The sequence below is a fragment of the Leiobunum rupestre genome, chromosome 7, assembly GCF_980474605.1.
Source record: "Leiobunum rupestre chromosome 7, qqLeiRupe1.1.hap1, whole genome shotgun sequence".
NCBI classification, from domain to species: Eukaryota; Metazoa; Arthropoda; class Arachnida; order Opiliones; family Sclerosomatidae; genus Leiobunum; species Leiobunum rupestre.
Window position 1 is genome coordinate 13,357,481 of NC_143390.1, and position 72,089 is coordinate 13,429,569.

The following is a 72,089-nucleotide window of genomic DNA, read 5'->3' on the forward strand; positions in this document are numbered from 1 at the left end:
AAAACCAAAATCAAAACAAAAATTAGCCTTAAAGGACAAATCAAGACGAAAATTCGCCTCAATAACAAAAATCAACACGAAAATTAGCCTAAAAAACAAAAATCAAGATGAAAATTAGCCTCAAAAAACAAAAAACCAGACGAATATTAACCTCAAAAAACAAAAAACAAGACGAAAATTAGCCTCAATAACAAAAATCAACACGAAAATTAGTCTCAAAAAAACAAAAATCAAGACTAAAATTAGCCTTAAAGGGACAAGATGAAACTTCGCCATTAAAAACAAAAACAACACGAAATTAGCCTAAAAAAAACAAAAATAAAGATGAAAATTTGCCCCAAAAAACAAAAATCAAGACGAAAATTAGCCTCAATAACAAAAATCAACACGAAAATTAGCCCCAAAAACAAAAATCAAGATAAATTAGCCTCAAAAAACAAAAATAAATTCGAAAACTAACCTCAAAAACCAAAATCAAAACAAAAATTAGCCTTAAAGGACAAATCAAGACGAAAATACGCCTCAATAACAAAAATCAAGACGAAAATTAGCCTCAATAACAAAAATCAATACGAAAATTTGCCCCAAAAACAAAAATCAAGATAAATTAGCCTAAAAAAACAAAAATAAATTCGAAAACTAACCTCAAAAACCAAAATAAAAATAAAAATTCGCCTCAATAACAAAAATCAAGACGAATATTAGCCTCATAAAACAAAAATCAACACGAAAATCATGCTCTGAAATCTTAAAATCAGTTTCTGATTTCTGAAAAAACTGAGAATCAAAATCCCTTTGCACCAAATTTTGCGAGTGTCCAAGTTCCAACCCGTCACACGCGGAAGATGGGAAACTGACGAAAAATAATTTATTATTAACTTATGCTAAATGTCGTAGAGGATTGAATTCCAGTACACGAATGGTATTATAATGAGTATTTCTTTGTCTAATTAAGGTGGTTTTTGTATAAAACGCAACTAATATGTCGACGTGTAGTTTTGGCAACGCACTTTATCCTATGTTGGCAGTGAAGGCAGCTTTCAAAACGGATTTTTAATAATCGTTTTTGGCACGTACGTCAACTCGCCCTTGAAATTTCAATTTTATCTTCTCGTGAAACTTCAAATATCAAATTTTGTTAATTTTTTTTATATTATGCTACCATAAGTATGACACGTATCAATTTTGGTTAATGATAGCAAAAATTATGGTTTAAAAAAATTAAATTATAAGAAAATTTAATGTAACGATTCAATAACTCATCATTATTTTGTCCAAGTATGCGTAAAATTTACTTTTGAAGTTATTTCAATTTTCAATAAGCTTGGATGATCTTTCGTAGAGGTTTGTGGAATTAATTTCTCGGTCCTTAAGTAGAGACGTTACTATTTAAATTTTCCTTGCCAAAAATTGCTATAGTTAAATTTTAAGTACCATGCTTACGATTACTATGTTATTTATGATACTACGAATACCAATATTTTTAAGCATAGTTCATTTCGATTTATTTTCGTGTATTAAATCTAAAGTGGTATCCCTTTATCACAAAGACTCGAAACAGAGCGATTCGACTAGTGCGAACATTTTCCTCAAAAATAAAAAAATGAATAAAATGTTGGAACGTATTCAGTAGCTACAATCATATCCTTTGAAAAACATGAAATATCTTCCCCAGAAGGTTTTCGGCGTGTCTCGAGGCTAAGAATCCTATCTTTCCCTCATTTAAAGTGTTGCCCTAATTTTTTTCGTCCGTTGATCTCACACCGGCTATTTTGAAGATTGAATAACTCTCGAAAAAGGTTCTCGACGAATCCACATTTTTATAATCCGTTCGAAAGAAGTCGGGCTAAGAGTCGCTCTGTCTTCGGCGTAAAAAGATGATTTTATCAATCACGCCAAATTACGTTTACGTCACTACGGTATTCGGTATTATTATGGGTATTAATTTAATCGCGTTTACGCCGTTGGTTACGTCGCAAACTCACGCTTTGCAAGTTCATATCGCTTTGGCAGGTATGGAATATATTATTTTATTATTTATTTAGATTGTTCAATTCGTTTCGAAGAAAGGTTTTCAGTTAATGAAATGAGATAAAATTAATAGAATATAGTAACTACCAAATTGCAACATTTTATTTAATAACTTAATTTTATTTTGTAATATCTTGTTGGTTTTTATTTAAATATTTTTTAATTCTTAGATTATTAGAACTTTATTTTAAAAAGCGTAGAAACTAATATACCATAATAACTACCAAATTTACCACATTTTATAGAATTATTAAAAAAAAATATTTTGTTATGTTTTAAATCTAAGTTTCTTAAATCTTATTTTTAGAAGCAAAGAAATTAATGTACCATAATAACCAAAAAATTTACAACATTTTAATTATTTAAAAAAAACTATTTTGTAATATCTTGTTGGTTTTTATTCAAATATTTTATTATCCTTAGACTCTTAAATCTTATTTTTAAAAGCCAAATTAATATACTATAATAACTACCAAATTGACCACATTTTATGGAATTATTTAAAAAAATTGTAATGTCTTGTTGGTTTTTATTAAAGTTATTTAAATCTTAGTTTCTTAAATCTTATTTTTTGAAGCGAAGAAATTAATATACCATAATAACTAACAAATTTACAACATTTTATTTAATTATTTAAAACAATTAATTTGTAATATCTTGTTGGTTTTTATTCCAATATTTTTAGTCCTAAATTCTTAAATCTTATTTTTAAAAGCGAAATTAATATACTATAATAACTACCAAATTTACCACAGTTTATGGAATTATTTAAAAAAAATATTTTTTAATGTTTGGTTGGTTTTTATTAATTTTTTTTAAATCTTATTTTCATAAATCTTTTTTAAAAGCGAAGAAATTAATATACCATAATAACTAAAAAAATTGTCAAAATTTTATTTAATTGTTTAAAAAATTTATTTTGTAATATCTTGTTAGTTTTTATTCAAATATTTTTATTCTTAGATTCTTAAATCTTATTTTTAAAAGTGAAATTAATATACAATAATATCTACCAAATTGAAAAGATTTTATTGAACTATTTTCATTCAAATATCTTTTTTTAGTCTTAAATTCTTAGACATTATTTTTAAATTATTTGTAATTTGCTTTAATTTGGTAATTAGTGCATTTGTCAACGAAGTTTTCTTTCATTGCAAAGTAATTAATTACTCGCTGTAAAAATCGAGATTACAGTAAATTGATACGCATAGGTTGAAAACCATTTTAGGTTCAATGTAATACCCCTTTGAAAACCAAGGCCATTAGCCTTCGAAAAATCGGAGGTTTAATGATCTTTATCATCGAACTATTTTTTCTTAATTTAAAACCAAATATTTTAGGAAGAATGAGAGAAAATAAAATTTAAATATTTTTTTCTTATTTGAATAGATGAACCAAATTCGATGGCAGTATCGTGGGTGACAATTGAAAATACTCCGGAAACAATCGTGGAGTACGGATTAGTGCCTCCAGATGTCGCCGTCGTCTCTGCCGCCGCCAGAGAAGAAAGATCTTCCTCGGTGAGGCAGAAAAAGGCGCTTGGTTCGAACTCGACTCCGGAAACTCGGATAAAGAGCAAACCGGAAGTGGTTCGGCTAGAAGGGGACCAGTTGGAGCTGGAGGCCGCCGAGACTATCCGAGTGGGCTCTCAAGCCAAAGCCGGACAAGGAATAATGAAATTAAGCCAACAAACGGACCACCAAGGAGCCTGCGTCCCCTGCGCCACTGACCACAAGGCCAAGGTCAAAGAGGACAAAGTGGTGCAGCAAGTGCAGGAGGATGACGACGCCGATATAAAGGACCGGATAGCGAACGAGACCATCCCGAGCGCGAGTACGGCCGGGCCAACAACGACCACGCCGGAAGTTCCGGCTTTGCCCGTTTACAGGAGTGTCGGTCAGAGCTTCCGCATACATCCGGGCGTCACGATTCTGGACCAAAGGTACATCCACCGGGTCAAACTGACCGACTTGGAGCCCAATCAGAAATATTGTGAGTAATCTTCTTGGCGCTTCCTGGAGAGAGTCGTTATGTCTCGTTAGGCGCTTTCAGACTTCGAAATGACCCTCAGCCTCTGTAAATCTTCCTTAGGAGATTCTTCTCTTTTTCACCTCCTTCTCTAAAAGCTTTACGGCGCGATCCCCGGGATGAGTAGCCCCGGGGCTTAGCTAATGGGAAAAACTATCGCTTTATTTGAAAAGTTGTTTCTTTTGGAACCGCGCTAATATTACTTTATTGGAGACACACAAAACTTGATTGCTTTTGCGGTTCGATCGTGATCTTAGATCAACAGACTCCGAAATAAAATTACTGGCAACTCAAAAATGAAATTTGAAAACGAAATTATACAGGGTGTTTCAAAAGGTTGTGCAAAAATTTGAAGGAGTTGTTGCCCTGGGGTGAGTTGAGAAGTATGCCTGGTTTTTTCCCATTTGCCTACGATGAATTAAAAGAGTGCCAGAGCTTCAAAGTGTGGCCTACTAGCGTCTGGAAGTAGGCTGCAACAAGCGCACAACCAAGCAGCAGGGACTTGAAATACTGTCGGGCCCGTAGCCAGAAAAATTTCGTTAAGGGGCAGTAGCTTTTTGTGAGGGGGCCCATCTTTTTCGTTACTTAATTTCGAAAATTAAAAATAGTGGCTCCGTGAAATGTTTTTGGTGTTCAACAAAAAAAAACCCTTTTTTATTAAGAAATAGTTACCTATAAATAACGATCTAAACCTTTGACAAAGACAAGTGGTCCAAAAGGAAAATTTCTACGAATAGAAGTTTAAAAAACTAATAAATATGAAGGGACAGAGAAAATTCTTTGAAGGGGAATGGATTAAATGTGGGAGCAAATACAAATTTCATTTGAGAGGGCATCGCCCCCGAATGCCCCACCCCGTGGCTACGGGACTTAAAATACTGTTTAGGTTGACTTTTTTACGCTGGTTACCTCAATTTGGTTACAAAGTCCTTTTTCACCCATAAGAACCCAACCTTAATGTTCGCGTTTCCCTGCTGCTTGGTTTTGCGCTGGTTGCAGCCTACTTCCATTGGCTAGTAGCAAAAGTAAATAGGGGGAGAAAGTCTATCACTGCCTTCAGATTTTACCTTCCACCATGCTTGACACCCTTTTTGAAGAGCTAGTGATCACGTGATATTTCTAACCAATAAGGATAGCACATTACGCGCGAAGTAGTGCATTTGTGGTATTCCGGTCCGCGCTCAAGATGAAAATTTAGAATTTTATTCCCTGGCAACCATGTCACCGCCTCGCGATTTCAAATAGTCTCTCTGTCAAATGCTGACCATTATTTCCTTCGATAACGGTTGATTTTAATTAATAATTACTATATCAATTGTCAAATAAACAAAAAAAAGCTCGTAGCTATAGCTATTATTTCAGTTAAACTTGCAAATTGTTAGGCCTTAACATCGTAGATTTACCAATTAGTCCCGATCTCTGCTCTTAGATGGCGCCACACTCTCCACGATTTAAGTGAGCGTTATCCTAGTTACGGTTTATTTCTTTTCAAAAGTCGTGTTATTATTTCTAAAATGTCGCATTTTAGTTTCTATCATATATCTACTTTATTTAGGAATTAAATTAACCAAAATATGGAAAGCAAAAGTTTAATATTCACGTATTTTATAGAGAACTATTTTTCATCGTGGCGGAGTACAACCGATACCTTTGTGTCCCTGTAAAGAGGCGAGGGGGAAGTCATTTCCGAATCCCAAAAATTTTACCCCTCAAATAAAACGTCGTGCGGTTGGACCCAAGTGCCAGACTTTCTCCCCCTATTTACTTTTGCTAGTAGGCCACACTTTGAAGCTTTCTTGCGCTCTTTTCACTCATCGTAGGAAAATGTGAAAAAACAGGCATCCTTCTCAACTCACCCCCTACAACTCCTTCAAATTTTTGCATCACCTTTTGCAACACCCAGTATAGAATCAATGTAACGATTGTCGATTCTAAAATAAATAGACGAAGGTTCCCCTTTCTAAAAATGGCATTATTTTTAACCGTTTCTCTTCAAATAATTAGAATAAACATTCCCTAATTAACTTTTACGTACGCGGTATATCCCGAAATAATATTGGATTTCTGCCCGAAGAAACAAGACGGTAATATTTGAAACAGCCGCAGCCCTTGAGATAATTTCGTCTCGAAATTACTGTAGGGAAAAAAACGCAATAAAAGGTTACTAAATTTAGAAAGAAAGGGAAAATTACCCGAGTTGGAAAAGTCGCCGCGAACCCAAAAAAATGAGATGACGGAAAAACGGTGTCCTTGTCATCTTCCCTTTTAGGCTTTTAGTCAATGGAGTAGTTGGTCCTTCGGGCCACATTGGAGATTGTAATTAAGACCTTGGCTCATCGACTTGGGCTGGCCAGAAAGAACAGCGTGGAGGGGGAGGGAGTAAGTTCAATTAAGCGTCGGACGGTCGTTGTCCGAATTACAAAATAAAAGAAAATGTCGCAGCGGCGAGAGAAAAGCGATGATGAGGCAAAGGCTTACTGCGGCCATTAGGAATTCATACGTCGCTACTTTCTTCTCAGCGGGCTGATATTCGATCTTTGGTCCCCACCAATTTTCCCGCAATTGACGGCGGTAGGTCTAATCAGTCAGCGGCCTTATTAATTGCGTGGATAATAAATTCAGTACCTACTTCTGATATTACGTAATAATATTAATAATATAGTTTTCGGGTAAATGCCGACCATTTACTTATAAGTTTCTCTCAAGCAATTTTCTTTTTGAAAATTTTGCTGAATTTTCTCTTTGACAAATTCCCGTGGGTGACCTTTAACAATTTTCCATAGATGCCCATTTGTTTATTTCGTGCCATTTTCCATAGATGCCCATTTGTTCAATTCGTGAAATTTTCCATAGATGACCATTTGTTTATTTCGTGCAATTTTACATAGATGACCTTATTTTGTTTATTTCGTGCAATTTTAAATAGTTGACCTTATTTTGTTTATTTCCTGCAATTTTACTTAGATGACCTTATTTTGTTTATTTCGTGCAATTTTCCATAGATGACCGTTTGTTCAATTCGTGAAATTTTACATAGATGACCATTTGTTTATTTCGTGCAATTTTCCATAGATGACCATTTGTTTATGCCATTGTTACACAAATATTGCTTATAAATTATAAATGATTCTAAAACTATCACATGATTAGGATTTATACAAAAACATAAATATGTTCATAAAGTTAGTTAGATGATAAATTATTTCGTTAACCTCAAAAGAATTCAGATTTAACTTTCCAATGAAATAGGGATCATCAACTTTTAATTTTCCAACTTAAACACCACTAAAGTTTAAATTTTCACGACCATAAAACCTCTAAATTAGCCGAATTTATGCGAAAAAGTATAGTCAGCCTAAAGTCGTTTACTGTAAAAGGAATATAAAATCAAGTATTTCTGTCGGCCCAAAACGATTCTAATACTGTCTGATCCCTCCTGTGGCCTTTGACCTTTTTGGCGCTCGTTAGAGGTAATCCCTAAGTTTATTGGGGTCTTCCATAAAGGGAGGTTAAATAAAGGACATTTTTACACTCGTAAGCCATCTCATGCGCTACATAATTGATTGAACTTCTTATTACTTTACTGATTGAAAGTAACTTAATATTAATAGATTAATATGAATACGATCCGTTTTGTACCGTTCAACGCAGGGTATCGCTGTGGTGGGCCCGATTTTGGCTGGAGTAAGAACTACACTTTCAAAACGATGCCGTCAGGAACGGACTGGTCCCCTCGATTGGCCATTTTCGGCGATTTAGGACTGAAGGACGGCAAAATCTTCGACCACCTCAACGAACAAACCAAACAAGAAAACATTGACCTTATTCTTCATACGGGTAAGTATTACCAAAACTAAATGAACCGAAGTTATCAGACTGCTATACTCCCCATGTTGGAGGCGTTTTCCTTATGAAGTTACATTTTGACCTCGAATTTTAAATTTTGCGCGATCCTTGGCCGAAGAAAAAACTTTTTTTTTGTGTTTAAGGAACCATTTTTTATACATAGAAATAGCTATACCCATAATTCCAAAAAGAAATTTATTGTGTCAAAAGATGGGGAAGGAAATTAGCTTTTATTTTACTCGATTTTCTCATCATTTTCGTAAGGAAAACGACCTCCGATTCTGAGCGCTATTTCGATAACTTCGGTTCATTTACTTCTGATATTACGATAGAAGTATTCAATTTTTATTAGCTTGAAACGTGCACCTTCGCGTGTTCCCACTAATTTTTTAAAATACGTTTTGTGATAACTAAAGCGAAACTTCAAACCCAGTTTAGGTCGGTTTGAATGACAGGTTTGACCGCCGACGATAGTTCTTGGTTCACACGTGTGAAATCGCTTCAGCCCGGTTCGCTTATAGCCAAGGCTTAACGTCATTTCAAATATGACCAGAATTTTGAAAATACTAAAATGTATCCCAAAACAATTAGTTAATTATGTTAACTATACATACAATAATAATATTTGACATAATTTAGAATTTTATTCCCATTATTTTGGAAAATACGAGCAATTTGACTTCCCCGCCTTGTCGTTTCGAAAGCGATTCTAAGCGAACCGACTTGGACGATTTGCTTCCCGAACCAACACGAAGCGATTTCTCACGCTGGTTTTGAAAACTAGTTCTCTAAAACCAAGCGATTTTAGGGGTAAGTGTTAGCCTGGTTTAAATTATGCGGTTCCCAAATTCTTCCCAGGCACGAGTGAGGGGGAAGTCAGTTTTAGGGAAACAATACCTGGGGGATTTGAAGCAACCCTAAAAATAGTCATTCTCCCTAAGTATCAATATAAATCTATAATATTGTTCCATAATTTTGTCACTTTGGATAATTTTTACTGAGAGCTAGTAACGGAATGACGTCATCACAAGAAGAAAATCTCCCCCTAGCGAGGCGCTGTCAAAGGCTACGTGTGACGCTTTATCAAGCGGACGCAAAATGGCGACGAAGCCCATAATACAGTCTGTCTTGTGACTAGCTCTCAGTAAAACTTTTGCATGTGAAGAATAGGAAGTGTCACACTTATGTAACAATATTATATACTTATGGTATTAATAAATAAATTTAGAGCAGTGATTCGGTGTAACTTTTCGTTGAAAATTATATCGTAAGAGACGTTATTTACTTCTGCTATTACGCGATACAGTGGCGTAGCTAGCGTGGGTGACACCCTGGGCGGATATCATGGTGTGCTACTAACTAGTCTCTAGTATTATTGATTTTACGGTCGGGGTGGCTAAAGTGGTTAGCACTTTCGCCTCGCAGCAAGTGGAGCCGGGATTCGAACCCAGCTTGCGGCACTGGGTGAAAACTCGGAACAACTCCTTCCACGTTGAGTTTGCAAGCTCTCTCCCCACTGGTTTAAGGGGTTTTCCCCTAATCTCTTCGGTTTCCCCTTCCATAAAAACTTGTCGAGGTTAACGGTAATAGTGAGTGTAGGGAGCTGTTGGCTCGCGTGGCATGAAGGGCTTGCCGCCACCCTCCTACGCACTGTAACCCGGTCACCTGAATTAATGGCTTTATAAGTCGGTAGATGACTTAGGCCTAAGGTGGTGCCTTCGGTATTAGCCTAGCTGATTTGATTATTTGATTATTGATTATTAATCACGTCCAAACGGGTGGCCACCACCACCCCCCTAGCTAGGCGACTGACGCGATATGCTTCAGCCAATCAAACGTCTGTATCATTCTGATGGCGTTAAATTGTACAATTTCAGGTGATATTGGATACGACATGCACCTCGTAAGAGTTAAATCAAATTGATTAAAATTAAATTCAAACCCAAAGCCTAATTTGCGCTCCCTCCCACAGCCGGATGTGAGAAGTGCCTCGACGGTCCTTTCCGGGCTTTACGTCGGCGACAGCTTCGTCCAAGAAATGGAACCAGTGGCGTCCAAGATCCCGTACATGGTGACTCCGGGGAATCACGAATCCTTCGGGTAAAAACACGCGTACCATTTGACAACGTACCATCGAATCTAAACGTTGGTATCATATTTACAGCAACTTTAGCAACTACAAAAGCCGTTTTTGGATGCCGGGTGACCACGAGAATATGATGTACACGTAAGTGAACGGTCATCGACCAAAGAGAAATCATCGAAAGGAATTGAACCGTAATTATCTTTTTTCTTCTCCCATTCGGCGCCATTAGATACACAGCGGGACCAATGAGGATCATTTCGCTCTCAACCGAGGCCTATTACATCTTGGAATACGGCGGAGTGCAATCTCTTTTGTGGCAGTACGCTTGGCTGGAAGATGTTTTGAAGGTCGTAAAAGCTCCCCACCCGCTAAGATTAGGGCTAGTTTTCACTAATCCAAAAACGCCACGACGGTTAGCTTCGACGCAAAAAATTCCCGTTGGGCCTAATACAATATTTTTGCGTCCGCCGTCGCTGTCGTCCCGTTTCTCTCCTAGTGAAAATCAGCCTTTATAGTCGTTACGCTGGACTTTAGTTTCTTATTCTTTTCTTAGAAAGCTAATCTGGCGGAGAACAGGCGGCGACATCCTTGGATCTTGGTGGCGGGTCACCGGCCCATGTACTGCTCCAACGCCAACTTTCGAGGCTGCGCCAGAGGCATCTCCAGGGTATTTATCTAATAATAATAATAATAATTAGCTAGGCTAATACCATAAGACCTTGGACGAATAATTACTTGACCCGAAACCAAATGGCGCGCTTGGTGCTTTTACGGCAGCGCTGCTTGTAGCGCCGTTGTGTCAAATATTGGAAAGATTTCTATCCAAATACTAAACACGTGACCAATATTAATTAGCGGACGACGTTAGGCCTAGCGTTCTTAGCTCGTCACTGTCGTCAAAGCTTACACCTTTATTTCAATTTTGACTAGGCATTTTTAAATTTATAATCACACAAATTATATATTCAAAAATATTAAAGCGAACTTCTTATTTAAATTAAATACATCATTACCCTTTCATTTTTATTCCAATACAATTATTACTGAATAATCTAAATCCTATTAAAACTCCAAAAGCCTCACTTCTATTAAAAACAGCGGAGCAGACGACGGAATGCGGGTCATCTGACATTTTTACGCACGTGTTTTGTATTTGGACAGAAATATTTCGCGATTATCTCGGTAGCAGCGCTGACGGGCAATGCAAATTGTGGAACCGGGGATTTTGCTTAGGTTTCGAGTCCAGTAATTATTCGTTCAAGATAAGACTATCAAGACCCCCTAAGTTTATAGAATTTTGACTGTTTCTACCGGGGTTGGGAGAGCTATGCCTACGTTCGTTACCGACTGAAATATTTGGTTGAAGAAATGCCAAGTTTCTAAGTTTATAATAATACTTTATTCACAATACCCTTTATAATGTGGGTCCTAAGATTGTTCGTTTTGTTGTGAGCCCGATTCCGGTCCGTTCGATCTGAACGTTTTTTGGTATTTGATGCCGGATTTTGGATAAAAATTAACCACTTATTTTATTTTTATCCATAACGTACAATTATCCGAAAATATAAATTATTTTTTATCCATAAATATCGAAGTTCATACTCCCTTTAAGATTAATACACGAGAATTAAGTCGTAACATTACCGGAAGTTAATAGACCTAGTTTCTATTCCTCGTGTATATTTTCTATGGCTAAGCTCGTTGTATTTGAATAATACATTCGCCCCAAAAGTCGGTAGACTGGAGATCAGTTCGGATGGTATAGATCGATAGTTTCGATACACATATGAGAGAGGGTAAGATCCTTTCGCGGCTGTACGGTCATTAAAGATTTAATTTTGAAACACGCGAAATCTTACTAGATGGCGCCACAAGTCTGAAAAGTATAATTTTTAAATTATTTAAAAAAGAACAATTATTTATATTTATATGTAAGACCTCACTTAAAATAGTTTTAGAAATTGGCTTTTCTTCTACGAAATGTGTAATATTTTATGCATTTTTCCACAATGCGTTTAAATTAAGTTGATTAAATTCAATTAAATCACGATTAAGTTGATTAAATCACGATTAAGTTGATTAAATCACGATTAAGTTGATTAAATCTGTTTAAATTGATTAAATCTGTTTAAAATGATTAAATTAGGGTTGTTAATTTTCCGGAAAAATAAAATGCGGAAAAATTTCCAGAAAATTTCCGGAAAATTTTCCGGAAAATTTTCCGCAAATCGGAAAAATAAAAAATTTAAACATATATTACTTTTCAAGGGTTTTTAATGTTTTAAACTTTTTATCGATTTAAAATGACTAATATCAGTAAACATACTACAAAACATTAATAGTGTTACATTTCAACCAGTTTAAACTAGTCTATAGGTTTAGTTTTACTTTTAGATTAGAAAAAATGAGGTGAAAATGCCGCTTTATTTAAATTTGCAAACAATATATTAGACAAATCATGGAATGAAAACGTTTTTAATATTTTTCGGAAAAATACGGAAAAGGCCTCGGTAATTTTACGTAGTATGTTACTTATGATAATACTACATAATAGCAGACGACAAGATAATCTACCTGTGGTCAGGTCATAACAGAAGCGAAATAGCGAGTTAGATATTTCCACCCTAATCGGGTTCATTTTAATCTTCTCTGACGTGGAAGGTAACGCGAGGTAGGTGGGTTGGAAAAGGCCAGTCCTTTGGCGTGTCAGTATATCGAATTTATTTTCTACTCTCAGGAGGGTCTAATTCAATTTTCATCAGCCTGTTCAGCGAAACCAAATTAGCCGGCATTTCAAGGTTATAGCTCCTAAGAAAATCTTATTACCGGAGATATTTTAGGATTGAGTTTGGATATTACGCCTTCAATGTCTATTTTAGGACCAGATTAAACCCAGTCCAACGGATATAATTCTCCAAAAGTGTCCAAGGAAACGCTATACATATATAAAGCCATAAGTAACGTAATAGTCAAATGTAATTATCAACTGCGCGTAACCCTTATGGTATTTTGTACAAGGGGGTTGTGGTTATCTTAAAATAATAATCAGCTAGGCTAATAACCAAGGCACAACCTTAGGCCCAAGTCATCAAGCGACTTATAATGCCTTTAAACAGGTGGCCGGGTTACAACGCGTAGGAGGATGGTGGCAAGCCCTTCAAGCCACGCGAGCCAACAGCTCCCTGCACTCCCTTAGCTATTACCGTTAACCTCATCAAGTTTTAATGGAAAGTGGACATAGAAGAACTAGGGAGAAAACCCCTTTAACCAGTGGGAAGACAACTTGCAAACTCAACGCCGAAGGAGTGGTTCTAAGTTTTCACCCAGTGCTACTAGCTTGGATCGAATCCGGCTCCTCTAGCTGCGAGGCGAAAGCGCTAACCACTCCGCCACCCCAAATTAACTCCGCCAACCCACAGTATAATATAATACCAGAAAATTATATATGTAGTATCATAAGTCTATAATATTGTTCCATAAAATTGTCACTTTGGGGAATATTTTACTGAGAGCTAGTAACGGCCGGAGTGACGTCATCGCAAAAAGAAAATCTCCCCCTAGCGAGGCGCTGTCAAAGGCTACGTGTGACGCGTTAACAAGCGGACGCAAAACGGCGACGAAGCCCGTAATGCAGTCTGTCTTGTGAATATCTCTCAGTAAAACTTTTGCATGTGAAGAATATGAAGTGTCACACTTATGTAACAATATTATACACTTATGGTAGTATACACTTGGATAGTCTAATGAAGACTATGGTGGCCTTCGTATATCGGCTCCCAGTCGTCACTAAGCCTTGTCTAGAATAAAAGTTCACTTACTTTCTCTTTTATTAACCATCTAAATACGGGATTTTACGCGGAACTAGATCAGTTTCGTTAAGAACATGACAAATTCTCCAAGATCTTCAGTGTGGGAAAATGAAAATTTGTTACTTTACAGCGTACATCAGTGAAAAGTCGAAGATGCAAACCATAAAAACTTTCTTCGGACTAGGCCTTAAAACCGTTTTTCATACATATTTAAAACGTGACCTTTGACTCACTAGACGGAGTATAAAGCCCCGGTGTTTCTATGCCTCATCTGAAAAGTGTATAACGGAATGATTGAAAGAGCGTCCGCCTAACGTTATTTTTCTTTGGTCATTTGTCTCAGGTTCGTGATGGCGGGAGTCTCTTGAGGGGCAAAGGCTTGGAGAAGATGCTTTACGACTACGGAGTGGACGTCGCTTTCTGGGGACATCAACACTCGTACGAACGACTTTGGCCCGTCTACAATAAAACGGTATCTGCTATATTCCCCATGTTGGAGGCGTTTTCCTTATGAAGTTAAATTTTGACCTCGAATTTGAAATTTTGCGCGCTCCTAGTCCGAAAAGAAAACGTTTTTCTTTTTATGCAACCATTTTTTATACCAACAATTCCCAAGTGCAATTTATCGCTTCATAAGACGGGGATGGAAATTAGCTTTTATTTGACTCGATTTTCATTTTCTTAAGGAAAACGCCCTCCGATTCTGAGCGCTATTTCAATAACTTCCGTTCATTTACTTCTGGTTATAGTTTATCCCCTGAAAACGATATAACAAGAATTCATTCAGGTACCTAAGAATATGAGAGTATAGCTTTAGTCTTTGCTACCATCCTGAGCTATTTCGTAGTGCCGTATTCCACATAAGAATTAGGCTTAGAAGGGTCAGGGATATCTTAATCGAAAGGAAATATCATGCCCTCAGTAGCCCGTTATAAATGTTTGGAATCGGTGCCTAAAGAGTTAATCATTGTGGTTTTTCGCAATTTTCAACTTTGAATCTGCATACGGTTTTTAAATTTAGACCGACTTGGTTGAAAATTATATTTTTAGCTAGTACTGATCATTTCTGAACTACGTTTTCGGTTTCATTAATTAATTTTAATTTTAAGTGAGATTTCTGGCCGATTCGCTGGATTTCATAACTCACGTACGCACAAAAAAGATGGCAGACCTTATTTCCAAAACCAAGTAACTCGAAAAATTCGGTTTGTCTAAAAATGAATGTAAATTAACGGGTTCGCGTTTCGCTACCTTATTTCCAAAACCAAGTAACTCGAAAAATTCGGTTTGTCTAAAAATTAATTTAATTTAACGGGTTCGCGTTTCGCTACCTTATTTCCAAAACCAAGTAACTCGAAAAATTCGGTTTGTCTAAAAATTAATTTAAATTAACGGGTTCGCGTTTCGCTACCTTATTTCCAAAACCAAGTAACTCGAAAAATTCGGTTTGTCTAAAAATGAATGTAAATTAACGTGTTCGCGTTTCGCTACCTTATTTCCAAAACCAAGTAACTCGAAAAATTCGGTTTGTCTAAAAATGAATGTAAATTAACGTGTTCGCGTTTCGCTACCTTATTTCCAAAACCAAGTAACTCGAAAAATTCGGTTTGTCTAAAAATGAATGTAAATTAACGTGTTCGCGTTTCGCTACCTTATTTCCAAAACCAAGTAACTCGGAAAATTCGGTTTTTCTAAAAATTAATTTAAATTAACGGGTTCGCGTTTCGCTACCTTATTTCCAAAACCAAGTAACTCGAAAAATTCGGTTTTTCTAAAAATTAATTTAAATTAACGGGTTCGCGTTTCGCTACCTTATTTCCAAAACCAAGTAACTCGAAAAATTCGGTTTTTCTAAAAATTAATTTAAATTAACGGGTTCGCGTTTCGCTATTTTATTTCCAAAACTAGAAAAATTCATTTTCGGTTAAATTCCGCTTGAGTTTATTAAGTTAATGTATTGACAATATAGTTTATGCATCGATAGTCTGTACTTATTTATACTTAGGAGCAATTACTATGTTCATATGTAACATAAGTATGCCATAAAAGCATTTTCGTTAATGAAACCTTGTTCACGGGATATGACGTAAATTACGTCACTTACAACTCCGTGACGAAATACGCGTCATCACCTTTACTTATGGGAAACGGAAGTTAGTATGTTCCGCGTGAAACAAGGTCTCATTGAACTTTTTTCAATGGAAATGTTATACAGAGGCATACTTATGAGTAATTATGTTACATATGCTATGTTGAGAAGAACCTTGAAGGGGATTAGTATACTTATCAAACCTAAATATATATAAATACATTTTAGGATAGGGGGAAAATTCTGAACGACAGCTCGGGAAGGGGAATTTTATTTTGGTCAGACCTCATCTAGTGCTGCCAACTAGCAATGCTATTTTTATCTTATTTAACCTTGACCACTAGATGTGGAACCTTTCACTCCCCCGTTCTGCGCTTCCCCCTCCAGAATCACCTTCTCTTCTCCAAGCTCTACTTTCCCATATTATTGGGAGCTGAATTTATTTTTGGTGTAAAGGAATCAAAATATTTGCTCAACCTGTTGGCTCGAAGGAAGGATAAGGATAACCAACTCCGTCTTTATCGAGCCATGATAACCCGTTTTGCATCAGATGTTCTTTTTAATAAACGCCATACTGATGACGGCGATTGGTGGAAATGTGATAAATTAGGAAAGCAGACATAGTGCCGTCACATTATCTTGCAGATGAAATTATTTTAGCGGTGCTACCATACTTTTACTGGTCAAGTTGTAAATGACGCCTAGTTTTATAACCGCGAGGCTTAGCTCAAAATGTTTTAATAATGAAGGTTTTTATAACCGAAGCTTAGCTCAAAATATGTTTTCATAACCGAAGCTTAGCTCAATTTATGTTTTCATAACCGAGGCTTGGCTCAAAATATGTTTTCATAACCGAGGCTTAACTCAAAATATGTTTTCATAACCGAGGCTTGGCTCAAAATATGTTTTCATAACCGAAGCTTAGCTCAATTTATGTTTTCATAACCGAGGCTTAACTCAAAATATGTTTTCATAACCGAGGCTTAACTCAAAATATGTTTTCATAACCGAGGCTTGGGTCAAAATATGTTTTCATAACCGAAGCTTAGCTAAATTTATGTTTTCATAACCGAGGCTTAACTCAAAATATGTTTTCATAACCGAGGCTTAACTCAAAATATGTTTTCATAACCGAAGCTTAGCTCAATTTATGTTTTCATAACCGAGGCTTAACTCAAAATATGTTTTCATAACCGAGGCTTAACTCAAAATATGTTTTCATAACCGAGGCTTGGGTCAAAATATGTTTTCATAACCGAAGCTTAGCTAAATTTATGTTTTCACAACCGAAGCTTAGCTCAAAATGTGTTTTCACAACCGAAGCTTAGCTCAAAATGTGTTTTCACAACCGAAGCTTAGCTCAAAATGTGTTTTCACAACCGAAGCTTAGCTCCAAATGTGTTTTCACAACCGAAGCTTAGCTCAAAATGGGTTTTCATAACCGAAGCTTAGCTCCAAATGTGTTTTCACAACCGAAGCTTAGCTCAAAATGTGTTTTCATAACCGAAACTTAGCTCAAAATGTGTTTTCATAACCGAAGCTTAGCTCAAAATGTGTTTTCATAACCGAAGCTTAGCTCAAAATTTGTTTTCACAACCGAAGCTTAGCTCAAAATGTGTTTTCACAACCGAAGCTTAGCTCAAAATATGATTTCATAACCAAAGTTTAGCTCAAAATATGTTTTCTTAACCGAAACTTAGCTCAAAATGTGTTTTCACAACCGAAGCTTAGCTCAAAATGTGTTTTCACAACCGAAGCTTAGCTCAAAATGTGTTTTCACAACCGAAGCTTAGCTCAAAATGTGTTTTCACAACTGAAGCTTAGCTCCAAATGTGTTTTCACAACCGAAGCTTAGCTCAAAATGTGTTTTCACAACCGAAGCTTAGCTCAAAATGTGTTTTCATAACCGAAGCTTAGCTCAAAATGTGTTTTCATAACCGAAGCTTAGCTCAAAATGTGTTTTCATAACCGAAGCTTAGCTCAAAATTTGTTTTCACAACCGAAGCTTAGCTCAAAATGTGTTTTCACAACCGAAGCTTAGCTCAATTTATGTTTTCATAACCCAGGCTTAACTCAAAATATGTTTTCATAACCGAGGCTTAACTCAAAATATGTTTTCATAACCGAAGCTTAGCTCAATTTATGTTTTCATAACCGAGGCTTAACTCAAAATATGTTTTCATAACCGAAGCTTAGCTCAATTTATGTTTTCATAACCGAGGCTTGGCTCAAAATATGTTTTCATAACCGAGGCTTAACTCAAAATATGTTTTCATAACCGAGGCTTGGCTCAAAATATGTTTTCATAACCGAAGCTTAGCTAAATTTATGTTTTCATAACCGAGGCTTAACTCAAAATATGTTTTCATAACCGAGGCTTAGCTCAAAATATGATTTCATAACCAAAGTTTAGCTCAAAATATGTTTTCTTAACCGAAACTTAGCTCAAAATGTGTTTTCACAACCGAAGCTTAGCTCAAAATGTGTTTTCACAACCGAAGCTTAGCTCAAAATGTGTTTTCACAACCGAAGCTTAGCTCAAAATGTGTTTTCACAACCGAAGCTTAGCTCCAAATGTGTTTTCACAACCGAAGCTTAGCTCAAAATGTGTTTTCATAACCGAAGCTTAGCTCCAAATGTGTTTTCACAACCGAAGCTTAGCTCAAAATGTGTTTTCATAACCGAAGCTTAGCTCAAAATGTGTTTTCATAACCGAAGCTTAGCTCAAAATGTGTTTTCATAACCGAAGCTTAGCTCAAAATGTGTTTTCATAACCGAAGCTTAGCTCAAAATTTGTTTTCACAACCGAAGCTTAGCTCAAAATGTGTTTTCACAACCGAAGCTTAGCTCAAAATGTGTTTTCATAACCGAAGCTTAGCTCAATTTATGTTTTCATAACCGAGGCTTGGCTCAAAATATGTTTTCATAACCGAAGCTTGGCTCAAAATATGTTTTCATAACCGAAGCTTAGCTCAATTTATGTTTTCATAACCGAGGCTTGGCTCAAAATATGTTTTCATAACCGAAGCTTAGCTCAATTTATGTTTTCATTGCCGAGGCTTAACTCAAAATATGTTTTCATAACCGAAGCTTAGCTCAATTTATGTTTTCATAACCGAGGCTTGGCTCAAAATATGTTTTAATAACCGAAGCTTAGCTCAATTTATGTTTTCATAACCGAGGCTTAATTCAAAATATGTTTTCATAACCGAGGCTTAGCTCAAAATATGTTTTCATAACCAAGGCTTAGCTCAAAATATGATTTCATAACCAAAGTTTAGCTCAAAATATGTTTTCTTAACCGAAACATAGCTCAAAATGTGTTTTCACAACCGAAGCTTAGCTCAAAATGTGTTTTCACAACCGATTTTAGCTCAAAATGTGTTTTCACAACCGAAGCTTAGCTCAAAATGTGTTTTCACAACCGATTTTAGCTCAAAATGTGTTTTCACAACCGAAGCTTAGCTCAAAATGTGTTTTCACAACCGAAGTTTAGCTCAAAATGTGTTTTCATAACCGAAGCTTAGCTCAAAATGTGTTTTCATAACCGAGGCTTAGCTCAAAATGTGTTTTCACAACCGAAGCTTAGCTCAAAATGTGTTTTCACAACCGAAGCTTAGCTCAAAATGTGTTTTCACAACCGAAGCTTAGCTCCAAATGTGTTTTCACAACCGAAGCTTAGCTCAAAATGTGTTTTCATAACCGAAGCTTAGCTCCAAATGTGTTTTCACAACCGAAGCTTAGCTCAAAATGTGTTTTCACAACCGAAGCTTAGCTCAAAATGTGTTTTCATAACCGAAGCTTAGCTCAAAATGTGTTTTCATAACCGAAGCTTAGCTCAAAATGTGTTTTCATAACCGAAGCTTAGCTCAAAATGTGTTTTCACAACCGAAGCTTAGCTCAAAATGTGTTTTCACAACCGAAGCTTAGCTCAAAATGTGTTTTCATAACCGAAGCTTAGCTCAATTTATGTTTTCATAACCGAGGCTTGGCTCAAAATATGTTTTCATAACCGAAGCTTGGCTCAAAATATGTTTTCATAACCGAAGCTTAGCTCAATTTATGTTTTCATAACCGAGGCTTAACTCAAAATATGTTTTCATAACCGAAGCTTAGCTCAATTTATGTTTTCATAACCGAAGCTTAGCTCAATTTATGTTTTCATAACCGAGGCTTAACTCAAAATATGTTTTCATAACCGAAGCTTAGCTCAATTTATGTTTTCATAACCGAGGCTTAGCTCAATTTATGTTTTCATAACCGAGGCTTGGCTCAAAATATGTTTTAATAACCGAAGCTTAGCTCAATTTATGTTTTCATAACCGAGGCTTGGCTCAAAATATGTTTTCATAACCGAAGCTTAGCTCAATTTATGTTTTCATTACCGAGGCTTAACTCAAAATATGTTTTCATAACCGAAGCTTAGCTCAATTTATGTTTTCATAACCGAGGCTTGGCTCAAAATATGTTTTAATAACCGAAGCTTAGCTCAATTTATGTTTTCATAACCGAGGCTTAATTCAAAATATGTTTTCATAACCGAGGCTTAGCTCAAAATATGTTTTCATAACCAAGGCTTAGCTCAAAATATGATTTCATAACCAAAGTTTAGCTCAAAATATGTTTTCTTAACCGAAACATAGCTCAAAATGTGTTTTCACAACCGAAGCTTAGCTCAAAATGTGTTTTCACAACCGATTTTAGCTCAAAATGTGTTTTCACAACCGAAGCTTAGCTCAAAATGTGTTTTCACAACCGATTTTAGCTCAAAATGTGTTTTCACAACCGAAGCTTAGCTCAAAATGTGTTTTCACAACCGAAGTTTAGCTCAAAATGTGTTTTCATAACCGAAGCTTAGCTCAAAATGTGTTTTCATAACCGAGGCTTAGCTCAAAATGTGTTTTCACAACCGAAGCTTAGCTCAAAATGTGTTTTCAGAACCGAAGCTTAGCTCCAAATGTGTTTTCACAACCGAAGCTTAGCTCAAAATGTGTTTTCATAACCGAAGCTTAGCTCCAAATGTGTTTTCACAACCGAAGCTTAGCTCAAAATGTGTTTTCACAACCGAAGCTTAGCTCAAAATGTGTTTTCATAACCGAAGCTTAGCTCAAAATGTGTTTTCATAACCGAAGCTTAGCTCAAAATGTGTTTTCATAACCGAAGCTTAGCTCAAAATGTGTTTTCACAACCGAAGCTTAGCTCAAAATGTGTTTTCACAACCGAAGCTTAGCTCAAAATGTGTTTTCATAACCGAAGCTTAGCTCAATTTATGTTTTCATAACCGAGGCTTGGCTCAAAATATGTTTTCATAACCGAAGCTTGGCTCAAAATATGTTTTCATAACCGAAGCTTAGCTCAATTTATGTTTTCATAACCGAGGCTTAACTCAAAATATGTTTTCATAACCGAAGCTTAGCTCAATTTATGTTTTCATAACGGAAGCTTAGCTCAATTTATGTTTTCATAACCGAGGCTTAACTCAAAATATGTTTTCATAACCGAAGCTTAGCTCAATTTATGTTTTCATAACCGAGGCTTAGCTCAATTTATGTTTTCATAACCGAGGCTTGGCTCAAAATATGTTTTAATAACCGAAGCTTAGCTCAATTTATGTTTTCATAACCGAGGCTTAATTCAAAATATGTTTTCATAACCGAGGCTTAGCTCAAAATATGTTTTCATAACCAAGGCTTAGCTCAAAATGTGTTTTCACAACCGAAGTTTAGCTCAAAATGTGTTTTCACAACCGAAGCTTAGCTCAAAATGTGTTTTCACAACCGAAGTTTAGCTCAAAATGTGTTTTCATAACCGAAGCTTAGCTCAAAATGTGTTTTCATAACCGAAGCTTAGCTCCAAATGTGTTTTAACAACCGCAGCTTAGCTCCAAATGTGTTTTCATAACCGAAGCTTAGCTCCAAATGTGTTTTCACAACCGAAGCTTAGCTCAAAATGTGTTTTCATAACCGAAGCTTAGCTCAAAATTTGTTTTCACAACCGAAGCTTAGCTCAAAATGTGTTTTCACAACCGAAGCTTAGCTCAAAATGTGTTTTCACAACCGAAGTTTAGCTACAAATATGTTTTCACAACCGAAGCTTAGCTCAAAATGTGTTTTCATAACCGAGGCTTAGCTCAAAATGTGTTTTCATAACCGAAGCTTAGCTCAAAATGTGTTTTCATAACCGAGGCTTAGCTCAAAATGTGTTTTCATAACTGAGGCTTAGCTCAAAATGTGTTTTCATAACCGAGGCTTAGCTCAAAATGTGTTTTCATAACCGAGGCTTAGCTCAAAATATGTTTTCTTAACCGAAGCTTAGCTCAAAATGTGTTTTCACAACCGAAGCTTAGCTCAAAATGTGTTTTCACAACCGATTTTAGCTCAAAATGTGTTTTCACAACCGAAGCTTAGCTCAATTTATGTTTTCATAACCGAGGCTGAGCTCAATTTATGTTTTCATAACCGAGGCTTAACTCAAAATATGTTTTCATAACCGAGGCTTAGCTCAATTTATGTTTTCATAACCGAGGCTTGGCTCAAAATATGTTTTCATAACCGAAGCTTAGCTCAATTTATGTTTTCATAACCGAGGCTTAACTCAAAATATGTTTTCATAACCGAAGCTTGGCTCAATTTATGTTTTCATAACCGAAGCTTAGCTCCAAATGTGTTTTCACAACCGAAGCTTAGCTCAAAATGTGTTTTCATAACCGAAGCTTAGCTCCAAATGTGTTTTCACAACCGAAGCTTAGCTCAAAATGTGTTTTCATAACCGAAGCTTAGCTCAAAATTTGTTTTCACAACCGAAGTTTAGCTCAAAATGTGTTTTCACAACCGAAGCTTAGCTCAAAATGTGTTTTCACAACCGAAGCTTAGCTCAAAATGTGTTTTCACAACCGAAGTTTAGCTACAAATGTGTTTTCACAACCGAAGCTTAGCTCAAAATGTGTTTTCATAACCGAGGCTTAGCTCAAAATGTGTTTTCATAACCGAAGCTTAGCTCAAAATGTGTTTTCATAACCGAGGCTTAGCTCAAAATGTGTTTTCATAACCGAGGCTTAGCTCAAAATGTGTTTTCATAACCGAGGCTTAGCTCAAAATGTGTTTTCATAACCAAGGCTTAGCTCAAAATGTGTTTTCATAACCAAGGCTTAGCTCAAAATATGATTTCATAACCAAAGTTTAGCTCAAAATATGTTTTCTTAACCGAAGCTTAGCTCAAAATGTGTTTTCACAACCGAAGCTTAGCTCAAAATGTGTTTTCACAACCGATTTTAGCTCAAAATGTGTTTTCACAACCGAAGCTTAGCTCAAAATGTGTTTTCATAACTGAGGCTTAGCTCAAAATATGTTTTTATAACCGAGGCTTAGCTCAATTTATGTTTTCATAACCGAGGTTTAGCTCAAAATATGTTTTCACAACCGAAGCTTAACTCAAAATGTGTTTTCATAACCGATTTTAGCTCAAAATGTGTTTTCACAACCGAAGCTTAGCTCAAAATGTGTTTTCATAACTGAGGCTTAGCTCAAAATATGTTTTTATAACCGAGGCTTAGCTCAATTTATGTTTTCATAACCGAGGTTTAGCTCAAAATATGTTTTCACAACCGAAGCTTAACTCAAAATGTGTTTTCATAACCGAGGCTTAGCTCAAAATGTGTTTTCATAACCGAGGCTTAGCTCAAAATATGTTTTAATAACCGAAGCTTAGCTCAAAATGTTTTTATAACCGAGGTTTAGCTCAAAATGTTTTTATAATCGAGGCTTATCTCAAAATATGTTTTTATAACCGAAGCTTAGCTCAATTTATGTTTTCATAACTGAGGCTCAGCTCAAAATATGTTTTTATAACCGAGGCTTAGCTCAATTTGTTTTCATAACCGAGGCTTAGCTCAAAATATGTTTTCATAACCGAAGCTTAGCTCAAAATATGTTTTCATAACCGAAGCTTAGCTCAAAATATGTTTCCATAACCGAAGCTTAGTTCAAAATGGTTTTGAAAATATGTTTTTACATCATCGATTTTTAAAATTCGGGTTAGGCTTAATACAATTTTTAATTTTTAATTAATCTGGCTGTTGCGGTGTTTTTGCTCTAGAGAAAAAAACGACACGAGGGTGATAATCGACGCAAAAATGTATTAGGCCTAAATAAGATTTTTTGCGTTGAAGTTCACCGTCGTGGCGTTTTTGACTTCATGAAAACCAGCCCCAACTTACTTCGTCGGTTTACAAAAGTTTAATCAATCGGAAGAAACCAAGAAAGCCTTGATGAATTTCGATGGAAGACAAACTAAAACAACTTTCTTGTTTATTGGGCAGATTTACAACGGGAGTTTGTCAGAACCATACGTCAACTCGAGGGCGCCCATCCATTTCGTCGTGGGATGCGCGGTAGGTCCTATCACAAGTTATTCTCATAGAAATCAGTATCTCTTGAAATATCAACCTTCGTAAGATCTCGCTACTTTTCAAAAAATGGTTGCCTAGAAAAATTGAAAAAGAGTGAATTTTTGAAAATATCGGTTATAAATAATTGAATATCCCTACCATTGAGTTGGGAATAAATAGAGGTACAACTAAATCTGGCTGGCGCGGGACCAATTTCGTTCAATAAGGAGACTTTATCAACTTTATCGTTCTACCGTGGCGGCATCTGTCTCTAGTGGTGGCCACTATATTGCAATTGAATTTTTGCGCGAATCTGACGCGAAATTGAAATGTATGATTTCTCCTAACAAACAAACCTTTGAAGTTGTTTAAAAATAATTTTATTCTGTCAACACGATCCTTTTTAAATCAAGTTACGGTGAGTTAGCTAATAATTATTTATCTTTAGCCATATAACAAAATATAGATGGCGCCACTGCCTAATTATAAAGATGAATTTCGTACAGTCTTATCAGAACAGGTCCCGCGTAACCTTGGCAACCGAAATCGTAATTGTAATTCTAGCAGTATTATTCCCTACCCATTGTAGTTTTTAGTAGGCGGAGTAATACAAGCGTCAAATTTTGAGCAGAAATTTTGAGTATGATTCCGCGGTTTTGAATGTTAATATTTCACTAGATGTATACCCATCTGGTAAGACTACTTTTACTTCTATAATATATTCCACAAATATTCAACCCATACCGATTCCTTAAATATCTCTACAACCACCTAGACATTAAAATAAAGTTTAAATTTGTACCCGTAACATTTGGAAAAAGACTGGATCCAAGCGAGTAGGTGACGTTTTCCTCTCGGACGGGAGTAATTTAGACCACAGTCATCCTCCATAGTTATAAATAAATTAGGGCTGTGCAATTAGTGGTTCTAGGCAATCGAGTCGGTTATCGAGTATCAATTTTTTTTCATCGAGTATTCGAGTCGGGTAATATCGAAGTTGAGTCGATTAATCGAGTACTTGATTAAGAGGAAACTTTCTCTTATTCGAGTCGAGTAATTTTAAAAAAACCTCGAGTAATATTTTTAACGAGTCGGGTTATCGAGTACTTGATTATTAGCTGGTTTTATTCAAGAAATTATGAAATTAAATTTAAAAGGAATAAAAAGTAACTTTCAAGGCTGAAAAATATTCCTTTAATTTAAATGAACCATAGTTTCCACAACTTCGTAGGTACCGTTTATTGCCCCCAAAAAGTTGTAAAAACCCCTCTTTGAACTTTGAAGCAAGGACGATAGAAAAAACAAATACTCGACGAGTTTAGAGAGCAGCTTATTCGAGTAATCGGGTACCCGAATATGAAATTTTTTTGGTACTCGGTAATCGACAAGTATTCTCCAATTACTTATTTTAGGTCCAGTTCGATGATGTTCAAGTACTCGTACCATTGAGTTGGGAATATTAATCTAGAGATCCAATGAAGTCTGCTCCCCGCGAAACAAGTTTTTGAATGTTCCGTCTCCTCTAAAATGACGAGAAAACGTTATCATATGACCCGTGGCGCCATCCATTATTTTTGAAAAAAAAATTTGCCGGAAAACGCGTCTTATTTGAACGAACCATTGAGAGATAGACGGAGCCACGGGTAGAATGATAAAGTTTTCTCGTCATTTTAGAGCAGACGGCAGTATTATTATTTTTTTAAAACTTGTTTCGTGTAATACTGAAATCCGACGTTTTTATTGGACCTGTAGATTAATATTCCCAACTCAATGACTCGCACAGCCCTAAAATAAATACATTCGTGATTGTGGCAAAGATAATACAGAACTCCGTACCCTAGAGTTGAATTCTGAAAGCTTTCTGATTGAAGGTATTGCAACTAAGCGTTTACCCACTTCCGGCACGTGATCTCCGATAAATCAACCTCCATCGGTCGATGTATTGTCCTATCACGGACATATTTGAAAGTAGCCATGCCCAACTTTGATGACGCCCTCATCAAAGTTGGCCATGGTTTTATCTATAGTCTGTTCACGTGGTAACCATGGAGCTACTTTTTCGGAGTTCCGGCAGGAAGTGAGTAAATGCTATTGACTACGATTTAGGCAGTTATTTAGAATCTAGGATACGAGGTCTATATTATCTTTGACTGCACCGAGGGGCTAACCACTTCCTTAAATTATGTACACCGATTACAACGAGTACAGCCTTTGGTAGTGCTAAATCGGTAATCAACTACGTAATCACTTTAGAACAGTCCAAGCTACGAGCTTGTACGCTGATTACGGATAGTGGTCAGCCCCTCGGACTGCACCGAGGAGCAAAATTCGAAATGTTTTAATAAGTGAGTTTCAATAACCTCACCGCCATCTATCGGCTTTAAAATGAACTACTACGATGGGACTTGTCACAACGAATCGAAGCCTAAGTTGACGTCATAGGTCACAGAGATCACGTCCAAGTACCAACCTCGTTTGCTTTTTCGTCTAACAGCGTATGTGTCGGATATTATTGAAATCTTTGGTGTCTTTATCTGGTGTCTAAGGCTTAAGCCTACACCATAAGTTATTTCTCATAAAAAATATATGATTGAAACTCGCTTGTTCCAACACTAACGGTTAGATAAAGAACAATTGTTGAAAGTCTTAATAATCGTGCGGCGATTTATAAATAGAGGTTCCATTTCCTATGACGGGGAGAAAATAGGATAATTGTTGGTCGTTAAATTCGTTGGGATTCCGACTTAATTATCATAATCAGAAAGAGGCTATTTCGCCGAGAGCCGAGTTATTTTAAGACGAAATTGGTTTTGAACAATTGGCGGGCGTGGCTCTTCCGGTTCTCTTTTCTTTGATCTTATCCGGTCCACCCGCACCGTTCTTTATCGTATTTATGGGGGTTACACACAGGGTAACCACGAGAGCCGGCACAGATTCTTGAAGACCCCGCCTAAGTGGAGCGCTTACCGCAGCCTGCGCTACGGCTTCGTCCACCTGACTGTGGCCAACAAGACACACCTTCACGTCCAATATATGCCGGACAATCCCGTAAGTCAACTTTCTCTTTTTCCCGCTTAAAGAAACGAGTCTATTTTTATTCCCGACGGGTCTATTTTGGTAATAAAGAGCGCCTGTTTCGGAGTCCTTGATCTCCGCCCCCTTTTGCGGGACCCACCCTTCTTTGCCAAATTGGCCCTGGAAGTAGTCGGGGGGGGGGGGGCGTAATTGGGCGCGCGTTTATGTATTCTTGACCTGTTTGGGTCGACTCTCTTAAAGAGATTTTTAAGATCACACGAGAGGAAGTCGTTTTCCTTTATAATGGACGTTTCTTTACGCGCGACGCATTCTTTAACTCCCCACTTGTCGACGCCATGACAGTGGAATTTTTGCAATTGTAACGTGTGGCACAATACAGTCCGCTCATCCATCTGATTAATCAGAGCGAGATATGCGTAACGGCCACGCCGACGGGAGGATACTTGCGGACATCAGACTATAGTATTTATATACCCCGTGCGCCGCCTAAGCATTACAAGGGCTTAGCATCATTTGTCCCGACCTGTATACACTCTTTTACGAAGTCGGCCATTTCATTACAGGCCAATTTAAAATAGTTCGTGCTCATCAGCTTGAGACGTCGCGTGCACTTGACCGCGTGAAGCGGCCTTGCATGCACTATTTGAAATTAGACCTGTAATAAAATGGCAGCTCTCACAAATAAGGATATAAAAGTAGTACGGGTAAAAGAGGCCCAAAAAGAGCTCTCCAGCGGCAAAATTCGTCTAAAAATTATATTTTGGTGTCTACTTTGAGGATCCGATGAGTCCGCAGCGATGCGGGGTGGACAACACAGTTTTGGGGGGGGGGGGAAGGGGGGCAGGAGGGGGCAGTTTTCAGAACCTGTTTGAGGATTAAATGTCAATTATCTAATGCAAATTCCGTCATCACTCGTTATCTATTCATTCCACGGCGCTGCGGTTGGTCTCATTCGATTCAGCACTTAGTAGTATGTAAGATGAATACATTGTGGTCGTCCGGGGAGAAATTTGTAGACACGGGTGGGATTTAAATGAATATTTTCGAACTTTTTGAAAAAAACACCATTTATGGTTCGCACGTATTTCGTTATAGCTCGGAAACTATTCATCCTACAGAATTGCGGTTCGTCTCATTCGATTCGGCACCAAATAATACGTAAGATCCGAAAGTATGGTTGGTCCTGGCCAAATGGTTGATATACCTTTTCAACATTTAGTGAAATTCCGAAAAAAAAACCTTTGATTAGTGTACCTTTGGTCATACCTCCGAAACAATTAGTCCCAGCGATCCGCGGCGTGTCTCATTCGACTCAACGTTAAAACATACTACAGAAACGATACACAACGTGACCAGATTGCTAAATTTAACATTTGGGGATTTATTTTTCATATTAGAGAAAAAACCACGCGATTCAGTACAAATTCGGCCATAACTCGGACACGGTTCATTTTACGGGCATGTGGTTGGTCGCATTCGACTCAGGGTGAAATGTACCATCGGGACCAACACCAAACACGGCTCAATTCGGTGAAAGCAAATTTAGGGGGCAACTGCCCCCTCCTGCCCCCCTTGCCCCCCCAAAAACTGTGTTGTCCACCCCGCATCGCTGCGGACTCATCGGATCCTCAAAGTAGACACCAAAATATAATTTTTAGGCCAAATTGCAAGTTGGGACGAATTTTGCCGGTGAGCTACCCTATTTACCCGTACTAAAGAGTGTATACGAAGTTAGGAATCAATTCCTAAAAAACGTAACATCACCTACTCACGACTCACTCGTGAGTTCGTCAAAGCTTACAACGACGTTGATCGTTTCGTTATCCAGATTTAGAAGTCCTTCCGCACGGTGTGGTCTTCTTATGAAGCGGTTCGTTTTGAGACAGTTACGAACATAGTGTTCCGAGTCTGCTTCCAGCGCACCGCATATGCATTTGGGCGATGCTATATGCCCTAAGTTGTACAGGTAAAGTGGGAATTGCGAGGGGTCGGACATTTGCCTGTTTTGTGTACGGAATTTTGGATTTTTTAAAAATACGGGATTTTTTATTGTAGATTTGTCATACAAAGTCTATGGGAGCAAAAAAATTTTGGATTTGTGGATTTTTTTTCCAAATTTTGTACGGGATTTTACCAAATGTCGGACCCCTCGGGGAATTGACAGTGTCCACTTAGGATTTGCGTCAAATAGTAGTTTTTGTTGAAACTACTTTTAACTCTAGGAAAGTACTTCTTAGTAACTTCACCTTTCTCACTCACCTCCCACCTTTGAGTCGTCACCTCATTTAACCACCTTTTAATCACTAACTTACAAGGAGACGACCCGAGGTGATAATCACCGATTTGGTTCAAACTCGGGTATAGTGTACACCTCCATGTACCTTAAAAAACCTGCAAGGGAAAATTTGCGACGGGCTTTCGTTTTGCCATGGCAACCGAAAACGTTTTTGACAACATGATTTGGGATTTTTCCATTGAAAATAACATGGGAATCTGAAGGATTTTAAGGGTCCCCCCTGTGAAACCTTTTAAAAAATGAAAATTTTTTAAAATTTAAAAAACGTTAAAAAAAATTTAAATTGATTTTAAAAATTAAATTTAATCAAGTTTAAATGCAATTTGGTCAATTGGGGGACCCTTAAAATCCTTCAGATTCCCATGTTATTTTCAATGGAAATAATTTAATTTCCAAATCATGTTGTCAAAAACGTTTTCGGTTGCCATAGCAAAACGAAAGCCCGTCGCAACTTTTCCCTCGCAGGTTTTTCAAGTTACATGGAGGTGTACATTATACCCGACTTTGAACAAAATCGGTAATTATCACTTAGGGTCGTCTCCTTGTTAGACGGCTTCATCTCCTTCTCCGGAAGATGGGTTGCTGACTTTGCGAGAAAGTCAGCCCTTCCATTCCCTACACACTCACTGTGTAACATTATCCAAGTAAATGTGACTTTGGGGACAGGAGTGAGGGATTTGTGGTCGTCCTCACACTTCCATCCACAAACTGCCTCCGAACGCTTGGGATTACAGGAGTACGCCACTATTCCTGGCATAGAAATATGACGTAAATAGGCGATGTACAAGTGCAAAAACGACGCTTTGGTGTGCGTAGTCGGGAAAAACTTGTGTTAGGCCTAACTGAGATTTTTTGCGTCTTATGCCTAACCAAAGATAATATAGAACTCCGTACCCTAGATTTGAATTCCGAGAGTTTTCTGGTGGACGGTTTTGTAACGAAGTGTTTACCCACTTCCGGCACGTGACTTCCGAAAAACCAGCCTCCATCGGTCGCTGTGTTGTCCTATAACGGCCAACTTTGACGACTCGCTGTTGCGCGAACCACGCGACATCAAATTTGGCCGTGGTCTGATCTATAGTCGGTTAACATGGTAACTACGGAGCTCATATTTTTCGGAGTTCCGGCAGGAAGTGGGTAAACGCTATTGACTACGCGCCAGGCAGTTAATTCGAATCTAGGACAGTGGTTCTTAAAACGTGTTCCGCGGAAGGGTCGCAGTTGTTCCGAGAATTCGCAGTGCGGCCATCTTTGTTTGTGTCAAGAGTCTTTTAAGATAAGTAAAAAAAATTAGTTGGGGTTCCGCCAGAATTAGTAGGATAATTTAGGGTTCCATAGCAAAAACAAATTTGGGAACCGCTGATACAGGGTACTAGGTTATTATTATCTTGGCCTAACCGAGATTTATTTGCATCGAGTGAAAAAAAAAGTCTTAGGCTTAACCGAAATTTTTTGCGTCGCCTCTCGCCACAGCGCCTTTTCAGAATTTCGAAATAAAAATAAACGAAATAATTTAGTTTAAATAATGAACATTGAGTTTGAATATTAATCTAGAGATCCAATCAAATCTGCTCCCCACGAAACAAGTTTTTGAAAATTACGAATGTGCCATCTCCTCTAAAATGACGAGAAAACGTTATCATATGACCCGTGGCGCCATCCATTATTTTTGAAAAAAAAATCATTTTGCCCGAAAATGCGTCTTATTTGAACGAATCATTTAGAGATAGACGGCACCACGGGTAGAATGATAAAGTTTTCTCGTCATTTGGGAGCAGACGGCAGTATTCTTATTTTTTAAAAACTTGTTTCGCGAAGTACTGAAATCCGACGTTTAGATTGGACCTCTAGATTAATATTCCCAACTCAATGACAATGAATCTAGTTGACTTGAGTATGGATTGAATTAGAATATTTGGCCATCCAGGTGTTTCTGGTAACCGACCAACCGGAAATATTTCCTTCAGCGATCCCCTTTCACCACTTGGGGTAGGGGATTAAAAACTGAACCGCATATTACGTCAAAATAGCATCTTAATAGAAATTAAATTTATGGGTGACAATATTTAAGGCCTAGGTTTTATTCTGCCTGTCCCCCTTTAAATTAGGCCAACATGTTCAGCGGTTGGCCTACCACCAGGGTATTTGTGCTCCACTAAGTTAATTTAAAAGGGGACAGGCAGAAAAAAACCTAGGTCTTTAAGGATGCTATTAGCCACCATCAATTTTGAACACGATACGTAGACTAGGCTTAATTACCTTAAAAGGTGATTACACTTAAATTTATAATTCGTAGCAAAAAAAATGGATTTTGAATTATTCCGTGGACACCCTTTATATACCTAAACGTTACGTTATAATGAAATTTAAAATAATGTTTGCCAGTCAAAAAAAAGAAAACAGGCAAATGTCCAAGAAGGCTATTCTGTAAAAATCAAAAATGACAAAATAACCTCAATCCGTCAAAAATGGCAATGCGCATGTGAAGAATGGGCGGATATGGAAATATCAAAGTATCGATTGTGTAAGTTCAATTTTAAGAAGTGGCCGTATGTTACGCTATATCCGGTATTTGAGTCAAATTATAAACTAAATGCTTAAGCGGACGTAAAATACCCGTTAATTTTTGGTGACCAAGACTTAAATTGGCACCATCGACCGTATGTTGAAGCATTACAGACCGGGACGAATTTGAATTTGACCAGTACTATCAATAGTTTGATATTTCAAAATTCCATGGCACATTTTTGGCGGATCATGATTTTTTTGATATTTTTGGTTATCGTTCTTATGTTACTTATGATGATATGTATTTTGTAGTTCAAGGTTAATACCATATCAGTGGCGTAACGACAAAATTTGGGCCCCCCCGCAGGATATCAAAAGGGCCCTTTATAAAAATATATATTTTTTTATTTTCCCCATTTTTACAAGTTCTCTAAAAATATTGCCAGATTTCTACATTTTTACCAATAGTTAAAGCATAATTTTTTTAATTATTTAAAAATGTAAATAAATTAAAAAATCAATACTTAAAATGAAAGGGCCCCCATTTGGTGAACATGTCATGCCCCCCTCCGTGGTCGCGGGGGTCTGCGGGTCCTTAGTTACGCCACTGTACCATATTAACAAATTTCTTGTCACTTTTTTTGGTCAGGAGTCTTAGGAGTTCAAAGGTTTTCATTAGATTCTCGAAAATTAAATTCATATCCTAAGGCAAACCTGACTTAAATTTCCAATCTAAATTTATGACGACTATCAAACTTATAAACTGAAACCGTCATATTATTCATTATACAGTTTATTAATACATTTATACCAAAAATTAATAATCAGGCATCTCCGTATTCGTACCATTATAATCCTGAAAACCCATATATCTTGAAACTGAATTAATCTAATCTCGATTAATAATTATCGAAAATTCTCTTATCCCTTCGGGGAAAGGTCAGGATATCGCGAAATTCATTTACTCCGTCTCAAATAAGAATTTACGCATTCTTAGATATTCGAGAGCTGAAATATCGCAATGAGGTTTGCGTAGAATTCGAAGATAATAATAGGAAAAGATAGGTTGTACCATACGTAACATAATCATTCATAAGTATGCCTCGTATAACATTTCCATAGGAAAAAATTCAATGAGACGTTGTTTCACACAGAACATATAATAATAATTTAAAGTAAAATGAATAAAAAGTAAAAAATATAATACGTTGCTCTTACCAGGATTTGTAGCCCGTCGGGAAAACCTGAAAAAGTCAGGGAATTTGAAAATGGCCCTAAAAAGTCAGGGACAAGTCAGAGAATAGTTGATTTTATAAAATGTCTTTACGCTTGCCCAACTTGTTGAAATGTTGCCCTGAAATAGTTTAGAAAATGCCTAAGAATGAGTTCATAAACTCTTTAGTGGGAGAGAAAACGGATCCACAGCTGAAGCGGGGAGGCAACATCTCAACAAGATGGCCAAGGTTATTTTATAAAAAGAACTATTGGAAGATGGACCCAAGAAGTCAGGGACCAGTCAGGGAATTGGATAATGGCCCCAAAAAGTCAGGGAAAAGTCTGCGAATTGAAAAATTTCCCCAAAAAGTCAGTCACAAGTCACGGAATTTGAAAATGGCCCAAAAAATCGGGGATATAATTTTTTTTAAAATACATAATAAACATTTTGGAAGATTTTACTTCAAGCTATGCATTTATTCTACGAAAATGGTCAGGGAAAATTTTGAAAACTGGTCAGGAAAAACCTGGAAATGTCAGGGATATTCATTCTGGATATTTCGTACGAAATATGTCTCACGTCACAACGACACAGGTTACCATGGAAACGAAGCTAAACTACAAACGGTCAAAGTCAACGCGCGAGGAATTGTGCACATTTTCAAAGCTTCCGATTCCCATCAGTAAAGCTGATGACGTAACTTACGTCATATCCCGTGAACAAGGTTTCTTCATAGAAATTGCTTTATTGCATACTTGTGTTACGTATGGTTGTACCAAAAGCGACATAACACCCGAAGTGTATCAGCCACCCGAAGAGGGAGTAGTAATTTGAATTTTTTATGTCTCGAATGTGATGCGCCTTTTTTTAAGAGCGCGCCATCTCACGGCAGGTACAGACAGTTTTGAAGGTTCAAAGACGAACAGGGGCTACAATTTTTTATTTTAATTTCGGCATAAGTTTATACTATTTCGTAAAATAAAGAATTTTCACGCGCTATTTTCTGTTTGCTGTAAAAAAAGCCGCACCTCTTTTGAGGTTGATGCAAGTCCTTCTTGGAGTAGGTAGTCTGTGATCAGCCCTACCTTTGCGCCTTTAAATGAACTAGTCTAGCCATCGACTACAAAGCCAACTGGATGGCTATGTACTGGAAGCGTTTTCTTTGGTCTATGGGCTAATTTGTTTCGACGCCTTTTTTTTTATCCTGTTTACTCGCGCATAGAAATACGTTCTAAAACGCAACACTCGGTGGCACTGGAGTGGCACTGGAGTGGCGAAAATTTTAGATTTGGATGAAGTATTCTTTACTCGGTGAAGGCAAACCTTTGGGTCTTAGGTCGCTTGTGGAACCACAAATATATTAAAATTTCGAAAATAGTCCATTATGTAAACAATAAGAATAATTTAAAGATATTATGACTTCCTCGGGCCCATAGGTTAGATTTAATTTAATCTTAGACAGTCAAGATTTAATACATTTACCAACAATTTCAATGTGTAATATCAAAAGTTAAAAAAGATCAATCTAGGCCATAAAAGTAGATTCCTCCTAGCACGAATTTCCCGTATATATTATACACTTATGGCATAAGTTTATATCATACTAGCTCCCTATAAGTTAGAATCGTACATAGCCTGTGCCTTAACAGCGATTTTATCCCAGACGTAGAAGTCGCCATCTGATGGCGAAAAATCGAAATATGAGCTTGCCTGTGAAATCCGGTTTCGTTTCAACGACGGGATCGAACTTCGAAGCCCGTTAAAGGGAATATAACCTCAGGTATTTGGTGTGGAACACCAACGTTTGCAGCTCTGGCCGCTCTTGCCTTTGCCTTTAAAAATGTTTGGCGCCACTGTACAGGGAAATTTGAAAAATTGAAGGGGTCTTCCACAAAGATTGCTTTGCAGGTTATATTCCCTTTAAGCCTAACGCGAGTTGTCACGAAGAGATAAACTTTAAACTACGAATATTGTACAACAATACCTGTTCATATTGAAATGAATAAAATATTCTTTCAAAATGTTGACACATTAGTGGTTTCGTTTAAATTTCCCCCAAATATAAGATTTCGCCAGCCAACAAACCCATCGCTGCCCGTGTAAATTAAAAAAAAAAGTGTTTCCACTACCGACGCAAGTTGAAGAAGCTACAAAGATATAGCAAGAAATCACCCCAGTTAGTCACTTATACTGGTTCTGATTTTTTTATGGGATAAATCTCTTTTAACGTTAGATCTATGGCAGATTGTAGATTTTAACTTATAGGGATCTAGTATATTATTAACTTATGCTAATGGTGTTATTAATCTGGATTTTCATAATGCTTTCCATTCCAATTTGAAATATATTATAATATATAATTTACAAATATATCTAGCGTAAAAATACAAAATGATGGAATGTAACTTCGATCTTTTGAAAGCGATTCCATCGCGTGCCTGTGAGGTTTTAAACAATTTAATAATGGAAACTATCTCTGAAAAGCTAAGCCTCTGTGATACTTTGGAAGAAAAGCCGAGTCAGTGTTTGCCATATTATTATTATTATTATTAAATAATAAATTATCTGTTATAATTGTGTTATAATAATAACTATTCTAATAATAATATTAAATAAGTACACGAATCTGTTTAATTAATTTAATTAATTAAAGAGATTCATGATAAATAATGCAAAAAGGAAACCTAACCATAATGCGTCATTTTAGGAACTAACGCTTCGACTGCTTATAAATAACAGCGTAGTTCTATTCATTGCGTTGGGAATATTAATCTAGAGATCCAATCAAATCTGCTCCCCGCGAAACAAGTTTTTGAAAATTACGAATGTGCCGTCTCCTCTGACGAGAAAACGTTATCATATGACCCGTCGCGCCATCCGTTATTTTTGAAAAAAAAATCTTTTCGCCGGAAAACGCGTCTTATTTGAACGAACCATTGAGAGATAGACGGCGCCACGGGTAGAATGATAAAGTTTTCTCGTCATTTGGGAGCAGACGGCAGTAATCTTAATTTTTAAAAACTTATTTCGCGAAATACTTGAAATCCGACGTTTTGATTGGACCTCTAGATTAATATTCCCAACTCAATGGTTCTTTTTCGACTACGTCACTATAAATTAGCTCCGCGTCGCCGGAGGTGACCTAGGGTATCATAGTTGAAAATTCATGGCTTAAATAGATTAATCTTAGATCATAATTTTGACGAATGTTTCTCCTTTTCTTGGAATAATTAGAAAAGTCCCTTGGTGGATGAAGTGTGGATCGTCAAAGACGCTCACGGACCTTACCCGCGCCTGTTCCCGCTGGACAGCCGATCCAGGTTCAAGCTGCCCACGCAAAAGAGTCCCCACTCTTCCAACAAGAGAAGAAAACTCGGCCGAACATTCGGCTGACTAGGCCGACTCCTGTCGTCGACGGTGGCACGCGTAAAAGACTTTCCTTTCCATTCGCGACAAATACAAGCGCCTACTTAAACTGATCAAACTCAAAACGCCCCGTATTTCACTTCCGGTTCTTTGCCCTCCGCGGCACGATGCAACCGAAAGCGCCCTCCCGTGTTTGTTGTCTAAATATAGACGGACACTCTCGGCCGCAAAATGGCGCGCGGGTGGCGGTGACGCGTCGTTACCAATTACGTGGACGTAAGCCTTGGCCGGCGCGTCACGCGGCGTTCGCTCGCCGAGGCTAAATTCTACCCGCGGAGCTTTTGCGGGGCGTCAACTTCAAATCGTCTCCGAATTAACGTCAATTCTTATTGACAATTCCCTCGAGGATGTTTAGAAAACGAAATTGAGAAAGTTTGTACGCCCGAAGAAGGAAACCTAATTCTCGGCCGACATATACTACTAGCTGTATGTCGATTCTTGGAAATTTAATATACCCTAAGCCTCGGCGACTATGTCTCTGATGTGTTTTTTGCGTCTCATTAATTTTAAGAGCGTTCTGTCGCTAAATCTCCGAATCTGTCATTATAACGTGTATCGACGTGGTTTTTTTATTCACTTTCTAAAAAACTGTCACTTTTTTTTCTATTTTAATAGGCACTTGAATAAAATTATTTCCGAATGTTTAGTCCCTTTAGCTAGCATGCTGCCAGAACTGTTTTGGAAAATTGACCAACCAAATGTATGTCGTGCTAACACCAACTCTATCTTAGATTTTGATGTTGGCTGTAATGATAGGCGTTCGATGCAACTTCGTAGACGGTCTTAATTAGATCAAGTCACGGAGATGTAATGACCGTTAAAAGGACAACTTTGTTTCCATAGCAACAGCATTGAGTAAATGTTTCACACTTTTTCCAAACGACTTAGAGCCAAAAAAATCAATAATCGTAAAAAATGAATAAATTTTCGATCGCCCATAATAACACAAAATGAAAAATAAGGCTAAAATATTTCTTAAATTTAATAAAGTTTTTTAATTTCATTTATTTTTTTATGTCTTGTCTACCTTTATCTAAGCTTAGCTATTCCAAATTTTAATTACAAATTTCGAAGGAAGTCGCGGTTAATTCAATTTATTTTCAAATTACGAGCTGGAAGTTTAAAAAAGGGGAAGACGAAAAGGTGTTTTTACTCTTCTCCGCTGCCATGGAAACGACCCAACCTAGATTAACCGCCAGCTCCACTACTCGGGGAAACTTGGCAAACTCCAAATATCGGTTTCCCAAACTTTGTTGTAATAAGGTTTCTTTTTGTTTCTATGACGTAATATAAAAAGTCTTTAGCGAGGAAACAGTATGAAAAAAAAAAATTTTAGCAGCTATGGTCGATATAAAAAATAAAAATGAAAATCCAGTACTATTTCTCTTCCAACTTTCTTACAAATACCCTGGTGGTAGGCCAACCGCAGAACACGTTGGCCTACCACCAGGGTATATCTAGTACATTTGGCGGAAAGATACTATGACGAAATTCCGGTAAATCGACGGCGGGAATTTCGAATTTTGCTTACTTACCATTGAATTTCTAAGTATACCCGCGCGCGTTATATAATTTTCTAAAATACCGTTTAATGGCGTTATATTTCAAAGTGATCATTAATTAATTAATTAATATAGATAAGATTTAAAAACAGTTGAAATATTTTAATACAAAAAAATTTAGAGGGTCCAGGGTAAGTATAGAACGGGTAATGCCGAGATTACCACGTTGACGTACATGATGATTTGTTTAGAAGCAAAATTCTAAAAATACGCTATAATGAAGCTTAAAAATAATAATCGACATTAAAGATTAATGGATCACTTTGAAATTTACGCAATAGACATTTCTGAAATGGATTAATATAACCTTTAGGAATTCAACAGAAAAAAGGTGAAATTCGAAATTGCCGTCGCCGATTTACCGAAAATTCGTGCTAGTATCTTTCCGCCAAATGTACTAGATATTTTGCCTTTCTTAACCTGCAACTGACGAGGAGTGTACCCGAGGTGTAAATCACCGATTTTGATGAAACTCTGGGGGTATGTAGACCTTGAGGTAATATGAATTTTCACCAAGGGAAAAGTTACGCTGGGCTTCCGTTTTGCTATGGAAACCGAAAATGTTTTTGACAACATAAAATGAAAAAATCTACATTTAAAAAAGCATGGGATTTTCTCGGTTTCACAGGGGGGTAACCCTCTGAAAAGTTTTGAAAACCCAAAAAAAAAATAGAATTTAAATTTCTACTAAAATGCTAAATTTGAACAATTTTGGGTGAAATTCATCAAGTAGAGCCCCCCTGTGAAACCGAGAAAATCCCATGCTTTTTTCATTTTATGTTGTCAAAAACATTTTCGGTTGCCATAGCAAAACGGAAGCCCAGCGTAACTTTTCCCTTGGTGAAAATTCATATTACCTCAAGGTCTACATACCCCCCGAGTTTCATCAAAATCGGTGATTTACACCTCGGGTACACTCCTCGTGAGTTATAGCAGTTAGCTCCTTCCCCCTAAAAAAACCAAACAAATTAGCCCGGTATTTCATTGGTACCCCAAAACTTACGTGATTTAAGCACACGCCGGTGACGTTTTAACTTCCCTAGCTCCCTCTCGTGGCCTAGGAAAATTTTACCATGATACCCGTGGATCGTATTTACGTAATCTTTATCTCTAAGTACAAATAAATATTTTTTTTTGTATTCACCTAAATTCGTAAATTATATTTTTATCATACCAAAAATTAAAAAAATATATATTTGTACGATATTTTAATATATAATGAAATAAAAGATAAATATTTAAATAAAAATTGTTTGTCATTTATTACATATTTTGTAATTGTGTTGTAAGTCGGAAAATGTTCCCCAAAAATGACCGAGACCTTTTTTCCGGAAATTTTTCGTACTTTTTCGAAAAAACTAAAAAAAGTATTCATTCCATGATTAGTCTAATACATTTTTTTTTATTCAAAGAAGAAAGGGCTGAATTGAGTCTGAGAAGACCGCGAGCCCGGCGAAGACACCATCTGATTAATCAGGGCGAGATGTGTATCACGGGGGGGGATACGTGGGGACAGGGGTTGGGACACCCGTGGCGGAAGTATTCCGACCACCCGTTGTGGGATCGGTGGTCGTCCTCACACGGCCATCCACAAACTCTGCCTCCCGGACGCCTGGGATTACAGGAGTGAGCCACTACTCCCGGCAGTCTAATACATTGTTTGCAAATTTAAATAAACGGGCATTTTCGCCTCATTTTTTTTAAATGTAAAAATAAAACTAAACCTCTAACTAGTATAAACTGATTAACAATGGAACACTATTAATGTTTTGTAGTAAGTTTACTGATATTAGACATTTTAAAAAAGTAATTGTTTAAATTTTTTATTTTTCCGATTTGCGGAAAACTTTCCGAATTTCCGCATTTTATTTTTCCGGAAAATTAACAACACTATTTTGTAGTAATATTTATTTAATTACTATAAAGATTGAGGAACGAATATTTTGATGAAAGGTAACCACAAAAGAAATATCAACAAGTTGGCAAGCCAAAATATACCTCTCCTCGGAAGAATTGTCCCTAGTGGTATTAATTTATCGAGATAACCCTTAAAGATATATCTCCGCAATTTAGAGTTATTTGTTAAAAATATTAACCCATTTCTATCCCGCCCGGTATAAAATTTTAATTATAATTAAAATAATTGAGACGAAACGACCAATTTTAATTTATTCAGAATATCATAAGCTAAGTAGTTACAACAGTAAGTTAGACGTACTATAACAATGCACAATTGAATTAAACCCTTTTACAGAACAAGTTTATCAGTTAAATATAATACGAAGCAAATTTTAATGAAAGAAATATCTACAGAGGCTTTTTGGAATTACTCGCTTACGAAATACTTGCCGCATCTTTAACGCTCATTTTATTTCAACACTCGCCCTTGATGAAGATACCGTAGATATCTGGTAGTGGACGACTCGTTCACTTCCTGTTGACGTTGTGACGCATACCACATGAAAAAGACCAATGCCGTCCAATTTCCAATATCATATAATGACTCGCACACCCAAGAAATCATTGACTGCGTTAGAAATCGTAGATATCCAAATATCCACACCAAATGTATTTACAAGAAGCAAAAACCTTACCATCAACAAAGCACAGAGAGCCACTTGACTAACCGCCAGCTCTTAAAGCAATTAACGTTAAATTATCTCCTTTGAATTAACAGAACTATATATAGGTCGTTAAGAAAGTGGACCACCCACAGGGTCTACCCTTTAACCCTCTAATCTCGGCTGACTGCGCTAAAACAAGATTTAACCTTTAAAAAATACCAGATTAGGCCTTCATAAATTCATTAATAAAAAAAGACTTTATTACCTATTATGCTTACGATGCCTGTCTTACTTTCAGTGAATCTAAGCAGCTATCGGTGGTTCTGTGGTAGAGCGCTCGACTGCCAAGCCGAATGGTCTGGGTTCGAAACCTGGGTGGCGCATTTGTTTTTAATCAATAGAGAAACGCTAAATTAGAATTTCTTCGATGCAATAATTTCAATTTCAATTCTATTTCAATTAAACCAAAATTTCGTACTCTATTAAATACGCTTCCGATAAAGCTGAAGGTCTAATTTTCAATAAGGCGTAACAAGTGTCGGTGGTTCTGTGGTAGAACGTCCGCCTGTCAATCAGGAGGTCTCGGGTTCAAATCCCGCCCGATGCGATCGCAAATTGATACTAAGACGAATACCGTGTACAACTGGTGGAAACCCTGCCATTGGACGTTGAGAGGTAGCATTACACTCAGCACTCGGTCCGTCCCTAAGTCATTAAGAAGAAGTTGGAGAGAAAACGCCCATATAAACACAACAGACTCAACATGCACAACCATCAGAACACAAACACAACAAATTCAACACTCACAACCTACGCATAAACATTACAAAAACGTAATACACCAAACCGTCACGACGGTGAGCGAAAAAACACCATCCAAACCAAACCGCAAATACATCCGTTAACGCTCACCGTCACACTTTGAGAAACTGCGTACGCAGTGATTACACTTTGCACCGAAAATGCGAACGCGTTCGCAGTCCTGACAGACCCACAGACCCACCCACAGACCCACAGACAGACACGGTCGTTGTATAACCCCTCCTAGGGGACTTTGTCCCCTCGGAGAGGTAAAAATGAAAATGTGGTAGTTAAGACATTTTGGCACGTTTAGGGTTGACCCATGAAAGGCTTTACGGAGGTGGGGATAATATTTTCGAAGCAAAAAGATGCGCTTTGCGGTGAAAAATGATAATTTTGAAGCGTGGGCGAAATTTAGAAACGACCCGCTTATTTTTTAGGTGCGCTATTTACTTCGCAACCTTAGTTGCAAAACCATGTAAGTTGAATTTTGGGATTTTTCCAAGATAATTTCAATCTACCGGAGTCCATCGAGACAGGAGCATGCAACTTCCGTAGACGATCTACGTCAGGTAAATTGTTGGTTCTGTAGCAAATCTTGTGAAGCAGAAATTACATTATAAATCTTTTCTTTACCATGGCGCTACCTAGCGTGGAAAGGCGAAACTAAATGGGAGAGGGAAACCATATGACAGACCATATAAATTAAAGGACAACATAATCGTATGAATTTAACAAGCTTCACGGGGCTAATTTCCGAAAATAGGGCTAGAATAATTCCAGAATATGATTGTTCTATACTGGTACCACGAGATACAGAAATATAAATAAATACTATTCATATTTACATCTTTAGAAACTTTGGGGATAACAAAAACTTGTAGAGGTTAACGGTAATAGTTAGTGTAGGGAGCTGTTGCCTCGCGTGTCATCTAGTAGCGTGGGGGGCTGGGTTTGGTGCTCCTAGGTGGCATGAAGGGCTTTCCATCATCCTCCTACATATTGTAACCCGGCCACCTGTTTAAAGGCATTAAAAGTCGCTAGTTGACTAGAGCCTAGGTGGTGCCTTGGGTATTAGCCAGCTGATTATTATTATTATTATAAAATAATGGAATTTTAACTAGATTTAAAATTTATTGCATGTTCTTTTTTATTATATTTAAATAACTTTTTCTAAATTTGAATGGTTTTGAGATACTTGGTTTTGGAACTAAGATAGCGACTTCTGAAAAGGGGCTAAGAGCTGCACCAAAAAGAAAGGGCAAGATTGGATCATCTTTCTGGGAAACTGAAGAGTGAAAGAAACGGAGAGATAATAATTCTAGCTTTTAAATGAGCTTGAAAACTAGCAACTCAAATACATGTAGACAGTAGAAATGTTACCAATTCACCTTTTTCTTGAAACGTTACGGTCCTCCAGAGGCTTCTGGATAAGACTTTAGACTCTATTTTTATTATAACTATTATTGTGCTTGGATTATTAATGAGACTTGAAGAACGAACGATTTAGATTCAAAATATAAATATTTTAAAATCCCTCCTTTAGTTTGGATTTTAAAATAAAATAACATTTGGAATTTAAATCGTTCTTCAAGTCGCATTAATATTCATTTTGTTTCGTTTCGCAATGCACTTCTTACTTTGATCAGAATGGCTTATATCAAAAGTCCGTAAAAAGGCAGACCTTACTTACCAAATAATTAACTTCATTGCATCAAAACTTTAAATAGAAGATAGAACCAGTCCATTAACCGATAACTTTTATTTTGCGATCCCGCGATATTAACAAATAAAATATTTTCTCTAAAAAACCGTGGCTATTTAATATTGATAAAATTATTTGGATTAGTAAAAATGCATTTTTAGAAACGAATCGTACAGATTTGGCAAAACAAATTAATCAGGATTAACGCGAAGTGCCTTAGGTGAAACTCAATAAATGTATAGTAAGAGTTTCTGCCACCAGATGGGGTAACCACCCCAAGAGCTTCGCGCTGTTTTGACAATTTAGGGTGAACTAAATATTACCTAGAGCCCGAGGCGAATTTATTCATATTTCGTCCGCAAAATAAGTAAATTAAAAATTTAAGTTTTTATGTTTCGAAGTTTTGAAAGTGTAATAGATTAAATAAAAACACTATATATTAGGTGAAATTATTATCGATAATCAGGGCTAAAGTATGATTTAAATCGAATATTTCAAACAACTATTTAAAACCTAATTAAAGGTCTATATTGATGTCATCAGATCAATCAGTTTTATTAATTTAAAAATAAAAAAGTACGTTAATTATAATCCGTTCGAAACAAATCCTAGGTATTCTAGCTTAAAACAGGGTTGGCTAATTGAAATCAAGATTTAAATCAAGTAATTTTTTAAATCGTTGATTTATATCATACAATGTATTTTAATGGAGGATTAAAAAATGGCAAAAACTAGGTTCTTCAAAAATTAAAATTCAATAAATAGTAATTAAATTTAATTTCATTCAAGATTAGCAAAAAGTAAATATCTGTTAATTATACATTAAAAGAGCCATTAGACAGGTTAAGCCTTGGAGGAATAAAACAAGTATACAGGAGTTGCGGAGAGCTGCGAAATCGGTTTCGTCAGTGACTGTGAACTCGCGCGAGACGGAGGGGTTCAAACGCGACTAGCGCCAGCTGCATACGGAATTTTGCAACTATTCACATTTTATATCATTGTTTTCGCGTCGTCTGGTTTGTTTTGAAACATTTCTAAATTCTTTGCACCTTTTTCCAAAATGACTCGTATTTGTTTGGAGGAATAAAACAAACCAGACGACGCGAAAACAATGCTATAAAATGAGAATAGTTACAAAATCCCGAATGCAGTTGGCGCTAGTCGCGTTTGAACCCCTCCGAATCGCGCAAGATCACGGTCACTGACGAAACCGATTTCGCAGCTCTCCGCAACTCCTGTATACTTGTTTTATTCCTCCAAGGTTAAGCCACCACCCGAAAACGTGTACGGGGAATTTGTAGGATTGTAGACGTACCTTGGCGTGTACAGCTTGCACCTTCTACAAGTTCCTTCTACACATTTTCTGGTGCTAGCTTAACCTCTCTATTTATTTGTATAAAAATTAATTAATTCAATAAAATAAAAAAAAATCCGATTTAGATTAAAAAAATCGATTGATTGGATTTTTATTAAAAAAATTAAAAGAGTGACAACCCTCCTTTAAAGGGACACAATGGTGTTGGAAATTCGCTAGTATGTGATTGACTGCATGCATCGTAAAATAAATTGGTTTGAAAAAATTTAATGGTTCCCGGGAGGTTTGCAAATCATTCTGGGAAAGAAAAAACTCATTATTGGCTGAAAATGGTTATGGCTCGCTCATGCGCAGAGACGTATTTTTGGTTTCAGTCTGCGAGAGTCCAAACCGTTTTCGCCGAGGACCGAAGCACACGTTTTTACCTCTCCGAGGGGACTTTGTACCCTAGGAGGGGTAATACAATCACCGTGTCAGTCTGTCTGTCAGGCCTGCGAACGCGTTCGCATTTTCAGGGCAAAGGGTAATCATTGCGTACGCAGTTTCTTGGATCACTGCGTACGCAGTCGAATAACCGTTTTAGCAGTTTAAAGGTTGGCAAAACCACCGTGTGACGGTAAGCGTTAATGGCTAAATTTGCGATTACGTTACGTTTGGTTGCATTTGTTTTTCGTTAACGCTCACCGTCGCGCCAGTTGTTATGGGTGCGTTCTCACCAACTCCTTCTTATTGACTTTGGGACTGACCGAGTGCTGAGTGTTATGGCAACCTCTCAACGTCCAATGGCAGGGTTTCCACCAATTGTTCACGGTATTCGTCTTAGTATCAATTTGCGATCGCATCGGGCTTCATTGAAAAGTAGACCTTCAACTTTATCGGAAGCGTATTTAATAGAGTATGAAATTTTGGTTTAATTGAAATAGAGCAAGATTTCGTGTAAGATTTAAATTATTGCATCGAAGAAATTCTAATTTAGCGTTTTCTCTATTGATTAAAAACAAATGCGCCACCCAGGTTTCGAACCCAGGCCGTTCGGCTTGGCAGTCGAGCGCTCTACCACAGAACCACCGACGCTAACTATTACGCTTCATTGAAAATTAGACCTTCAGCTTTATCGGAAGCGTATTTAATAGAGTATGAAATTTTGGTTTAATTGAAATAGAACAAAATTTCGTGTAAGATTTAAATTATTTTAATATAATATGTATTTGGGTTTTAGGCAAAGGAAGGGCCGTATGTTATTTTTACTGATCGAGATAATGTTGTTTTTTGTCTATTCTTTGATCTTATATTTTTATCTTTGGTTTTTTGAGATAATTTTGTTTCCACGAAAACGTCCAGTTTTGGAGGAGACATTAAGGTGTGTAGGTCGTGTTGTTTAGCTTATCCGGTTTCATGATAATAACGTCGAAACTTCCTGTTTGTTAATGGTAAGGTGTCGCACTAACTATTGCGTCTACGGTCATTTATTGATATACGAGCTGTGGTTTAGTCAAGTGGCTTTCTGTGCTTTGCACAGTTAGAAAAAAGGGTTTCCATGGGTTTTATTAGGGTTTGCTTTGGGTTTAAAAAAGGTTTAAGAAAAAATTATAAACCCTTAAGGTTTGTTTTGGCAACTTGCATGGTTTGAAAAGGGTTTAAATGTTTAAAGGAAACCCCTATAGGTCAATGGAAAACCCTTAGGATTCCAATTTAAGAACCTATAGAAAAAAAATAATAATTTATCACTTTTTAAAACCCTTTTCAAACCCTGCACGTTTTAAACTATCTCAAGCCATCTACGCCAAAATTTGATATCAAGCCGTATAATAATTTCATAAAACGTAAAGGAAGACCGACTTTCCCCAAAATGGTTTCTCTAAACATCGTTGCAATCATACATCTTTCGGTGGTTCTGTGGTATTCGCCCGCCTGTCGTTCTAGATGGCTTGGGTTCGAAACGCACCCGTTGCAATCACCAAAATTTGTTATGAAGTCGTAATTTAAATTAATTAATTTTAATTTAATCTATAAATACAAACCCTAGGAAGTGTTTAAAGGGTTTGAAAAGAGTTAAATCGTTTTACTATTCAAGAGTTTAAATATAAACCGAGTTGTGTCGATTGTCTGTATTTACGGGGTTTTGTTGCAAACCCTAGGAAGTTTTTAAAGGGTTTCTAATGGTTCAATTTATAATCATAAAAGTGCTCATTTTTAAGCCTTGTGGGTTTGAAAATTTCCGTTAAAGGGTTTTGGAGGGTTTGAATTTGTGGAATTTTTTTAAGAACCCTTTTTTCTAACTGTGTGTGAATGGTAAGTTTTTCGCTTCTTGTTAATACATTTTTTATTGGTGTGGATATTTGGACATCTACGATCCCTAATGCAGTCATTGATATCCTGGGTGTGCGAGTCATTATATGATATTGGAAATTGGACGGTATTGGTCTTTTTCATGCGGTATGTGCCACAACGTCAACAGGAAGTCTAACAGTCGTCCACTATCATCTTCATCAAGGGCGAGTGTTGAAATAAAATGAGCGTTAAAGATGCGGCAAGTATTTCGTAAGCGAGAAAAATACAAATACCCTCTGTAGATATTTATTTCATTAAAATTTGCTTCGTATTATTTACTGATAAACTTGTTCTGTAAATAGGGTTAAATTCAATTGTGCATTGTTTTAGTAAGTCTAACTCGCTGTTGTAACTACTTAATTTATATTATTCTGAATAAATCAAACTCGGTTGTTTCGTCTCAACTATTTAAATTAAAATTTATACCGGGCGGCATAGAACCGGGATTACGTTTTTAGTAAATAACTCTGAATTGCGGAGATATCTTTAAGGGTCGTCTCGAGAAATTAATACCACTAGGGACCATTCTTCCGAGGAGAGGTATATTTTGGCTTGCCAACTTGTCTTTTAATGCAGCTTAGTTTCTTTATTTATGCAATGAGATAATACATGGAACGAAGATGTTAATATGAGGTAAATTTGTTTTCTTAAAAATGTATGAAGAGTAAACAAATCAAAAAATATACAAAGACTAAAATTTAAATACTATTTAGGCCAAGGCTACCAGCAGGGTCCTATTAACCATTAGGCAGTGTAGGCACGTGCCTAGGGCGTCATTTTTCTACTCTGATAAAGCCCCACGGTCCAAGTACTTGGCTTGCGACTACTGACCAAACCAGTTAGACAATGCCAATAGGCTTCGTGCGTAGTTTATATTTTGGTCATAAGTATCACCACCTTGGCACCTACCAAGCGAGTTTTAAATAAAATATATGAAAGCTGTCTGCGCGTTCAAAATTATATCTGCATAACAGCTGAAAGTTAAACTGGAAAACCTATAAATTCAAAAAGTGTCTGCTATTTCTTCTTAGTTGACGGTTATTGAGGCAGATGGCGCTTTATTTCCTAATCTCGAGGCGATGAAAGGGTTAATCCGCCCCGATTGGCTAACCACTCTTAGAAAGTCTGTACACCGGATTACACTTAGATTAGCACTGCCAAAGGCAGGGACTTCAAAGATTAGTACAGTCAAAGGTACGGCTCTGTACACCGATTACGCGGAGTGATCAGCCCCTCGATCCGCCCCTGGCTACCTGATGCTGATGATAATCAAGAAATAAACGTGGAAAAGGATAGTAATGATAGAGATTAAAACTGTTTTACTCTAAATTAAAACAATAAACTAATTAATATGATCAAATATGTAGGTCTAGTTCTAATATCACAGATAATATTATAAATTTACCCAACTGAAATTGGACCAAAATTGGGTACCATTTCCTTATTGTTCTTGCGCTAGTTTCAACTTCATCATAACTAAGCCGAACTCTAGCTAGTAGAGCTACCCATTCAGTTTTTAGACTTGGATCACTTGGGAACTTATAAAAGCTTATTTTGCTGTTTACTAAATCCCTATGAATTTTGGAATAACTTAAACACTTGTTTACACAACATTCAGACCCCAGCGTTACACTCATTTTTAAGTAATAACTATTCTTACCAAAAAATATACTAGTTTACAAAATATTCCAAACTTGGTGTAGCCTTAGGATGGATAGAACAAGACGTACGACGGTCGGAATACACACAATCCTTCTAATGTGTTAAGTTTGTTTGAGCTATTCACAGCAACCTGCAACGCCGGTATCGCAACCAAAATATATCCACGGTCACACATATAAACATATTTACACTTATTTGTTACTTCTAGTCATACTAGGAAAGCATCGAAAATTTCTTCGATCAGTGTCACTTTTATTTTTTACTTCTGATCACACTTATTTGTTACTACTAGTCAGCCGTTGAGTGTCACACTTATTTCTACTAGTAACTTATTAGTTACTTCTGATAACACTTATTTTTTTCTAGTAACTTATTAGTTACTTCTGATCACACTTATTTTTTCTAGTAACTTATTAGTTACTTCTGATCACATTTATTAGTTACTTTTGATCACACTTATTTGTTACTTCTGGTTATACGCCGAAGACTAGGCCGATCAGTGTCATACTTAATTGTTACTTCTGCTCATACGTTGAAAGTGCGGCCCACTCTGAACGGACTTGAAAAACGCCAGAGGGAAACGGGCGCGTATTTACAATGTTGGAAATTGCGGGGGTCCGTATACGTTGCCCAAAAAACCTTACTTAGAATTAAATTTAAGGAACGTATTTGCAATTCTAGGTTAAGTGTAAACCACAGCTATTCAAAAATATAACTTTCATGAAAATCGGACTTAAATTAAGGAACGTTATGTCGACTTTCAGGCGGAAATATAAAACCACGAACATTGGGGTCCGGTAAATAACCCCGAAAACTATACTTAAATTTAATATTTACTGATATAACCGAAGTTGTATTTCAAGTGAATCCTAACCTATCCAATAATATTTTTTTTAACGTTATCGGACTTAATTTTAAAGAAAATATCTACCACATAAAGGAAATCACCGAAAATAGTAAATTGGGCAAATGCCCAACTTCTCGGGCTCCGATTTGAAAACTTTATGAAAGGCTATCAATGGCGATGTTTGTACATTCGAACGAGATATCATTGACTCTTCTAGTTATAACCGTTGAAGAGGTATGCGCGACACGGCGGCATCGGCGGCATCGGCAACGGCTACACTGTACGTGAGACTAATACACACAAATCCTTAGGATTGTGTGTAAAAACGAAGCAGACGAAAAGCAAACAGAAAGATCGAAAATTGGTTCCTATAAAGCGATGCCGTTCGAAATAATTATAAACTGGGTATTCTAGCTTAAAGCAGGCTCATGAGGTGTGGATGAGGTGAAGCTACTAAGATTTTTCTAATCTAACTAATAACTTTAAACAGAGTGAACAGCGAACGAGGTAACAATAACGTTTAACTACAGTTTAAATTGGTTTTCTTTAAGGCCGGTTTCATTTTACGGAAAGGCCAAAATAATATCCGTTCGAGCTCAGCCGCGAAATAATGTATTTTGTTTTACACGCCGAAAACTTGGTACGTGACAAATTTGAGAAACGCACCGTTAACAAAGTGAACTTTTTTGGGGGGTTTGACGTTCGTATTCGTCGCGGCGTTTTCGCCCTGACATTTGACACCGCTTTAAGCACCAGCGACAAGGTCCACATAAAGAATAACTTGCACGTCCAGGCCCTGTGTACTAATCTTAGCAAATTTGCTGAAACTAAATTAATACATTCCCCATGTTTATATAAAATACGAGAGGTCACGTGATTACGTTAGATTCATCGTGCAGTTAAAGTTAGAGAGCGCGCGCATATTTTTGTTTTTGTTGAGCTCGCGCGAAAACGCACGAGACCCTCTACACGGATATATTAGGGAGCGCGCGCTCCAAAAAATAACACTTTTTATACATGTATGCGTATATATTATTTTACCAAGGATCCTATATGTTAGAAGGATAGGTAGCCCTTAGGCCAGCCCGTGCTTTCAAAACGCCGGCAGCTCCGTCGATATTAAGAGAGTCTCTAAACATGGGACGTGTTGTTTCTATTCCCTCAAGGACAAATTTTGGCGGTGCTTCCTCCATATTTTGCCCTTGACGGAATCTAAAGACGGATTATCTATCGCGCATGACCCACCGACGGCGCGGCCATTTTTCGTCCCTCGCCTCATATCCTTCTAACATATAGGATCCTTGATTTTACAGAAAGAGCTATTCCAAATTTTGTTCAGCAAAAACGTTGTTACTTTGAACATCTACGAGTCTGTGTGTTCTAATAGGATACTGATTTTGTTAACAGGTCTCTTGACGTATTTAAATGTTTTTCTGGTATTAAGTTATGAGTAATAATAAAAATACCACTGTTGTACAATAAGATAGTATTTATTAACCACTACGGCGTCAGGTGGATACAAAATGAGAAATCGAATAGAAAGATTTTTGCAACATAAAATAATTGACCATTAAAAGAAAATTAAAATATTAAAAAAAAACACATTCTGATGTTAGAAAAATGAAATTAAATAAATGTCTATTAAACAGTTTTTTAATTATTTATTACTATTAAATAGTTTATATTTCTTTTACATATTTTATTTCTTTTTCGATTTTTTGGTGTATTTAAAATTTTATGAAAAAAGAATATTGAAAAGAAAAACTTGCGTGTTTAATTAAAAGTTGAATGTACTGTAGGACACAATTACGAGAGGGGCCATCTTGGTTATTTAATTAAACGATTGGGGGTTTTTAGTTTTACAATTTCGATTGATTCTGGAATATTTATTTTAACAGCTTTATTTTCATTTTTAATTAATTTAAACGTGTCGATTTTAATTGAATGCGTCGAAACGGTCGTCGAGGTTAATTAATACTATTTTATTGTACAACACTGGTTTTATTATTATTACTCATAAATATATGATTTATGGTATCAAGAACCCATAGACGTACTAAGAACACGTGATCTTAGCTTTAGCCCGTCGTGGAGCCTCCTAATCTATATTTTCAAAATAAGCCCCGCCTTTTTCTATTTTCCGCCTGTAATAACTTAAGTAACCAAAAAAATAAGTGTCTATGAACTACTTAAACTAACTAAAAACCTACTTAAAAACCACTTAAAACCAACTCTAATTTCGCTTAATGGAGGACACTTAAAGCCAACTTGAAACTTAATAACGACAACTTAAAGCCAACTTGAAACTTAATAACGACAACTTAAAGCCAACTTGAAAGCAACTTAAAAATAATATGTAATTTTCGGTATCTGTAAGGGTTCGCGCCTTCTTCTTAGAAGTAACAATAGTCGAAGAAGACTCAACAGCTCCGCCTATTTTAAAAAAAATCGATTAGGAGGAGATCCAGCAAAATTTCCTTTCCTCTGTTCTTGGTACGTTTATGGGTTCTTGATGACTTGGCCCTTGGGTGGGGGGCTTTGGGTATTAACCTAGCTCATTATTATTATTAAAAGGGACTTGAAACTTCTTCTACAAAGACGAAACTCTATACTATAGCTAGGACAAGCTAGATATTTCATATTTTTGTTGTTGTTATTAGATTGTCTACCATTTACCCATAAATATCAGTGAAAACCATTTTTTTAGTTTCAAATTTCAAAATAAGTAACTTTAGAAAAAAACAGAGTAAGGGATAATTTTATGTTTCGATTCAATAATTTTCCATTATTCCTGCGCTAGTTTTTCGTTAAGAAATTAGTTTAATTTTGAAACGTTCTTGGTCTTTAGCAAATATTAGCTGGTGAACTGCCCTTCAAGTCAGTTTCTCGTCATCGTTATCGGGAAGTTACGCGCAGCGCCAAGTTCGCTAGTGGCGTATATCTGAACTTCATAATCAGGTCGTTAATTTCACGAAGCTTATAGGCCTTTTAATATTTTCACGATTAACAATTATTACAACAAAGATCATTTCATCATACATTTGGCAAAATCAAGAAGAATATGAAGTCTTCGGATATGACTGCGGTTTACGAATGTCCTGTCCAAAATGCTTCTCTGAAGTTTAATTGTGGACAGTGGAGGAGTGCCAGCGATTATCAATCTACTAGATATTCTACGGAAAGACACAACGTTGAAGGCGTATTTTGAATTCAGTTCAGATCTGACCATCCAGCAGATATTAACGGAATCCGTGACCAAACTACTGATGGTCCGGTTATCCAGGTCATGTGGTCAGAAATTTATATCCCGGTGCTCCAAGCGAATCAAAAAGCCTACTACACTGGTGGTCTCAACAGAATGCCCTACGCCAGCGTCCACAAGCCCGGACAGGTGACAAACCCACTACTGGTGGCCTCACCCTCGACGCGAGCTACTCAACCCGACAAAATACGCAGCAATGGGGTGACCAGATTCCACTTCGTGCACAGCTGTGGGATAGAGAGTGGATGCTCTAGCAACTCCAGCCGACACCCTTCCTACGAAGGTAGAGAGACACACCCTTCAGAAAGGGCTCCTAAAGGGGAACGACGGGCACACAGCGGGCCAAGTAACCCGGCACAGCTGGCACCGGAGATCCCGGTGGGACTCCAAAAGGCCGGGAAACAGGACCGCCGTGCCCTCATACGGAGGCCCGCCGCCCCACAGTAGGCTACCCAATCCGCCGAGGCGGTCTGTTTTCACGGACCCTCTCCGTTAGCCTGAGCCGAAACTCAGTTTCCAGCCCCTACCTGACCGAAGTCGGAGGTGGAGATAGGACCATTTGACCAGAGCTAACATCTCCCAGTGCGCCACCGCCCTTGTGGGTTACAAGAGCCGGACCCCGACTCCCCGGTAAAGCCACCAGGTCGGCTGTCCCATGGCAAAACCTTTTAACCAACACGAACGTAATTTTGAGATATTTGACTTTTTCAAAACCTAAGTAATAAGATTTTAACGTGGTTTTTAATGCGAAAATTGCAAAATCCAAAACCATTTTTTCAAGTCATAAATAGTTAAATATTTATGACTTTTACCTGAAACTTTTACAGTACTTTTGTACATGCCTTAGTAATACTGATGCGTAAAAATCTAATTTTTAAAAAATTTGTTGGTTAAAAGGTTTTGCCATGGGGCAGCCGAGGTATTGCACACTCTGACCCATTAAGGGCCGGATTTTCTAGGTCAGCTGGATTAGACCATCAACTTCGGTACGTTGCATTGGGCTCTAAAGTACTCAAAATTCTCGATTAACCTCTAAAGGCGGATGCACACATAGCTTTCGCGCGCGAAATTTCGCTGGCAAATCGCATCGCGTCACGTGACTTAAATAGAATGGAAGTCATGGCGCATGGCCGCGTGCGCGAAAATTCGCAGGCGAATTCGCTTGCGAACCGTATGTGTGTTTGGGCCTTTATGGGTTGTTCTCCCGCGCGACATCGCTGGCACCACGGCCAATCTCTGAATAATCAAAGTTCCGGCTCCCAATTTCAAAGCGGTTAAAGGCGCGGCGATGAGAAAATCCATCGGCTAATTGATTCTTACGTGATACCGCGTCTAATCGAACTCTTCGGATCAACTCAATTTGGGCATTTAAAGTTTAACGACAATAGCCATTATCAATATTGCTAGTGGATAATAAATGGCGGCTCATTCTGACGTCATCGCGTCTTTGAAAGGACGTCTCGTCACCTGAGAGCAAAATCCACGTAACGTTTTGGCGGCTATTTTGAGAAAAAGTTATTTAAAACATTTTAATTGTAGAACATAGTGAAGGCACGTGCGTTTTAAAAATCTGATATCTTCGCGAATATCTATGATACAAAATGTCGGTTATCACCATTGGTATTAGAATTCATCATATAAAATAAATCACTATTTAAAGCCAAATCCACGTAACTCAAGTTACTTGGATTTTGCTTTCAGGCGACGGTCTATCGCTCGAGGCGTTGACCTTTCAAAGATAATATCTCTTTGGACAATTTTAGATTAATTTTGGTTTTTCTTATAACGTTCGTTTCAAACCGACTCTTGGATAATTTGCATAATTGTAATCGGGAAGCCAAAAAGGTTTCAACAACAACACGCACCCCTAGACCACAAAATTCAGACCAATCTTGTATGTTTTTTGCCAATTGTTTTCAATCCATCCTTTGATTTGGGAGCGTTGGATGATACGAAAACTGGAAATTCATGCCAACCAGAAGTCAAAATTTACAGAGTGACCAGGAAAAAAGTATAAGAATAGACCTTTCTATAAACTAAGCAACGTTTGCTGAACTTGTTTTTATGTAGCTCATTCGTCATGAAATATGTAGAAGTTCAGTTCAGTTCAGTGTGTGCTTAAAAACAGGGTGAATCGTCGGCGGTGTGGTAAGCGCTTTCGCCTCGCAGCAAGAGTAGCCGGGTTCGATCCTAACTTGTGGCACTATAGGTGAAAACTCGAAAATACTCCTTCTGCGTGAGTTTACAAATTCTCTGCCTACTGGTTAAAGGGGTTTCCCCTTTCTATAAAAACTTGTAGAGGTTAACGGTAATAAATAGTGTAGGGCACTGTTGGCCAGTGGCGTAGATAAGGCCCCCGCAGACGCCGCAGTGCGGGGGGCCCCGGAGCTTTAGGGGCCCCCTAATTTCATATCAAAGTATATACTAGATACCGGATAAAATTCCGAATATTGTTTTGCGGGGGGGGCCTCGCGGGTCTTAGCTACGCCACTGCTGTTGGCTCGTGTGGCATGAAGGGCTTACCACCCTCCTACGCATTGTAACCCGGTAACCTGTTTAAAGGCATTATAAGTCGCTAAATGACTTGGGCCTAAGGTGGTGCCTTGGGTATTAGCCTAGCTGATTATTATTATAATACAACCACAACCCCCTTGTGCCCGTGACAAAATACCATAAGGGTTACGCGCAGTTGATTAGAGCCTAGGGTATTAGCATAGCTGATTATTAAAAGAAAATATATTTACTCTTAAGTCTAGTGCTTTTCGTAGTAAAACTTCATCGATACGTCATCAAACAAGAAGGCCAATGTTACTTCTCTAACTACCAATGCATTTATAAAGTTTCATTCTGTATTAGAACGATGCGGAGGTTTCACTTCCAATGAAGATTTCTGAAACCACGTTTTAGGTCATTTCCAATTTCAATTTGCATTGGAATTCTTTTAAAATTGAATATTCAAAATAAACACTTTCAATAAAAGTTTATTCCACTTCCATTATTTCGCTTAGAGTTTTTACAGAAACAATTTTTAAGGCTTAAGAGGGCAAATGTTAAGTTTTTCAAAACGCGAATAAGGATGATATTTAATAAAATATACCATCAGCGTAGCAGTCACCTAATAAATATGTACATAACCTTTTTAAATTAAGACCGACTCTGTTGAATATTATATTTTTAGTTAGTACTATAGCTTTATGAACTACGTTTTCGGGTGCATTAAGAAATTTTAATTTTAAGTGAGATTTCTGGAATAATCGCGGGACCCCACAACCCGCTATTGTCATATTTGAATTTCGTGCTAATTTATACAGGTGCGATCTTACTCGTTCGAGTTGCGCTACCTTATTTCCAAAAACAGGAAACTTGAAAAATTCGTTTTGTCTAAAAATTTATTTCAATTAATGTATTCGCGTTTCGCAACTTTATTTCCAAAACAAGGTAACTCGAAAATTTCGGTTTGTCTAAAAATTAATTTAAACTAACGTGTTCGTGTTTCGCTACTTTATTTCCAAAACCAGGTAACTTGAAAATTTTTTTTCGATAAACTTCCTCTTGGGTTTATTAAGTTAATGTACAAGATGATTGGAAATTTGTTCAAATATAAATTTCATATTTAAAATATAGTTAATTTATCGCGGGGATTGTATGTTCTTAAATGTCCGTGACATCTTGTTATCCAAGTGAGGGTTATTCAAAGCCACGAAATATTTTTGTTCGGCTAGTTCCGGAGGTCCCTGACTCCAGCCTTCTCATTTATATTTTAATTTCTTATCACTCAATTACGCCTTTTCATTTATATTTTAATTACTTATCACTCGATTACGCCTTCTCATTTATATTTTAATTACTTATCACTCGATTACGCCTTCTCATTTATATTTTAATTTCTTATCACTCAATTACGCCTTCTCATTTATATTTTAATTTCTTATCACTCAATTACGCCTTCTCATTTATATTTTAATTTCTTATCACTCAATTACGCCTTTTCATTTATATTTTAATTTCTTATCACTCAATTACGCCTTCTCATTTATATTTTAATTTCTTATCACTCAATTACGCCTTTTCATTTATATTTTAATTTCTTATCACTCAATTACGCCTTCTCATTTATATTTTAATTTCTTATCACTCAATTACGCCTTTTCATTTATAATTTAATTTCTTATCACTCAATTACGCCTTTTCATTTATAATTTAATTTCTTATCACTCAATTACGCCTAAGTTGGTTATTACCTATGGATAAGATGAAAATAAAATAAATCAATTGATAATTTGTTTACAATTGGTCGGTTGAATTAAAATAGTGGTATTGAAAATAGTTGTAATATAGTTTAAATATGTGTTTGGTATGCCATGATGTAAAGTACAATGGCATATATAGCCTAAATTCATTCCATAAACTTGAAGTTTCTGACGATTAAACATTTTTAAATTAAATTTATTATTCATTGTAGAAAAATATAATTCCATAATTCAACTATTTTTAATCCATGTTTTTGGGGTAAAAGTCACTGTTGGGGAACTTCCACCCACCCTCCTTACAATACTAAACGTGTTCCCCGTCCATGGCGTGGCCAGATTTTTCTGACCGAATTATTGTATAAAGGGTAAAAAATTATAGTACAACAACTAACTAGAACGATTTTTGAGAATTTTGACGCGCGCGCCGATTAGAAATTCCGATTTCTATGGTATCGATTATCGAGTGTCCTGGCAACACTTGAACGTGGGCTTAATATTTCATCGCCTGAAGGCAAAAACTACGTAACTTTAACTATACTTTTAATTTGTATAAAGTTACGTGGTTTTTGCTTTCAGGCGACGATTTTATGTATAGTTAATAAGAAATTCTTATTAATTTAGTAGTAGAAATAATGTAAATATAAAAATAGTACCATTATGGTACAATAGGTTGGAAATATGGTACATTTTGGTACTATATAGTACGCTCTCAAAATAATAGTACCATTTATAATATGATGCCAAATTATGGTATCTGTACCATAATTATAATACGTATGGCAACGCGGCCCGTCATTAGCATCATTGTTGGGAGTTGCTTGTCTCCTTCGTCTTAAAGGGGAATTGTCACCACCCTAAAATTGGTTAAAAACCATTTAAATGGATAGAGGACGTCCGAAAATGGTTATACAAAAAATTTCATGTTAATATTTCCAGTATTTGATTTATTATAAGCAACCAAATTTCGTGTTTTATCCCCCCCCCCGACTCGAGAATCTCAGAACCGCTTGGTTGAACCTACCCGCAGCGCCATCTCGTGAACGAAATATTATTTTCCCCGGTTTTATCGTTTTTCGGTCGGAACTGTCGTCTGCTACGACATTCTCCTTGGCTTTTTAACCGAGTTATATTCGTAGATTGTAGTTTGTCGCGTTTTTAAAGTGCCTTACACGCCGCTATTTCTAAAATTTTTGCCGCTTCATTCTTTTGGCGCTGCACGTAGGTTCAACCGCGATTTCTGAAATTTTTGGAGCCGTTTGATGTAGGTTGCGGAAAAAGTAGCGTAACTTTTTAAATACTTTTCCAATAACTATAAAATTTCAGGGACATAATCATTAATATATTTTCTATCATTCTGGAAGAAAAACCTCGTATATTTTGGTTTTGGTGACAATTCCCCTTTAACATAAATTGCGCAACGTTTCAGACGACACCGAATCTGCGGTTTATTAATTAAAATCTACCTTTTCTTTAAGACTCTGTCCCGAGATAATCTTTTAAAAAGGCAAGAAACAAAACCATTTTCTCATTTTGTATTATTATTCAAAGCTTGCAGACCGTGAACCAGACGAAGATACAGTTGCAATTTTATTTCGCCCTTTACCCGCATTACTCTTACGAAATCAGAAATACTATAAAAGTAAAAAAGAGTGAACTTCCGTCCGTGGAAACCAGATAAACAACTTTCGGAGAGTTAAAATCGGAGCTCCAGAGAGAGAAAAAAAAATAACGAAACAAGAAAACTTGGAAAACCTTTCTACGTTTTCCACTCTTCTTTGGGTCTTAAAGATTCGGTTGGGTGCGGTTGTGGGCCAAAAATAGCTTCGGAGTAACGGGGGAGGGCACTCCATTATAGAAAGACCCCCCTCCACTTTTCCACGCCCCCCCCACGCGGAAGAACCCGTTCGTACGCCAAATCTCAAAATAGTTTCATTCAAGTTGGAATACGCTGGCTCAGGGATCGATTATGGACGTGCAAGAGAAACGCAAAAAGCGGGTTTCGGGTGCCAGGGAGGGAGAGGTGTTGGGTGAGTGAACCCACCCTTCAGTCGATGGTTGGGGGGGCTGTCCGCGTGGAAGGGTGGAGTGGCGTGTTGCGAATTGACCCGGGGTGGGTGGCTACAGTGGGCGCGGATGGTCGATAATCTATCGATCGAACGCTCTTCATTCTTGATTATATCAGAAATAAGACGTCGCATTCAACGCCCGTTGGTGGGGCCCAAAATTATCTTAATTTATTACCGGTTTTTTATAAATCGTAAGTACCATTCTCATCATGCTTAGGATCTCTTACCAGGAATAAAAGAGTACGCTATTGACTAAGGTAAGCTGCAGGGTTCATTTCCGTATCAACTAGTCTGGTGGCGGAGTGGTGAGCACTTTCGCCTCGCAGTATGAGAAGCCGGGTTCGATTCCAGCTTGTGGCACTGGGTGAAAACTCGGAACAACTCCTTCCGCGTTTGAGTTTGCAAAACCTCTCCCCGCTTGTTTAAGGGGTTTTCAATCGAGCTCTTCTTGTTGAGGTTAACGATAATAGTGAGTGTAGGGAGCTGTTGGCTCGCGTGGCGTGAAGGGCTTGCCACCACCCTCCTACGCATTGTAACCCGGCCAACTGAATTAATGGCTTTAAAAGTCGCTTGATGACTTAGGCCTAAGGTGGTGTCTTGGGTATTAGCCTAGTTGATTATTACTATGAACCCCCTTTTTATCCGAATAAGAGTTTGAATCAATACCTGGAGGATGGGAATCAGGGCCACCAAGAGCGGGCCCGGGCTCCGGTAAAATATAAATTATGGGCCCCAAGAGAGCCGTTACTACTGAAGACAGCTATACTTTTTTGGAGATAAATATACTTCGTTCGTTCAAACCCGGGCCCTTATAGTTTGGAAGGGCCCCGGTAATTTGTACCAGCTTCCTGCATCTCTTGTTGGGCCTATTGGGAATTAAATAATTAAATTTGGATGTTTGGAAGTTGGTTGTATTTGTTTTCGCCAATTTGATACAATATTTTTTTTATTAATATTTGGCAAACGTTAAAAAAAATGTGTTTAGGTGTGCGGTGGATGGAACACTTTTACAGGCGCTGTAGGTCATAAATAGGCTTAATAATCAAGGTTGATATATTGGGATTTTTAACAAGAAAATAATAAATTCTTTGTAAAATTAGTTCTATTTTTATGGTATGTTTGAATGAAATTTGCATTAATCGGTAATGTAAACTGAAATTAAAATTTTATTTTAATTAAATATAGATATTACATGACCATCAACATTTTATTGTAGTAACTGACCAAAATTATGAGGGTTGAGAGTCCAATCCACCAAAAACTGACATCCTTGTATCATTAATGGCTAATAACAAAGAACAGGGCCGGCTCAAGAAATATTTTTCACCCGGGCAAGGGGATTTTTGGCGCCCCTCTTATTTTGAGACTAAATTAAACTACCCCCCACCCGTAAAAAACATTACCATCTCCATGTTTTACATGGAGCTTGAAACACTAGGTAAGGTGGCAAGACTAGTATACCTTAAGTACATTAATTATAATGTCCATACTGAATAGTATCACGGTTAATACGTGAAATAAAAGAATTAAGTTTACGAAGAACCCGTGAGTTAAAGATAAAAATAATCCATGGATATTTTTATTTTTAACTAACGGGTTCTTCTTAGTAAACTTAATTCTTTTATTCATTACATTAATTGCTTTAACAACTTAATTAAGAAACTTTTTGTGGGATGAACTTTTTAAAGCTGTCGCTTCCTTTTCTGCTTTAAAGGCTTCTCTTAATTTACTTATTTTTATAAAAAGAACCGAGGGGCTAACCACTCTTAGAAAGTCTGTACACCGGATTACGCTTAGATTACCACTGCCAAAGGCAGGGACTTCAAAGATTACGCGTAGTCCCATTCATACAGTCAAAGGTACGGATCTGTACACCGATTACGCGGAGTGATCAGCCCCTCGAAAAGAACCAGAATGCTTCTATTTCTCGGACATCTTAATTCAATTCAACGTGACTCTAATTAATATCTATCTAACAAAAACTATTTAACTGAAACTAATAAATGGCTTTCTGCGCGTGCGCGTAAAATAGAAGAGAACAAGAGACTAACTGTAACCACGGACGCACGACAGATTAAATCATACCGATAGACTGCGTTGGAACTAGCCATCTAAAACGATTTAAATGCATTTTAGTTCATAATAGTCTAAGAAACAAATAGAATTCTTGAAAATGGCCAGCTAGTTTATTTATCATAAAGCTGGATAAATGACAACGAAATAGCAAGCAAGTACATAGAAGTACTGTATTACTTTGGCCCTAAATTGGTTAGAGTGTGCAATAACTGGTGGGTTTACCGGGGAGTCGGGGTCCGGCTCTTGTAACCCATAAGGGCGGTTTTTTTTACGATTAAAACAAGGAACACAAAGAAGAAACGCTTTAGTTGGGTATTATACATTTTATAAATTACCACAATAGGATATATTATTATCTTCATTTTGAGATGCATTATCAGTATCATCATATTCCTCAGGGTTCTCACTATCGTTTTCATCCTCGTCAGATTCATCGATAGTTAATTGAACCGGCATAAACAGGGCTAGACATAAGTATTCTTCCTATTAAACGTATCAAACTATTCTAACACGGCCTTCGACTCCTTGGAAATTCGCAACGAAAATGAATCTAGGTGTCGCAGCGGTGCCTAGCTCGTCGGGTTAGTGCGTTACGCGGTTTACGCCTATGATCTATTGTTTGCGGGAGTGAAATTACATTATTAAACGATGCAAAAATACACTAAAACGCGAATAACGTTAGGTTTTGAGTTTTGTAATCTTGCGCGACGTATTTTACGTACATTTTAGACCGAAAAATCAAAGAAAATTGAGAAACAGTGAAACACGAGTACGATGGTAAATTACCATTTTCGTAACTTACCTGAGAAAATTGTAAATTACTGTTACCAGGGTAAATTACCGATTCGTATCTCTAGGCCAGGGACCCTATTCTGTAAGCACTTCTCGATCGAGATGTCTCTCGATCTCGAATCGCTCTCACGGGATGTCGAAAAACGCTATTCTATAAAATTTTGGTCAGAACTATGCACCGTAATTTTATGGTTTATTTACTATTTTAAAATAAATAGTCGCAAAAAAAACGATCATCGACGATGTTGGACATTTTGGTTGCGAAAACAGTTTGTATTTCTAATTAGCTAAAGATTTTTAAAATTATGTTATGCTTTCATTAAAATTTTTATAAACAAATCCGATTCTTGGTAAACTAAAAAGGCGCACAACTCAATTTTGGCGCCCCTCTCAAAACAGCGCCCCGGGCGGTTGCCCGGGTTTCCCGGCCCTTAAGCCGCCCCTGACAAAGAATCTACTTATTCTCTCCTTGCTCGTCACGTCATAGGCATACGTCATAGCTAAGCTACGCCTGAAAACGGCCGCCGTGACATTTCAATACGTCACAAATCACGAAACAAACACCACGTGACCATATTCACCGCGAGAAAATAATCACGTGACCACCATGGTGTCTAATGTCATGAACAACCAAAACTCGTTACCATGGCAACGAAAGTAGGCCACACCCCCGTGCAAGCTACGGATAGTCTTACTTTGGATAACTATTTGTGTTGTTAATTTTCCGGAAAAATAAAATGCCAAAAATTTTCCGTAAATTGGAAAAAAAAAGTTGAAACATAAATTACTTTTTAAGGGTTTTTAATTTTTTTAAACTTTTTATCGATATAAAATGTCTAATAATAGTAAACATACTACAAAACATTAATAGTGTTACATTGTTAATCAGTTTAAAGCTAGTCTAGAGGTTTAGTTTTAATTTTAGATTCGAAAAAATGAGGCAAAAATGCCACTTTATTGAAATTTTCAAACAATATTAGACTAATTATGGAATGAAAACTTTTTTTATTATTTTCGGGAAAATACGGAAAATTTTCCAGAAAAAAGGCCTCGGTCATTTTCCGCGGAAAAATTTCCGACTTACAACACTAATAAATATGCAATCCGAGACAACTAAATATTTCGCCAAATTTACTGATATTTAATGATTTTGGACAGCTACTAATTGGATATTCATAAGCCGCATTTAAAAGGGGTGAGATGAATATTTGGGTTGCTGAGGCTATTACTTGTGGCATATCGGCCGGAAGGACACGAACCTCTCTCTTTTCCATTTCGCGGATCGCTCCTTCGCTTTAAAATGGCCATTCCATTCAGCGCTCGTTGAGTTTTTCCTGGAAAAATTCAAAGTTGATCTATTTTCGGAAATTCACCCGTCAAAAATAGATATTCGACTAAAGATAAAACTAATAGAGATTACCCAGAAACGGCCGAGTAAGGATCTAGTCTTTGACGTCACGGCAATTGATACACGCGAAAAATGGCCGAGAGGTTGGCGTGACCTGACAACCCGAGGATCGAAAGAAGATTATCTTCCGAGAAAAGCGACCAATTTAAATCAGTTGAGCCCGGGTGAACACGCGTATGGCTTCTGGTTCCGCATTTCTTATTCTTTAACGACCTCCCTTTCCTTTGCTCAAAAAGGTTTCCACGGAAATTAAGATTTCGCTCGAGTAGGAACATATTTCGTCTGTTTTATGGGTTTATCCACAACCTAGAAATTTCAGAAAATTGTTTCTCATCAATTTAAAAAGGAATGGAAGAAATTTACTAGTGGAGACCAATCAGAATAAAATGGCGAAACTTACATTGTTAGTAGTGTCAATCTGGTTACGAGACGAGTCTTAAGGTGGTTCGAGAATAATTTTAAATTGGTATGAGAACAGTCTTAAACTAGTACGATATGAATCTTAAATCGGTATGAGATTAATTTTACACTGGTATGAGATGAGTCTTAAACTGATACGAGAAGAGTCTTAAACTGGTGCGATACTAATTTTAAATTGGTACGAGAAAGTCTAAACTGGTTCGAGAATAATTTGAATCTGATACGGGAAGAGTCTTAAACTAGTACGATATAAGTCTTTAACTGGTATGAGATTAATTTTAAACTGGTCCGAGACGAGTTTTAAATAGGTGCTAGACTGATTTTAAACTGGTACGAGACGAGTCTTTAACTGGTATGAGATTAATTATAAACTGGTACGATATGAGTCTCAAACAGGTTCGGCGCTAATTTAAAACGGACGCTGCAATAGTTTTAAACAGAAAATAAATATAAAAATGATCGTGAATTTTATTTAAAAGTTCTTGGGCGGCTTTATGGAAATAAAATTGAGTTCTCTAGTATCGAAATCTGGCACGTTGCAAATATGGCGTCGAGACGGAGTTGGAAATGACCTTTTAGGGGGAAGGAAGAATGATGAGCGTTGGATCAATGCTTTCGGAGATCTCGGAAATACTCTTTATCCCCCCCACCCGCATATATTTATAGATACGTCCAGAATATTGGCGAGTGTATTAACCCGCTCGGCTGGTTCCAGAGTCAATGGAGCCTTTTCCAATAAAATTCGTTCAGCCAAGCTTGAAAATGTATAATGTACATCTCTTTCGAAGGGAAACTACACTAAACTGCAGATTATAAGACATCTATTTCATACGCGCAGGTTCGACTTTCACTCCACTTTGAACCGTACACTATCAAGAACGTATTTACGTTTCTGAGAACTATAATTATTTACGAAAAACTTAAATTAATTGCTAATTTAGTTAAAGAAAATTTAATTGAAGATTATTTTCACGATTTAATTCATTTAATTTAGTGTTGTTAATTTTCCGGAAAAATAAAATGCGTAAAAATTTCCAGAAAATTTTCGAAAAATTTTCTGAATTGCGGAAACTTTTCCGTAAATCGGAAAAATAGAAAATTGAATCATAAATTACTTTTTAAGAGTTTTTATTGTTTTTAACTTTTTATCGATATAAAATGTCTAATATCAGTAAACTTACTTTAAGACATTAATAGTGTTACATTGTTAATCAGTTTAAACTAGCCTAGTCTAGAGGTTTAGTTTTACTTTTAGATACGAAAAAATGAGGTAAAAATGCCGCTTATTTAAATTTGCAAACAATATATTAGACTAATCATGGATAATTTTCTTACTTACAACACTAATTTAATTCATCATAATATTCATAAATAGAAAATGTTTTGGTAGATTTTTAAAAATTTCACCAAGAAAACTATTTTAAGTCCTTAATAGACGGCGTTGCTATTTTAATTGGAATTTCCAGGTCTTGGTAGTACATCTTAGCTCTGCTGTAAGCTGATAAACGCTTGCGTTCTCAGTAACCTAAACACGTTCATGATACTAAAAAGTTTAGAAATGGAATCGTCAAGCAGTAACAGTAGTATAATCAGCCTGGTGAGCAGCTTCTCCCTGAACAATAACGTCATTGCGGGCTTGGCGAGCTCAGCGACTGAAATGCAGTGGATCCTAGCTACGCCTCAGTAGCGAGGATATTTGGCACCCGGGGCAAAAAAACCCAAATCCCCCCCTCCCCGTTGCTTCTGGAAAACCACATTATTTTGTTTTTATTTAAAAAAAGTGTAATTTTAAAGTTTCAAGAAAAATGAGTTTAATATATAATCCAACAAATCCATTTTACATGTACTACTTTGAGGCAGGGGCGTAGGAACCAGGGGGGCAGGGGGGGCAATGCCCCTCCCTAGAATTTTGCTGGGAGGGGCAACTAATGTTATTGCCCCCTCCAACCTTTTGGTCAGTTGAAATCTTCAAAAGGCTCAAATTCTCATTTTAAAAGCATATAAATCGTATAGAACATCAACTGTGTTTAAATTTTAGTCTTTTCCCGTCCATTTACACAGTAGTAAAAAGTACACATGCATTCGAAGAAGCTACACTCCATTAAAAATTAAAAACTATTCTCCAGACCCCTTTTCGTTTCTCTTTGCCCCCTCCAACTTCTAGAACGTTCCTACGCCCCGGCTTTGAGCGCCAATTTGGCCCTTCTAGCCATAGGTGCCTGGGGCCAATGCCCCCCTGTCCCCCTCGCTACGCCACTGGCCTCACCTTCAGTCCGTTGAAATGCGCCATTCTCGTAATGAAGCCCAACCTCCCGTACACTTATCATACATCAAATATCTAGTCATCATTTCCACTCGAATAAACTATCTAGACGAACAACCTCTGTTGAAAAGGCTCAAAGGCTGTCGGGTGTAACGCGACACGCAGGCTACTACTCGTAAAACATCTACTTGACTAGTGCGCCCCCACTGACATACGGCAATGAGGCACTGAAGATCGACCCAGTCATTCTCAAACAACTAGACCAAGTTCAGCATCGTGTGGGCTAGACGGCCTTAGGTGGAAACTACCTTACGTCAAGGGTGAGCTTTCTTGGTCCACTTTTAAAGAGCGGGAGGCGAAGAGGAAGTTGAACTATTTGGGTCAAGCGAGTTTTTGATAACGGACGCTTAACAAGGACCCAAATAGAGTGGTTTCGCCGAATGACAAACCTGGAGCAGTGGTACGCGCGAGGTAGTCGCCGAGTTGAGACCAAGTCGGAGAGCATGGAGTCGATTCTACTCAAATGATCTCGGCAGTGGCCTGTTTTTCCAAGCGCGTTGAGGAGCCTTGCTCTGTAGCTTTGGGCTATGGCCGCCATTTTGAGGGCAGCTTTTTATCTATAGTAAAAAACATGGGTGACATTGACATACGTCACACCGATGGTAATAGTTAGTGTAGGGAGCTGTTGGCTCGAACGCGTGGCATGCAGAGCTTGCCACCACCCTCCTACGCATTGTAACCCGGCCACCTGAATTAATGGCCTCAAAAGTCGCGTGATGACTTAGGCCTAATTTGGTGCCTTGGGTATTAGCCTAGCTGATTATTAAGAATTAAGAATATTACTCTATACTGCTAAAAGGCTATGCGAGATATTTGGCGAAGATTCGTTAACTTTACCGAGTCCAATAGTTTTTTTTTGTTTGTTTATTTCTCTTCTTATCGCTGTTTGTATTTACTTTAAATTTGTTATCTAATTCTGTATGATGTACATGGTGTGAAGGCCTCCGCTGCCATATACACCAATAAAGTCTTTCTTATTTTTGAAAAAAAAAAAAAATAGGCCACATTTTCCGGGATTTCTCGGAGCTCGAGGAGGCCAGAGCAGCTGAACACTATCTCTTACCCACGGGGCCTACTGGCTTTCGAGGACGCAACCGATGAACAGTTCATTAGTGTGACAAAATTCTTAAAAAGAACTGAAGTTAAGCGAGCTAATTCAGAACAAGAACCTCTTTCCAACTTCAACCAACATATATACCCATTTGTAAATACTTATATATACTTTCATGTGTATATATATTATTTGTAATACTCATTTTCTAAAACTGTAGTCTATAAGCCCTGCTCCTTAGTGTTTCAAAACGAATTTAAAATTAATTCGTTCATTCGGCGAGTGGTCTCTTCTACAGGCGTAGTAGATCAAAAATAGACGATTTCATTTGATTAATAAATAAAATAAACTGAGTTGATTTAAATCAAATATTTTTAATTTGTGTGTTCTTTTTTTACAATAAACGCTTCTATCCCCTTCTATTTGATTGGTACTTTGTTTTAGAGTTGTAAGTCAGAAAATTACCAAGGTCTTTTTTCGGAAAATTTCCGTATTTTTCTGAAAAAAAGAAAAAAAAAGATTTTAATTCCATGATTAGCCTAATATTGTTCTCAAATTTGAATTTCGCAACATTTTCGGTTCATTTTTTCGAATCCAAAAGTAAAACTAAACCTCTAGACTATAATAAAAACCCTTAAAAATAAATATGTTTCATGTTTTTACATTTCCGATTTGCGGAAATTTGTCCGCATTTAATTTTTCCGAAAAATGTATTTATCCCCATTGTAATTCAATTATTAATATGAAAATTATCTTTAAAAAGTGTGCTTATTTACAATAGCTCCCTCTTCAGGTTGGTCAACGAACTATTGCCAAGTTATTAAAATCATGCCAATCATCTCATGTATTTGTTTGTGAAATCTAATTCATGGATCACGTAGCGCCATCTTTCGTTAGAATGTATACGTCGGAATATTTTATTAATTTAAAGCAATTATCGTAAATAATGTCGAAGCAGTGCCATGCAAAAAATTCTAAATCTTTGTTAGAAAATGGGGATTTTTAACCTTATAACGTCATAAGGTGTACAAATACATTTTGGAAGAAAAAAATAGTACGAGGTCAAATACACACGTTGTGGTTTGTTAAGTTAACATAGTGACGTCAAAAAAACCGTCAGCCACAGCGAGACGAAAATCTGCCGCGATAAGCATTCCAAGTAGAGGTATGGATTACTGGCGCAAAGGTTAGACTGACACACTTTTGGGTGTTATGCCACTTTTGGTATTAGCAGATGTTATTAGCGTGTTAGACGGTTTTAATGGATATAAAATGTTAAAATTTACATTTAATTATAATTTCTTTCTGTTTAGTGTTTCTTCCAAAGAAATTTCAACGCCCATATTTAAACATTTTCCGCGTTGAAAATCTTTGTAAGCCAGTTGGTTTAAAAATTCGCGTGTCTCGCAATGTGTAGCAATTATGGATACGTATCTCGAAAGAGGTATGTTATCAACTTCTGTCATCACTGAAATTGTTACGATATTATACGAGTACTTATTAAAATTATTAGAATTCCTTATCAAAATAATCTAAAATTTTAAATATTATCGATGCGCTTATAGAAGGAAGTCAATTTTTAAGGTTTAAATATTCGGACTTCTGTCTGACGAGAAATGGCTCCGCTCTGGCAGACTAGCGGAGAAAGACCATTAGATCGGCTTTAATTCGAATTAATATTAAACAAACGGAAGGTACTTTATCCCCGATCCTATATCCAATTATGTAGAATCCGTGGCGAGCTGAGGTTCGATTTAAATTAATAACGCGCCCTTCTGCAGCGTCCATTCTTCCTTATCCATAAACGGATGCGGCCCCGTTTTCCTAATCTGGCACTCCTCCGCGTCCCCCTCGAAGGGGGGCTCATAATTAATCGCCAAATCGGAAAGGAAGGGGAAGCTTTTCATTTTGCTCCATATCTGCCTGTTTCCATAAATAACCGTGAATGGGGGCGGGGGCACCCCGTTCCCCTTATCAGCGGGCTTCCCTTTAACTGCCCCTCGAGCATCTGTCGCCTCCTCTGCAAAAGTCAAAATAACTTTTACGCCTTAAACGTAGAAGAAGTAAGAGAACCGACAGAAATAGGATCCAGATATTTTGTACAAGGTGTTCGTTTTCTCTCTGACGCGTTTTCCATTTTCCTCCAAAACGTGTAAGGGGAAATTTGTATAAATTGAAACAGGAATCCATACCTCTACTTGGAATCCATATAGGCGGAGTGGTTAGCACTTTCGCCTCGCAGCAAGAGGAGCCGGGTTCGATCCCAGCTTGTGGCACTGAGTGAAAACTCGGAACAACTCCTTCCGCGTTCTCTACCCACTGCTTTAAGGGGTTTTCCCCGAGCTCTTCGGTTTCCCCTTCCGTAAAAACTTGTTGAGGTTAACGGTAATAGTTAGTGTAGGGAGCTGTTGGCATGAAGGGCTTGCCACCATCCTCCTATAGGCATTGTAACCCGGCCAGCTAAACTAATGGCTTTAAAATTCGCTTGATGACTTAGGCCTAAGCGGATGCCTTGGGTATTAGCCTAGCTGATTATTATAAAATATCCCCTCTGCGCGCGCTCCCCTCTCACGTTGTTGTTTTGTTAAGTTAACATAGTGACGTCCAAAAAACCGTCAGCCACATCTAGACGAAATTCTGCCGCGATAAGCATTCCAAGTTGAGGTATGGATTCCTGATTGCAAGCAATAACTCTACGTTTACATTACTACAAGCTTTGCTTACACGTTTTCAAGGGGTTGATTAACCTATCTTATATTAAATTTCAGTTTTACGATCATTTCACGTTTTTATAAATATATTTTAAAATACAATTTCGAATAAAATTTTAATATTATCATTTTAAATTTTTGGCTATAATTTAATTTTTTGAATCATAACTAAATTATTTGTGGCTACTTCTGTATCAAGAAATTAAATAAAATTTGTAAAATCAACATTATTTATTGTGCAGAAATAACCTCTTAGCAATAGGTGATTATGAAAAAGAATTGCGCGCAGAGGCTCACGGGAGTTGGTTATTTTTTGACAAAGCGTCGGCTGCTTAAATTCGTCTGCACCTACCAAGGCCCGCGGTCGTCCGCGTTTAGTAAAAAGCACCAACCATGGATTGATTGTTTGAAAAGTTAGTATTTTTCTAAAATTATTAAAAATACATAAAGTTAACAAATTTATTATATATTTTTTTTATTTCTTATAGTTCTAGACCAAGTATTGATAAAGAAACAAGCCCAATTTTAATAGAAGACACAATGTTATATTTACATACATGTTTCCATTATTCCTGAAAATGAATTAAAATCAATTTGGATAGAATTTAAAAATATTTCATTTAATAAATCAATTACCTTAATTTAACGACTTGGCAAACTTCTCTCAAAACGAAAAACGAAAAATCCTTTCGATTGAACAATGAAATTATAGAAATCTCGCTAACCCTTGCCCAACTAGCCAGACGAATTTACAAAAAGGGCCAATTTTGATACTTTCAACTTGGTAGTACTTAACCAAATCACGTGACCACCGATATTTTTCATAATCACCTATTGAAATTTCGCTCTCTTTGTATGGTCCCCCTAAAGATGGCCTACAAAAGTCAAAACAATAGTCGCGTTGTAAAATTTTAAATACTATGCACAATAAATACCGTTGATTTAAAAAATTTAATTTAATTTTTTAAATCATTTTCCTTATTTTTTTAATGGCTAAACAATTTTTACAATTAAACGCAAATAGTTGAAAGCAATTTACTAAATATCATCGACTATCAAATTTATGTCGGTGGAGGAAATGCTAAATCATTTTTGAAAAATATCTTCGCCTTCTTGTTTGTCTGAAAATGTAATAAATTTTCCGAGTAAAATAATCGGCGTTGTTAGTTTCGCAAAGACCCTGTATTCGGAGGAAGGAAGAGTGGTAATGGGGCGTGGAAATGCAGAAACGCTCAACTGACAGAAGGACTAGAACGTAAAAGGCCCGTTCAACCTTTCCGAATACCGTGTCAGCTAACCTTCGTTTGTATCGTATCCTGGCGGGCACCCCTGAAGACTGACTTCCCTTCCTAGCATCTTCCTTTTCGGGATACTGTCGCGAGCGGTCTATTTTGGGCCACGCTGCAGTCGAAGCCTACTCGTCTCGTGATTGGTCCAAGCACCGTTCGATACGATTAACCTCATGGGTTGCCAAAATTTGTAGCCCCCCATTCGGCGCCGGCTATCCTAGCCATGAATGAAAACCGAGTTAGTCGACTGGCGGAAGGGGGGCGGGGAGGGGGGAAGCTAAGCCCATTCAAGAGAATGTTTTACTACGTTCCAATCTCGCTCTCTCTGGCGTTCGCCTGTTCCGCAGCGATGCGGTGACGTCAATGCGACGTCACTGACGCAGTGCTAACGTCACTCGTCGGCTCGTTATGCATGCCTCCGTAGTTTTTCTTCGCCTTTATAGGTCGTTTATAATGTAATCACCATTCGCGTATTTTGTCAAGTTTCGGATTGCAAGCCAGACAGACTATTCATTTCATTGTCCAAAGTTGCTTTCGAAATAAACAAACAAAATTAATTATCTACAAATTAAATACTACGTGTTTTCGATTGTATTTAACATCTTTATCCACGTTTAGCGTAATTAAAACGTTAATTTATCAATGTTTGCTCACTGGTTAAAATTCAAAAACAATTTTTAGTATAGTTTTACCTTTGTTACGTTATATTTAAGTCTGGAGCCTAAGGTTCACCTTGCCCTATCACCAAATATGAGGAAAATCTTACAATTTTGAATAGAATATTGTATTGATATCAATTCAATTCTTGCGGATATGTTTTTAAAATTATAGTATTTCCATCTTTCGAAGTTTCACCTATTTTTGATATATTGCGCCTGTAGAAGTGTTCCACTTACA

The 72,089-nt window shown here is 37.1% G+C and overlaps 1 protein-coding gene across 1 annotated transcript; it reads left to right on the forward strand.

Annotated features, from left to right (window-relative positions):
• The first annotated feature begins 1,620 nt into the window (after positions 1–1,620).
• Positions 1,621–38,092, forward strand: LOC149934748 (acid phosphatase type 7-like). Its single transcript, XM_090181473.1, has 12 exons — positions 1,621–2,013; positions 3,421–4,023; positions 7,711–7,896; positions 9,783–9,808; positions 9,878–10,005; positions 10,070–10,132; positions 10,221–10,338; positions 10,545–10,658; positions 14,144–14,272; positions 24,207–24,278; positions 27,186–27,323; positions 36,566–38,092. Exons 1-12 carry the CDS (start codon positions 1,878–1,880, stop codon positions 36,722–36,724), a joined length of 1,872 nt encoding a protein of 623 aa, XP_090037599.1. The 5' UTR covers positions 1,621–1,877; the 3' UTR covers positions 36,725–38,092.
• The last annotated feature ends 33,997 nt before the right edge of the window (positions 38,093–72,089 follow it).

Coding starts and splice junctions, on each gene's coding strand:
- LOC149934748 (XM_090181473.1), top strand. CDS start 1,878: ATGATTTTATCAATCACGCCAAATTACGTTTACGTCACTACGGTATTC. Junction 10,133..10,220: donor CACGAGAATATGATGTACAC/GTAAGTGAACGG, acceptor CGGCGCCATTAG/ATACACAGCGGGACCAATGA. Junction 14,273..24,206: donor GGCCCGTCTACAATAAAACG/GTATCTGCTATA, acceptor TTTATTGGGCAG/ATTTACAACGGGAGTTTGTC.